The sequence below is a fragment of the Lissotriton vulgaris genome, chromosome 4_1 (genome assembly GCF_964263255.1).
Source record: "Lissotriton vulgaris chromosome 4_1, aLisVul1.2, whole genome shotgun sequence".
In the NCBI taxonomy this organism is placed as follows: Eukaryota; Metazoa; Chordata; class Amphibia; order Caudata; family Salamandridae; genus Lissotriton; species Lissotriton vulgaris.
The window spans coordinates 779,506,211-779,578,299 of NC_141691.1; positions in this window are offsets into that span (position 1 = coordinate 779,506,211).

Sequence of the window (72,089 nt, forward strand, 5' to 3'; positions counted from 1 at the left end):
AGGCCTTCCGACAATTTGCTCTTACTTCTGCTTCTGAAATTGCAAATCTCCATTAGAGGGCACATTTAGAAACTCGGATCGGGAAAATCAATTTGAAATGGAACTGCTGAAGCTGAACATCGTTTAAACAATACACATTTCTCTTCGGCTGTTAGGTTTTGAAGCGGCAACGCCGTCCACATGGCCTGACTTGGGATAAAAGAGCTGCGTAGCTCAGTACATCAATGCCTGGCGTCACGCAGAGAGGCCCGAGCCGAACGTCAACAGGAATGAGGGATGGCGCAGTCTGCGGAGAGCAAGAATGGAACTGGTGCAAATGCTTCACAAAGGAGGGAAACACGAGCCGCTTAATGCAGTTGATGCTCTAATAATTCAAACTGATTATTGCTTAGTCTCATGTTCAGTTGAAAGTAGCATGTACTGCTGGCCTCAATTAATTTCTGTTTGCTCTTTGTTAACCAGGTGGACAAGCTTTTGGGCTGGTCTCCTTGGTACACGCCCTAATGACCAGCAATCATGCAAATAATATGCACTGGAATTCAAGACATGTAACCCATCCTCATATATGTTCATTGTGGCGAGCCCGCAAACCTGACTGGATTTTACTTTTAAGGGATTCTGTGAGCACAGCCCTGGAACAGTCAGACTAGGAATGTACCGGTATTTATCAATAGTGTCTTCTCTCGTGAGATCTGATTCACAATGATTTTTCTAGGAGCAGGTGTGATTTTCTCTTGTAGTACTGCTGCCTTACGCCTGCATTCCAAGAGTAAGCTGAGAGTAGTACTGGTTTATTTCTGGTATACTCCTGGATTACATTGAAGCTAAATCTTTATGAGCTGGGTCCTTAGTGTTTATTTAAAGCAACATAAGCAACATTGTAATTAAAAGGAATCCTATGTTTGATGGTGTTAGTTTTTGTAAACAGCAAAGCAGATGAACACCTTTTCTCCAATATGAATCCGGTAAGGCTAGTCCACGATCCCTCGTGACCACGACACTGCCAATTCTCCTGCTCTCATGGGGCGCGACGTCTAATATCTCTCCACCCACGATTTTCTCTCCACTACTTGGGTTGCAATGATTGGTGGGTTTAAAACATCACCTGCCCCCCCCCCCCTCCTCATTGGCCAGGTGACTAGGCGCCTCTCTGGAGTGAGTTTGCCACGAGGGAAGCATCCCTTCTGCTTCAGGGTGCTTCCAGGCCGCTAAAACTGGATCCTTGCAGGGCTACATCGTCCGTTATGGCACTGGCCCTCGAGGCCCCTTTGGGGGCGGCCCCTGCGAAAGCAGACGAACATCTTTGCTCACAGATGCTGAATAGGCCAAATTTGCATGCCCGCAAAAAATGTGGTGCAATCTGAAAAGGTTGCCTTAGCCAAGGAAACCATTGGCCTATAGGGAAATTGGCATCTCCCTCAGAAGCCTGTACCTTTGACATGCTGTGTAATGGAACAGATAGTTGAGCCAGCGAGTGGGTCACTCCTGTGAGAACTGACTGTCAAAAATGAAACAATGAAGCCACTGCAAATTAGTCTTCCCTAATCCGACCACGAACACAGTGTCAGAACAACACTAGTTCTGACTGAAGCTTGCTCCCTGGAGGCTAAAATGTCCAGAAACACACCTTATGCATCACAGAATAAAGGAGCCGAACACCTACCTGAAATAGCATGCAGTTAAATACAGCTAGTCCAATTGCAGGTTATCATTATGTTTAGATGGTATCAAGACCAGATAATAGTTGATTTCAAGGCAGACAGCACCTCCGAGGTCTGTATGATTCTGGGTATTTGGCACATTACCTGAGTAGCACTTCAGACACTTTTGAGGAATTTTATGCAAGAGTCAATATAAACATATCTGGGTTAGTTCTCATTTTCGATACTGAGATCCAAGTTTTGGCAGTAGGCTGTAGCAGTGAAAGGCAAACTTTAAGAACTTTCTAAATCGAATATTATCTCATTCATGCACAAGTGACCGTGCCCCCAGATATGAATGTGGACATGTGAGCATCAGGAATCCGGTGTTTTACTTTTTGGGTGTACAAGAGTTTAGCAACAACTTTTCTTCTTTGAATAGGGCTTCTTGAATGGACAATTTTCCACAAAAATCTCCATTTGTTGTTTGCACTGTGGGGAGGGGTACGAAAACACCCACTCCAAACACATTGGTGAAGAAGGGACATTTTTTAATGTTTCTCTTTTACTGGTAGGTAATAATAACAATTTCTTACATGATTATCTTATCTAGTCTTTAAAGCTGCTCTATAATTGGGGCATTGATTGTACCCAGTGACCATCTTCTACTACAAAGGAACTAGTTCTGGGTGGATTCAATGTCTCTATACTCTACAGCACACGTCTAAAAACTTTGGAGAACGGCACGGGGGGGGGGGTCTGTGATTGTATCTCAGGGAGGTGCAAATAACTCAGTTAGCACTAGTTTATTTGTCGCATTTACAGGATGTCTTCATTTGCATGCAGTATTTTAAGTGTTTTCAAACTAAGTAAAATGTGATCGTGAGTGCGGCTGTCAAAAAGGCGGATAGAAACAACAACATTTTCTACAGGTATTCTGGTATTTTTTAGGTTTCAGGCAACTGCATACAAAATAATGCATAGCTGTTAAATGAAAAATAAATGCAAAGTAAACTAATAAGTGGGAGAGACCTTCTTACATTATGAATCCTCAATAGGTAATGCGATCACACTAGGGGGCATATTTACGACCTGGTTTGCATCGCTCTAGCATCATGCAACATGGTGCAAGAGAGATGCGAATCTAAAGTCATATTTTTGAAGCCACGCAAAGCCACTTTGCCTGGTCTTGAGTAACTGCAAAAATATGGAGTACCGCAACACAGTAAAAAATCGCTGCATTGAGTAACTCTGGCCTGGGTTGTTGTTTCATAAACATTGTATGGGTGTTCCAATGCAGCTCCCATGGTTTTTGATGCCTTCCCAGATTTTCAAGACCATGTAAACCTGGGAATGTTCCAAAAAGATACGCCTCCCCAGAGGAGGCATAACGAGGAGAAATATGTTTATTTCTCTTCTTTTTTTCCTCTTTCTATTTGTGCTGTATTCTTCAGTACATATAGAAAGAGGAACAAGTTTCTCAGGATTGTTTTTGTGCAGGAAGGTGTCCCTTCTTGCACAAAAACAATCCTGCCTACAACACCGGCACCCTTGCTCCATGGGTCAAGGGTTCCTGTGTAGGGGCTATGCTGCCAATGCAGTACCCGTGCAAAGGGAAAGGACATATATATGTCATATTGGATCAATACAACGCAATCCCGCCCTTCCCCTTTGATGAACGGCAGTGCAGTAAGGTGACTTACTGTGCCGCCTTGTGCCACTAAACATGTAAATATGGCCCTAGTTGTCTCTCTGGGAAACCAGAGAGTCACAGAATTGAAAGATGGTTGATGCAGTTTGGAACAGTGACGTGCATTTACAGTGCTATGAGACCCCCAGTCTGTAGCAGAAATATTTGTCATTACTTTAAAACTGTATCACACTCAGTATAGGCATTTATGTGGCGCGGAAGGATCAAAATATGTAACAGGGTTGACAAAATTATTCAGCAAGGCAAATTATGTGGCATAATGCCGCACATTTTGTGATAGTATTATTATTGTTTCTTCATTTTTACACATAGTTACACTGTTTGGGCAAAGATTTCACCTCATTAATACCAATTTAATACATACATACAGCAATATGCAATTGAAAGATGACCATTCAACCATTGTGAAGGCCTTTCCATTGCATGGGGTCATGTCGCCATGTTTCCGGTAACTTTTGATCCGTTCAAGCTAGAAACAATTTTTAGTGTTAAAATCTGTTGATTTTGCATCAGATGATAGATTATGTGGCAAATGCGGAAAATGCATAATTATCCATAAAATGCTGCTGCTGCTGAATGGTGTAATTGCATTGGCCCCAAATATAACATAGGCTGCCACAAAATTATTAAGGGCCTGACTACGATGTCGGTCAGAGTTGCCTTCGGCCGACATCGCCGCGGATGTGAAACCCGCCGACCTGCAATTACGATGCAACTGCACATGGTACAGTTGAAAGCTCCAATTTCTCTAAGGGAGCCTTTGCTTCGGTCAGAAACTGGCAACAGCAGAAGCTCCCATAGAGAAATCGGAGTTTTTGTTAATCCGTGCACCACGTGGCAAGCACCTCATAGTGCCTGCCACTCGGTGCAGGGATTAACAGTGGGCAACTTTGGTGGGGGTTAAGGAGGTAGAAGAGACGTTTTCTACACAGTGACACAGCTATCATTGGTACAGCAGGTGCAGTTGCTATAGGGTCCTGGAGTGCAAAAAGCTTCGCCACTTCAGTTATCAAGAATAGTGTTTTTGGCCAATTATTGTTTATGTTTTATGTATTAGTTCTTTTTTTAGAAGTATCATATTTAGTGTGGATTATGAGCTAAATAAAATCTCAAAAGCCCCACTCTCTTGGATCAGCCACCCCCTTCCACTCCCTCAAGTCTTGCCATAAAGTTTGGAGTGGAGCCCGACATCAAAACCTTTGCTTAGGGGTACTCAGAGCAAAAATGTTTGAAGACTTCTGTTCTACAGGGTGCTTCTCCATCACCCATACCTTCTTTTAGGAAGGTGATATTTAACTGGGATGTGGCTTTTTGAAGAGAACATGGCATACCTGCACTCTAGGAAAGTATTGCCTAATAGCCACTTTAAATTAGTATGTTACATATTCTTCATGTGTGTTTGTATGTACCCCACAGCTGTTCAGAAAATAGACCTGCTCTACTTCCAATGTGTCCCAGATATGAGGTGACACTTGTTTATTTGATCCACATTTGATGGCATTAGTAGAAATGTAGGTATTTTTTACCGAAGTTGGTAATTCTTCAGTTGAAATCTTTTAAGTTTAATTTAAGTTGTCTTTACATCTGCTTTTCCGTTGTCATAATTATTTCAAGAGAGAAACAAACTTAAGTCCTGAGATCGGTACTGCAGAGATATGTATATGTGTGAAATGGAACGTGGATTGCTTGCAGGACCTAGATATGTGGCCTATGATACATTAGAACATTGGAGATGGGAAGTGGAAACTGTGAAGCGACTGATAGTTGTACAATATAACCTTTATGCAACGTTTGTTTTATGAATTGGAATCATTACATTGTTGCAAACCATACAAAGTGTCAAATGTCTGTTTCCAAATCTTTATGTAATATATTGTTTTTCTTTTTTCTGAGGTTGGTCTTAACACATTGGTGGTGTAATGTTTTTATGCTTAATATGATTTCAGGGTTACGTGGTCAATGTAACAGCTTCATATGATTTCATCTCAGAGGGACATGTGTTGTTGGATGGTCACAGTTTCCTTGTTGGAAAAGTAGTGTGGTGTGTGAACAATTGAACAATATTCAACAACAACAATTGAGCATAAAAGACACCAACACATTCATTTCCCAAACAGAACAAGAACAATAACTGTGGGGAGCCAGCACTCATGCTGCCAATCCAACCATTATTGTATTAGTCCATCAGACCACTACTTGAGACTTTTGATGAGACAGTAAAACATCCAAAAGGTAAAAGGTACATGTGGAACAGCTCTTGATTGATTTATAGCGAGGCAGCAACTACTATATTAACAGTTTAGATAAGTGGTTCTTAAACTGTGGACCGAAGACCCCTGGGGGGGGGGGGGGGGGGGGGTCAACGATGCCTACTCAGGGGATATGAGACTGTTTTGCCAAAATTAAATAATATTAATACATTAATTATTCTTTTTGTTTTAACCAGTTCAACGTACTTTCAAATGGAATGGAAAGGTTGCCTTTTTATTAGAAACAATCATATGAACCTAACAGATTACTTCAATAACATCACATTGCTTTTTGAAGTGTTACTTATCAAGTGCTTTGACCTACAATACTACAAGAAACCATCAATCAAACAATTTGTGCAAAATAATTCTGTCAAAGATAATAAGACATAACCCACAGCACACTAAGGGATTTATGTCTTTTTGCAGCTATCTTTGATGTGACATGGTTCAGATTTTCTTGAAAAGTACAAGAAAGTATGCAAGTCTGTCATACTTCAGAACTGATAGGAAATGTTTCTGTGCACCGACCCACACCACCATATCAGACTTTATCCACATTGCCTGTGTGCAAGCTGTGGATTTTACTGACCATAGGTTTATCAAGCTCTTGCGAATTTAGTACTAAGCAGAGTTGCTCCTTATCCTCTATTTCAGAAGCGAATTTTAGGTGGACACATTTTATAAATAATAAAGGTTTATTTTATTGGCTATACTTTTGTTAATTACAAAGAGGTGCATTATCTGGTCTATTGTGTTGTGAAGCATCTAAGCCCTGGAGATGGTTAGCTGGATGCATCTGATCCAGCATTTCTGGGTTCACGGTATGGAGGGTTTATGCCACCTCCATTATTGGATAGATAAATCACTTACTTACTTACTTCCTATCTTGATCCTTCAATGGATCTTTTATGAGTTGCACTTAGAGGAAAGAGTGTTAGCATTACTTGCCCTATCAATTCTAAATGTGTGCAACTAATTTGGCTATACAATGAGGATCAGGGATTGGTGGCCAAATTCAAAGATGTTTATTCCAAATTAGTTACTCGATTCAAATAGATTAGTCTCAAGACCATACTATGTAAGTATAAGTTTGCAACAGTGAGGCCACGCCTCCTAAAGAGATGAAGGTGAACTAGAATTTAAAAAACGAGGAGCTCAGTTAGTGCAATATAAAACAATAACATGAGAATCTGATGCTCAGCAAATAATATTAATTGATCTTTTCTATACATTAGTAATTTAATTCTCCCAAGCACAGACGAAGGCACAGGAATATTTAGAGTTCAGAAATCAAATAGTTATAAAAAGCGACAAGGATGAGACACAAGAGTATTAGCAACACCTACAGTAGCATTGCAGAAGCTCAGGCAGGTGTCTTCAGAAGGTTGGAAAGAAGTGTTAGTCTAAATTACACTTACTGAAAACAAAAGGACATATGGCATTCAAATGGCAATGGGGATTTAGGAAAATGGTTCAGGTAGAAGTTCAAGGAAGATTCTGCATAGGGTCTACAGAAAAAGGGGGCTCAGCAAGGAAAGACAGAAGAAATATGTAAGATTCAGGGCACAGTCTGAAAAAGCTCTGTTTCCAAATTCAACGAGGTAGTTGGTAGGTTGTAGTCCACAATTTAGTAGGGCAACACCCCTTTGGTTGCATCATCAGTAGAAGTCCATTGTCTATCGTGACTCTACATTGCAGGCTGCAACAGTAGAGAAACATATCACACTGGTCATTGAAACACCATCTTGGTCAAACACTCAGACTAAAGCACAATCGTCTTTTATTCATCCACATGTTTCTTATGTGCTTGAAGTCAAATTCCTTTCTCAGACATGTTTCTATTGCTGTTACAAAATATTGAAATATTCAAAGGTAGTAATGCACAAGAACGCCTGCAAAAAGCAAGTTAGCAGAATATGGGAGCACAGTAAATTATGAAATGAAATTAAGTGAAGTGCAGGCCTTTGATAAAAATGCTAACTTAAGACATTAAATCAATAATGCACATTTAATATGCGTGTACACATTTAAACATATACAAATATAACATGTCTTTATTACTTTTAGTTCATATTGCACAGATCACACATAAAGCAATCAAACAATGAATACATTTTGCTGTTTAACCTATATTAGGATCCTACATGTTTAAGGATCATTGAGAGCTAAGAACGATACGACTAACAGTTTCACAAACAATATAGCACAGATTTGGGAGCCGTGAGCACTGTCTCAACAGGAAAGTGAAGAAGGTAGTCTTTTGAAACAATTGCAAATTACTTCATCTTTGCGTGATAGTATATGTTAACACTTAGAATCCATTTAGTTGCAATGAAGCATGTACGTTTTATTATTGCATCTCACTCACTTTATTTATCACCATCAAATAATTCCTTTTAGATTATTTTATTAAATGCATATTTTATTTAGTTAAGACGGTTTCTTACTTAAACATTCAAAGGTATTTCTTTTGACATTAGTAAATATTCTATTCGGAAACTATACATTCTTTTATTTTTTAATAATTTTTATTGAGGTGATAAATGAGCCACAGTTCTACACAATATAGATCAATCCCATTTAAAGGCAAAGATTATATGGTAACGTGTCACTACAGGGACAGCTGGATGCAGCCAATAGGATAAAGCATAACACAAAGAATAAAAAAAGAATAATTCCAAGACCATGGCGATGAGTAGTCATGACCAGACTGAATTCGGAGAAGCTATCCACTAAATGGCTCCCAGATCTTCCAGAGTCGTGTACGCCACCCATCATTATCTATAATCAGGCACACTAAGAGACCTGTACTGATAACTTCATGCCACCAAATTATAGGATTGGGGGCCAAGGCCAATAACCAATTTTGTGCCAAAATTAGGCAAGCTAAAGTAATAGAAAATAAGTAGATACCACTTAGATTGCCGGGTATAGCAGATGTGAGGCCTAGTAAGATTAGCTTGGAGCCCCACCTAACCGAAAACAGGCTGATAGTAATAAAAAACAGATGTACAGGTGGCAAAAATGTGAACAAAGTCAATCCAGTTGCAAGCATACTGAAAGCACTTAGAATCCGGCCTCCATCTCATGACAAATAAACTATAAGGAGTATAATACAAGTTGTTGATAAAGTTAAACTGGTGAGATTTAAACCAGGAGACATTCAGTACCATTTGTGAAAGGATGTTGCTGCGTCTTATGACATCCGGGTAACTACAACCCTGAGATGTCGGCTCCACTTATCGGCATGGTCTGAAAGATTTCAGGCCATTGTTTAACCTTTGCTCACAGAATAATTTTGCAAACTCAGTATTACCCTTCTTGGGTGAGCCCCAACATAAATATTCCAGAATGTCATGAGCAGAACAGTCTATATCTTCCTCTTCCACAATAACACTGAATGGTGAACTCTGCTCCGCTTGGGGAGTTTGCAGAGTGTTCTGCACTCCACTTATGTGGAGATCGCAGAGTTCCAAACAACTCTGCTTCGTGCAGCGGAGCAGAGTTTTTCCTTGCTCACATTTACCAACGTCAAGTTGGCAAGCGCGAGAAAGGAAAATTCACCTCCCGGCGAGATTTTTCCTCGTTCGCGATCATCAACATAAAGTTAGCGAGCGTGGAAAATAAACCTCCCGGCAAGATTTCTCAACGTGAGGGGGTCAGGGTTCTCATTGCGAGTGATCGCATATGCTTGCGACCGCTCGCATTGAGAAACAGACCGTTCACGTTGAGAAAGCTGCAGCTTGAGTAAAAATCTCCTTGAGCGGCAGAAAAGGAAAGAAGGGACCGCTTGCGCTGTGCAAGGTACTGTTCACAATGATTGCACAGTATGGACAAGCATCTGTTACTGTGCAATCACTGCAAATGGCATTTTTCTATGGAACTCCACCGCTCCACATAGTGCAACAGGTTTTTTTTGCCACTTTGTGGAGTTCTGCGTAGTGCAACTTCGCGAACTCCGCCCAGGGTTATTCCACACCCATAACAAAGTGTCGAATTTGCAAATAGTGAAAAAAGCGTGAGCTGGAGAGAGAATAGCATCTCAAAGAAGAGAAGCCTATTGTCCTCATAGAAAGAGCCCACTGTGAATAAAGGCAATGCCTGTCAACAGTCAATAAAACTTTCATGAAGTTGCAGAGGAAAGTTGGGTCTATACCCCAAATAGGAGTAAAAATGAAATATTGTAACACCGAGTTCCAGGTTTAGAACAAGCACCAGATAGAGTTGAACACCCTTAGTATCTTAAACTGTGTCCTCTAAAAATAGACTGTGCTGATGATGCTAGTATGTGTAGTGAGAACTGCTTCCCAAGGGAGATATTCAGCGAACAGTCAACCAAGACCCCATTGTTCAACACCCAACACCTCCAATAATTGAGTCATAAATACTGCTAAAATATAAGCATATAAATTGTGTAGTGAAAGTCCACCCACCAGCCGTTGACACTGCAGTTTTCGTGTATTGGCCCTAGGCTTCTTATACCCCAAGATTAATTTTTGCCAATCTGCCTCTTTCTGCTTAAAAAAGTATTTGATAGATACAAGGGAATACAGCAAAACAAGTACAATTAATGAGGAAGGGAAAAATGTTTGCCGAAGTAACATCGTCCAATCAAACTGATGAGTAAACTATGCCACTTGCCGGAGAGTGAACCAGAATTGAGCTTGATTACCTCCTCCATTTTCAGGGAGAATCAAAGACAAAAAAAGACATTAAAGGCTAAAGACTGGTTGAACCTGTATGCATCTCACTTATCGATTGTGGAAATCACTCAACTGTTCTGTAATCTCACTGCCCAAGAATCACTCCAAAAACAAATTTCTATACACAGGTAAAACAGGAGTATTTGTTATCTAGACAATATGATTTTATTAATATTTTCCGCAAAATGTGCCATAATAATCACATATATTTCATCTTCAAAACTATGATGAGAAAAAGTATATATTAATCATTACATCGAATTCAACTCAAATAAGTTAAACTAATTCTTAATGATACTCGGCGTCATGTGGTCTTGAGGAAAATTTCCTCATATATTTGTATTTGCTGCGGATAAAAACAATAAGACAAACCAGCAAACGTGTTTCGGTAGCAGCAAGTTTTTGAAGAATTATATGTTCAACCAGGGGAGTATAACCAGAAAAATCTCTCTTTCACACTGATGGTGGTCAGGTACTCTCACATCATATATTATCCAGATCAATCCATATACTTAGCATCCTTTTCATAAATAAATGAATGCTCTCAATCTTCAACAAGAAGAACTGGAGTTTTCATCACCACAATTATTTCTTTGGTAACATTTACCAACGGCAAACCACCGTCGTTAAGTATCAGGACACCTATATTTCACAGAGGGACACCTCTCTTTAACTGAGCATCCATTTACATCGGAATCCCTTTAATTTTTACATTTAAAAATAACGACTATCCCTCTTAGTTGGATATACACTCTCTCACACATAGTCTTTCAATGCAGCACTTCACCATTACAATATGGATGCCACTAGGAAAGACGTGTACACTTCGGTCCTGACCCAAAAACAATGAAGCCTGCTGCGAGTCCGTCCATATATCCATTGAAAGTCTCAAGCACAGTTACATTCAGGCAGACAAGAGGATGGGTAGGTGTGGCCACTTTAAGCTACTGCCTGAACGGTGAGTAACACTACCAAGGTTACGTGCACTACAGCTGTGCCCGCTCTCAGTGGGACGGACATGTTTTTAATCTTTTTATTATTTCCTATCCCAATCAGTGGTGGTATTGCAACCTCTCGCTGTGACCCAGGGGGATCGCCTTATACACTGAAAAGGCAAGAGGATACATCCTCGCTCCATCACACTCCTTAATAGTCGCATTTAAGTACCCTGGTTTGCCATTTACAGGGCATGTGGAGATGGTGATCCCCTTCCTCTCTCTCCTTTGATTGCCTGTCGTTGTGTGTGACAAATGGTTGACTTAAATATAAGTGACATAACTGCTACACAGAAAATTGAATTGTTGTGACATAACCATGCCAACCACAAATATGTCTCGTATTAGTATGATCTAATAATCCTAATCATATAGATACCTCACTATCTTACATGAATTACGTCATTCTGATGTGGTGAGACACTTACCTTTCTAGAATCACAGTGTTGAACCACTACTTGTATTTTAACAGGTTTTTTATTCATAATGGGCGAATGAGATGCATCACTCACCACATTTTACTGTGATGTCTGGCAGCCAGCTCAGTCAGCGGCAGAAGGACACAGTGGTCCACTCGCTGGGACCTTCTGGCTGTTAAGGAATTCCTATACCAGAAATATTATAGCACTCCTGTATATTTTCTTCTTCTCTCCCCCTAACCTTTTTTACTTAATCTTTTAGTTCTTGGTTGGATGCTCAAGATAGGATCCAAAAGACGACATTACCCTACTAGAGGGAGGGCCACTCCACATTTCCATTCACTCATATATCCTTTTTCTCTGGTGCTGAAGATGCTCTAAGGATCTCGGCTTCAAGACCGGTAGGGGCGCGAAACATGTTGACTCAATAAATAGAATACTGTCACCATCCATATCTATTTGACAAGTTTTATATAGCGCTGGCTAGACCCAGAGGTATCAGAGCGCTTTACATGAGGATCTGTGGGTTACAAGGTTACAAATTACATATGTTACAAAAAGCATTAGAAAAAAAGAGGTAGTTATGGGAGTTCATCAGGGGGAGGGGACACAGCTTGGAGACAGGGAGAACATTGCCCAATGTCCGATTGGGCAGGTGACGGGCAAGGGGGTGAAGCAGCTCCACCGGGCATCGGCCATAATTGCTCAGTCTCCAATGTCATGGTATGGAAAGCAGTAAATCGTAAAATGTTGAGATCGAATGGGGAAGTTGGTGAGATGATAAAAAGCAGTCAAATCTAAACCAAGGTGTGGGAGGGAGTCCACGAAGGGGGGTAGCTTCCAGGGGATAGAGGTCTAGAGGGCAATCCCAAGCTAAGGCGCTTTCGGTCATGGTTAATCCTCTGTTGGCCATCTTGATGATGAGCACCGCTGTGAGTGTCCCGTTCCAGGTGCCAAGATCACGGGTGGGGCCATAGGCTCCTGCAGTCCAGCCTAACCAGGGCACCTCACACGGCCCCGCGGGCCCTCCCAGATCAGGGGCCCTCACCGAGGGCCAGCGCCGTCTACCTAGGGCCACTACAACCCTTTAGTAGCCCCAACATTTTTTTTAAACTTTTGACAGAGGAATCTATCAATTAAATTGACACAGCATTGATATCCTCTAGACATTTTTGACACACTTTATAAGGGGCACTTCCTCACATGCAGCATACTGCTGGAGTTCTCCAATAGATTTCCTCAAAAGTTACCCTTTGGGGGCCCGTAGGGCATTGCAGCTTCGGCTGGACAAGGATCAACCACCCTATGATGAAGTATTACATCCCTTGGGATGTGTGAGGGCAACAAGTAAGAGTTTCGAACACTCGCTTATCTACACCCTAGACCGTTTCTCACCTCTCTCTTTTAGGAACAGTGGCCCCTCCTTTTGGAGTATACTTTCCATTGGATCAGGGCACTGGACCTTTTATTCACTTCCAGTCTCCCCTCCTCTTTTTTTGAGTTATTCCTAGGAGTTCAACACTCCAATCACTAATGTTGGATTTTCTGCTCTCATGTCAAACTGCTGATGAAACCTGTAAGTGTAAGTCACTAAAGTTAGTACATGGTCATAGTAAATAGAGGCCTGTTAGAGTACTAATGGTAACTGCCTCCTCTTGTTAATTTCAATGTACTGCGTCATTGCAAAACTCTCTGCTGATCTTTTCATTGTGGGAATGCTAAGATAAAAAGGTTGGCAGAAAGGCTGTTTTTTGGGGGGGTGACAACATGTCTCCAGGATAAGTGTGCACTGGAGACATGTTCATTTTAACACCTATGTGTGCCCAATGTCATCTACATTGTTGCGTGCACTCTTGCTCCTACAAACCATGCTTCAGGGAAACAGTGTGCCTCACTGCCCAGATGCATATCAGCATGGCCGGCATTGGCTGCAGCTCTTAACTAGAGCTGCAGCATTCCGCCATGTTGGTTGCTGCTCGCCAATGTGCATGACTATGTTCAGTCCTGCCCAATATGTTCTCAAAACAAGACATCCCATTCTGATCCATCAGGTATATACAAATCATGCCAGTGTCCCCACACATCAGGCATACCATATGCATGGACTTTATTGCTGAACTCCCCAACTTCAATGGCTATGCTACCATTTGTATTGTAGATGATCTTTTTTCCAAGATGGTGCATTTTATAGCTCTAAAAAAGATACCCGCTGCCAAGACTCGCTCAATGCTGCGTATTCAACAAAACGTGCAGTTTCTCAGCCCCTCCCCTACCCCGGTCATCATTTCTGATGGGGGCCCGCAGTCCATTTCGCAATTTCAGTGCAGTCTTTGCACATCATTGAACATTGATGCCGGACCCTCAGCTGCCTATCATGCACAAACTGATGGGCTGACAGAGTGGGCACACCAGGTTTTGGAACAGACACTGCAATGTCTACTGAACTCTACTCCTAAGGGTTGGGAATACTTGTTACTCTTCGCTGAATTTGTTTCCAGTAAATCATAGCATTCAGCCAACAGAGTTTCCGCTTTTTATTTTTTACTGGGTATGCATTCCTCTTATGTTACCTTAAAACATTGTAATGAACTTTGAAAATGTACCTGCCACACCAGACTTTGTAAATACCTGCCTGATTCACAACAGCAGGTGTTATCACATTTGTGTCAGGCTATGTTGTGTATGGAACTATATGCTAGCAGATATTGACAACAACAGTCAGACTACAATGTTTGACATCAAGTTTGGCTGTCCTCTAAACACCTGGGATTACAGGGGCAGCTTAAGCTACTATCCAAATATGTGGGTCACTTTTCTATTGAACAAGTAACTAGCCTAATAGCTCTGTAATTACAGTAACCAGAAGACGTATCTGTTCATTCAGTGTTTCTAGTGTACCTAATAAAGCCCTATTGTGACCAGACCAGTCCTGTTTCCATTCTCCCACCTATAACTCTGAATAGTCATTTGGAATTCTTTGTACAGAGAATCCTCGATTCTAAGTGTGAAAAATAGTGCTTGTTTTACTTGATTACTTGGAAAAGGGATGGTCCTTGGGAATCAGCCAGAAATGTTCATGACCTTCACCTTGTTCATTTATTCCATGGCAGTATCCAGACAAACCACACCCTGTAGGTCATTCTGTTATGTGGTCACATTTTTGGCCCGGGTAGAGACACCGTCATTTTACATGCTCACATTGTTAAGTTGCCTTTTTCTAAAGCACAATGACATTTGACACACGTTCATTTGCCTGCCTGCACAGGGTAACATTCTCTGAAACCAGCTCTGCATACATTTCCACTATGTGGGCACATTATCGAATATCTTGAACATTCTCTGTAAGGGCTAAGCTCACTAAGCAAAATGTTGTCATTTGTTTTGACCATTCAGAGCCAGAGCTATTACAATAAAATAAACACAAAGTGGCCTGACTAAGGCTCGCATAACAACATGAATGCTTTTTATTATATATACCACAACACTCCTTTGTTTATAGCCAGATGACACCTACACACAGGTAACAGGGAGTTAGATCACCCTAAAGGGATGTAGCAGATTCACCTTCCCTAGACACACAAGGTTAGGAAGCCCTAGGTAGGAGTGCAATGTATTACAGTATTTATATGCAAGCATATCTTCTTTGTAATAAAAAGAATGGTTGAACTGTTTATCTTCTTCACCATTCTTATTATGCTAACAACATTATTCTGTTTTCTTCTATGGATTATTGCAGTACATGTATTTTACTCAAGGATCACAACACTTCAATAAATATTGAATCTGCATGTTATGCATTTCTTTTGCATCTCTTTGGGTATGTATGAGTAACCAAATGAAAAGTTTCTCGGTCTGATACTACAATTTCCTTGGGAAATCAGGGTTGTCATGTTCTGAGTATTTACAAATCCAATTGTTACCTTGTCAGGTTAGGGGTATAGATGGTACACAGTGAGCTAGCAGGACTAGGGCCAACATATCCTGGTGGTGTGGAGTCAGTCTTGCACAGCTCTGGTGGCGCACAGTGAGCTAGCAGGACTAAGGCCAGCATATCTGGAAGGCTTGGAGTCAATCTTGCACAGTTCTGATATTTATGTTATCCAACAAATTCACATTTTTTACAGAAAAAGTAGAAACCGTATGACATGGCACCACCAATGTTCTAACTTGGTTTCTTAATTAATCGCTTGCCAGAGCAGTTTTCTTTTGTATACCCAAAGACCCCCACACACCTCTTAACTGGAGATGTCTGTGATGTTAGGGAAAAATTCTCCTCAGATGAGTGCGTTATTTAAGCTTGAACCTTTCAAATCATTACCCCATAGAGGGACCCTCTTCATATGGCTGACGAAGACACAGCAACTAACATACCATTAACCTTCAGACATGTGGTTACACAAATGCTGTTACAATGTGGACTAACCCTTATGGGTGGGGATGTTACCTTCGTGGTTGAGCCCCATGACACATTCAGGACAGAGGAATTCTATTCATGGGTTAAATTCCCAGCAGCAGAACCACAAAAAAAGACAGCTTTAAACATACACTAAGGCGGCAGTTCCTAACAACTACATACCTTTGGAAGCACTAGAAATACTGCTAACATACCAAGTTCATCAAAATTGGTTTGAAAGTGCCACTACCACACACATACAACAGAGTTAGACCAGGTCCCCTTAGCAATCAGTGAGAAACATGGCCTGTCTTATCCAGTTATAGACAGCCGCGGTTGGTAGTGGGAGTACCTGCTGGGTGGTGATGTTGGGAGGGGAAGGGGCAGATTGGGGGCTAGTAAACTATGGATTACAGAGATTTACAGGTAAGTAAACATTTATATAAATAAAACAAATTTCGTTGCATGCACTTCATCACCAAATGCGATGCAGGAAACGCAACTAAATTTGTTTTATTTATTTATATGTTTACTTACCTGTAAACCTCCGTAATCTATACTTTACTACCCCCCACCCTGCCCCTCCCCCTCCCCACATCACCACCCGGCAGGTACTCCCACTACCGACCGCGGCTGGTTACAGACCATTTCCAGATATAGAAAATCTGACAGTTCCAGACACACACATGCTATATACACATCTGATCAAACATTATAGCACAGTTTGTCTTGAGAACAATGACAATAAATCCTGCAATGGCTGCTCAAGCTGCACATCCACAATTCGGTATGCCTGGAAACATTCCAGTGACTATCAATGCAGTCATGGGTAAAATTCCCAACAGGCGGGTGTAAATTTTGTTCTGGATTGAACAAAAAACAAATCCGCTTGAAGCGCTATTTCCTCATACGGGCCCTCAGTAAAAACATTCTCACAATATGCATGCCAATGGGGGTGGCTCCCCTGGTGGAAGACGGTGCCCCTTGGGGTACAGTCTTTGCTGTAGTACCTAACAGAACACACAATACACCCTGTTCATCTGTTTTTCCAGTAGTGCTTAAAAAGATCCAAAAAGAGTATGAGTCAGCCCCTGCCCTGGATTTGAGAATTAAATTAATGGGTAACAGTGCTGCAGTATCCGCCATCATGTTGCGTAACATTAAAGGGGCAACAGCATTGGCTATATGCCAGCAACTCACAAATATGGCTCTGGGAGAGCAGGAGCCCAAATTTTAAAAAAATATTGAGGAAACCAATGCAACAATAAGTAAAGATAATTTGGGAGCCAGACCTAGTAAACCACAAAGTAAGAGTAATTCTGAGAAGGATAACTCGGAGCAGACATCAGATTCTTCTACAAAGAAGAAGTGGGATAATAAGAAAAATAAAGAAATGACTACAGCATGCAGTGCTTCTCCTCAACAGGAGTCCACTGAAAAGTGATATAATCTGTGTAACCTTAAAAATATTAAAACGTCAGGTAGGTATCAGGATACTGATACACGTTCCTCTGGCTCCTTTCAGTATTCATCCAAAAAACGCTGACAGAGGGGCGATCAGAGCGAAGATCAGAGGAGTACATGAAACCAAAGAAGGTCTCACAATGCTCATCTGACTTTATAAAAAAGATAGACAAACCTAAACAGTCCAAGCCTCAATTTGAAAAGATGAAGGTGGCAGGCCTTAAAGTCAAGCATACCTTGACTTCTGATGGTAGAGTGGGCTCTGACCATACTGGACAGTGTGGCAGAAGTCACTATAGTTCGAAGGAACCTTATGGAGTGTATGGCAGTAGTAGCTACGAGTGACTATATCCAGGTTGAAACACCAGATAGGAGAGTGAGTGTCCCGCAACAACTATATTAGATGCAACCCGAGATGAAGGGTGAAATACAATGTTCTATTAATGTTTATTTCTGGGAGAACCTGTCATTCAGCCATGAAATTATCTTGATTGAAAAGGATTGGGCACCAGTTTGTTATAGACTGCCGAAGGAAGAAACAGTCATTTTTGCAGCTTTTTCCAACCCCATCCCAGATGCAGTAAAACATTCATACTCCAATGAGTTGGTTTTGGTGCAAGCTTTTGCGTTATATCATGGTGGGTTGATGGTTCATGTTATGACATCATTTCTGTGAAATCAACCCCACAACTAAAAAGACAATACCCCATTAAAAATTAGGCTAAATAACAAGTTAGAGAGATCCTCCCACAACTTGAATACTAAGGTGTAATAGAAAGTTGAGTCTCCCCAATGAATAATCCTTTGTTTCCAGTAAGGAAACCAGACCATTCATATCCTCTGGTATTAGATTATAGGCACTTAAACACAGCTACATGCAAATGCCCTGTACAAAATGAGGACAGTGCGGCACTAATGAATATCATAAACGACACAACACCACAAAAGAGATTTCCAATTGATTTTACTGCCACAATATAGTGCCTAAAACGAGGTACTTGACCGTATTCAGTGCACTAGGTTCTCAAAAGCAGTTTGGTTGATTGCCCTAAAGGTATAAGAACAGCCAGGGCTGTTTTCAGCCCAGGTTACAGAACGTTTGCAAGACTTTTATGACCAGACATTGTCCTATGTTGATGACATATACTTGATATATGATGACCTTCCATCTCACTTGGCTAGAGTGGATCGCATAGTTTTGGCATTTGCTCACATAGACTATGAATTTAATTTAAATAAATCAAAAATAGGCCACCTCACTATCCTGTTTTTAAGGTACAAGTTGTCAAGTTAAGGCTGGAGACTAGTTACACATTTCCTCGAGAACTGTGTGTTTCTACAACCAATATTTGTTTTTCTAAACATTGGCAGAACTTGCAGTCCAGACTATGTAGAGTGGGTAAAACTGTTCTACCTCTTGATTCATACTGACATTTCAAGTAAACATTGGATAACTGAAGACACAGACATTTTATGTTCAGTACAAGCTGAAATGTTAGTTTCAAAACATTTACAAACATGTGTGAACCCCACAAACCTGGTGATCTCTATAATTACGGTTGCATCAGGATACACCTGTGAACATTCAATATGGGAGACACTGTACCAATTGCATTTATACAGCAATGCAGAGATATGCTTTGCATCAACAAAAAAGATTTTGATGGGGGTACAGACTGCTGTAGTGAGAAAAAGATCTTTGACTCAGGGTATAAGCATTATTGTCGTGATTCCAGTCTCAGCTTTAGGCGCTGTCACAAAGGCCAGCGTTCCAAGCGTGAAAGCTTTACATTGACGATAGATGCTGTGAGCCAACTCTCTTACAGCAAAAGATGTAGATTACAAATTTGACTTTACACACCAAACAAGCACATCTGGAATATGAAAATGAATAAATGAATATCCTTGGCCTAATGAAGTCATGCCTCTAGATCAGTATGATTACATCTTCTATATTGATGGTTCTGTCCAGTCTTCCGTAGGGACAAAGCACCAGCACACAGCATTTGCCACTGTGAAGGGTAGAAAGGAGGATGGAGAATTCCACTCCCACAAAACCCACACGCAGTCACTAGGTGACTGCACAGCACAGCTGGCTGAACTAATACCTAATTTTGGCACCTGAGAATATGGATCCCAAATTCACCACACTTATAGTGTGTGATTCATATTATTATGTCTAGTCTTATCACAAGTAGTTACACTACTAGAGCCAGAATGGATTCAGATTCCAAAAGGTACAGTATAAAGCACACCCTGCTTTGGGGACAAGGGGCTATACTCAAAATATGTTTGCCACAGGCTCATGCAATACATACAATGAGACATTAGCGGGTAGAAATATACATTGCAGGGAAGTCCATGTTTGATGAAATTGCAAAAACATCAGTGCAAACTGATGCAGTCACTGCAATGACTCTTTCAAGTATGAGGATAGATGAAGACATCATGACAGCTGTCAATGCTACACAAGATGGCACCCATCTGCTGAGAGGCTATCCAACTAAATGCTCCTATCAGCTGCACATAACATTCCATATGCCCAGATTCCCAGAGTGGGTAATCAAGTGATGCAAAACTCAGATTGTAGGTTAGAGTTAATCCTAGCAGCACTTCAGGGCCTAGCATCTGCAGGGGTGGCAGAAACTATTTCATTATTGCAGTGATGCTATTGGTGGACAGATCTATACAAACAGACTAAGGACTTAGACCTTAAATACAACATCTGGCAGTAAATGAAGGTATCCACCATAGCAGATCCACCTTCATCACATCTACGGACCTCAAACAAATCTCTGGCTTGTGTTTATTTGGACCACTGCAGCCATTAACAATCAGATGGGGCTTACAAATACATCCTGGTAACAGTGGATTCCTTCTCTCGATTCCTTAGGGTCTGGCTACAGCAATCAGCTGATGCCCAAACTGTTATAAAAGATCTGCAAATCTTTATCGGGACATAGACAGTAGCCACATTCCATTCAAATCGGGGTCCGGTGTGTGCCTCCAGGGCTTACAGAGGCACCATGGGAAAATTGGTAGTGACTGTGTGGTACTCTATCCCTGCCATCCCGAGGGAAACCCAGTGGTAGAATGGAAGAAATGGGACTTAAAGCAGTCTTTAACAGCTAGGGTATTAGGTTCAGGTCGCAGTTGGGTCCACCACCTGTAAGGAGTTCAGAGGGCCATAAATAATGTGCCTAGAAAATCCCTGGGTAGTTGAACTCCCTATGAAATCCTGTTAAGTTAATATGTGAGCTCAACAGTTCCAGTGCAGTGGTGGCAGAAACATCAATTGACATCAGTGAATGTTTGGGGGGTTTTACAGGATCTGAACATCTTTCCAGAAGCTCAGAGCAATGGCCAGCAGAAACAATTTGACACTGGTGAAGTGAAGGATGCACCAGCAACTCCTGTTTGGCTTCCAAATATCAGGAATCTTGTCTGGAAGAAAATTGTGGACAAAAAAGAATTTGGACCATCCTACAGAACACCTCTCCTGACAGTTGAAGGTACCAAAACTGTACTTCTACCATCCCTTGCTGGCCCCAAAAACAAGACATTTGTGCCAATAGATCTCATCAACCCAAATCATGTAGTCAGTTCTACACAGTAGGCCAAGAGGGCTCCTGGGTAGAAACCAGTCTCCTCTTACTACCCCCTACAGGAAGTCCAGATGGAAGCTTTGATCAGTGAGGAGGCTTTCCCGGCTAGGGACAACTAACACTGAAGTACCCCTTCTTCCTGTTACATCAACAACTCCCTTACAAACAACATGCACTGAAACTAAGATTTCATGTTACTGAGTTGGACTGTAGAGACACTTCGTGGTGTTCACATTCTATGGAAACACATTGATGCCTCTTGTTTGTTTTCAGCATGCAATCTTACTAAACAACAATCCATCATGGCAAAAAAGGACCCAACATACTATATATAGAGAAGTTAGAGAAACTACCATTCACTGTTGGAGAAATACCTTGTATGGCTTGGATATTCCACGGGTCTATTTCTCTGCCAATGTTGTCTTTTTATTTCCACTACTGATTACAACACAATGAATGTAGGAGTGGTGAAACTGAGGGTTTTCTTGGGGGAACTGGCTGGAAGAGTATTATGGGACATCTCTTAGTTTTCAGGAAAGTTTTGCTTCCTGTCGCATGTAATGTGTCTAAGGCAAACTTGTCATGTTATCTGAAAGGTTCTCCAGTTGTTGTAATCCATCCAGCTTTGAGATTACTCTCTAATGGGAGTTATTTGATGCTGAATGACCATGGCTGCAGTGGGATGAAACCAAGAATTACCTATTTGGTAACCGTTTCTGCAGTCATGACCTAAAGTACACAAGGACTGTTTCGACCTGCCACAACAGTTAGAAATGTGAAACATTTTGGCCTTTGATTAAGCTTTTGAACGTGCATTTTGATGCAAGGAAGACATTTTATCTTCAAGTTGCAAGGTCTTCTTCTGAGATACAATTGTTACTCTGCACTAATTTCCCACACTATTTCATGGACCTTGTGCACCTCATTTCTAACATGTCTAGTAAGGCCTGATGGTCTTCAGAGTTATTTCATCATTCATGCACTCCGTGCTTGGAAACAGTTTTGGAGGCTTACTGCTTGTCCTGGACTGTGCTTTTATTTGTTCTGCTCCACAAAGGATCTCCCATTAGGAAGCCAAATAAGGATGGTACCACCGCACATGCTCCTGTGTCATGAAAGAATGATACAGTCCTTTGGTGCACCCTTACTTCAGGAACTAAATAACCACTGGTTCTTATCCTTCCAGCCTGCCTGGCTACACTGTTTTTTACTGTCTGCTATGCATTTTTGAGTGTGCTCTAGACATATGCCTAAGAATGCAACTGGTTCAATCTCTGGACATTGACCTGCTGGTTGGTCCTCTAAAGGCCCACTTGTACTGTTGTCTCTCCCTCTTGCTGTTGCTTCTAGACACATACTATGAGCCTTCCTGGGATGCCTTGGCTCCTGGTGATCTGGATCTTGACTTGTCTTCTGCGGACTCAGCACTGACTGATCCCCCCTGGGCTGCTGCTGAGGGGGGCAGACTGGAACACTCTACCAGCTGCGGCCCTTTCAGGTAAAAGCTGTGGGGTGGTGGGTCCGGGTGGAGTGTGAAATTAAAAAAATGACACATTTTCCCTCGTCGCTGTCCATCGCAATCCCCCCACCCAACCCCACTGCTTTTTACCTGCACAGGCCACTGCTGCACTCTATGGGCCTGATGCATTGGGTACCTCTGTGAAAAAAAATTCCGTTGCTGGGAACAGAAATGTTTTGTCAGCTGCTCAGAACACAAACAATCTGGCAGTTTCAAGTAGTCAGAACTTTAAATGTGGCTACATGTATTAACCTCCTAAATTGTTTATGAATTGCACTGCATTTAACTTGCTTTTAAATGGCCATTTTACATTTTAATTATGGCTTTCTGATTGCACTTAGAATTTATGATTTTATGCCTTGATGATATTACTAGCATTTTCTTAGGAAGCTTTTTTGGTTGTCTCACATCCAAGGAATAGGTGTTATGTGGTCACATTATAAGCCCGGGTAGAGACACCACCATTTTACATGTTCATGTTGATAAATTGCCTTCTTTCTTAAACACAATGACATTTGGCACACATTTGTTTGCGTGCCTGTGTTGGAGTATATTCTCTGAATCCAGGTTTGCTTACACTGCCACTTCATATACACATTATCAAATACCTTGGACGTTCTGTACAAGGGCTAAGCTCACTATGCAAAATGTTATTTATTTGACCATTCCACAAAAATCTATCACAATGGAATAAAAAATAGCAGCCTGACTGAGGCATCTGCATAACAACATATGCATATATACAACATCACTCCTTTGTTTATACAGAGGAGCATTTCACTGGCACTGGGATGTTGGCCCAGCTGATTCCATTTTTTTTGTGTCCTCATTTTGCGATGTATATGTATAAGGTTTTACTCGGGAGCCCATTAAATCCAAACTTTTATGCCTTCACAACCCCTTGTTGGTTTATCTGAGGAGGGGAGTTTCTCGTTACCGGTGTTTTTTGGGGTTTGGGAACTCCTGTGACCTTTATCATAATTAATAATTCTGTTTTTGTGGGATGAGCTAGCCTTCCTGGCTACTCGACGGGAATTATTCCTGTCTGAATTATTGTCTCCACTTTAATCATTGGACTTTGTATCTCGAGACCACATTCTCTCATTTAAGTTTTCTATTCCTAACAAGATAATTTCATAAATAATTTTACTTATTTTCCCTTATTTATCATTTCTGTTGAATTATATTTCTAAAATTTAGTTGGTTTTTTCCATTTTATAAAAGTTTTCCCAGATTTCTCAAAATGTAAACCTTTTACTTGGTTTCCCTTGTCTATCATTTCTATTAGTTTTTATGACTGAATTTAGCCAATCCCCATGCTGTGGCGGTGTTGGTTTAATCCAATTTATGCATATTTGACGTCTAGCTAGACGTATCAGTACAAACAGTAAGTTTTCCTGTTTTTTTGTTAACTTACCCCGATCGCTATCAATGTCGATCTCAAAGATAATAAGAATTATACTTACATCTACTTGTTTTCCCAGAACCAGTGTTATCATCTTACCAACTTCTTTCCAGAAGGTGTCGATAATGGAGCAGTCTATGAACATATGTAGGTCATTTGCCCTTTCCAGTCTGCATTTTGGGCAAGTGTTTACGCTGGCTCCTTTGAATTTAGATAATTTTTTCGGGGTCCAATATGCCCTATGTATTGTGAAAAGATGGTTTCTCTTCATCGGGGCTGGTTTTATGTGAGACCAACACTTTTCCAATGATTTTGTCCAAATGTTATGTAGATCTAAGTCTGGTATGTCTTTCCTCCATACTGCTTCTGGAATCTGTACATCTTCTTCTCCTGCTGTGATTAAAGCCCAATACCACCTAGATATTTCCTTTTTTATTGGGGAGGTTTTCAGCATTTCTTTCTCTAAGTTTTCATTTCCCTCTTTCTTATCTGTAAGCGATTTTGCCCAGCTTGTCATTTGATAGTCTTTAAATTTGGACACTGATGCGTTAGTATTTGCAGCTAGTTGGTTCCAGGGGATTATGATGTTTCCTATTTTCAGTTGTCCCCATTTTACAATACCATTTTCCTTTAAAAGTAGGGCCAAAGAGTCTTTTAAACATTCTGGAGTGCCTGGCGAATCCCATATGGGAGCCTGTGAACTATAATATGGTATGTTTATAGTGTTTCTAACTTGGTACCATACCTTTACTGCATTGATTAATATCTTTAGTTTTATCTTTTTGAAAAATTTTGGGTTTCCAAATTTGTATAGGAAATGGTCAAGTATGCATATCATATTTTGCAGATAGTCTGGGTAAAACTGGAAACTCTTTAGAAGTGATCTCATATTTTTAAATTGGAAAGCCTTACAATATTCAATAAGATAAGGACTTGCTATTCCCCCTTCATGTTTTCCTCTCTTAATTTTTTCCCTGCTATTCTTGTTCCTTTCGATGACCATCTGAAACTTGTGATTTCTCCATTGATCTTCTTCAAGGCGTCTCTCTTGAATTCTAATGGAATAGTATTGAAGAGATAGGTGAATTTGGGCTCAATGGACATTTTTATTATATTTGATCTTCCCAGGAAACTAAGAGGAAGCCCATCCCATACTTTGAGTAGTTTCCTGGTTTCAATGGCGATTCTATTCAGGTTTATCTGGGGTAGTCAGTCAAAATATTTTATTCGATAATTCAATATCATAAAAAGGCAGCATTGATCAATCTATAAATTACAGTTACATACTAAAAAAAATCACAAGGTTCACAAAGTTTCATAAATATAAAATAGTTAGGAAAATATTAAAAATATTAAAAAAGGTCGATACATATACAAGGTAAGTACTATACAGAGCAGCATGAACACAGATTATAAAAAATACAATCAAGTGTGGAGATTCATTATCTTTTTTCTCTCCCTGACAGCCCCCACCAAGAAGCTTGCAACATGAGAAATGACCCTGGGGCTATTTAATAGTTGCAAATATAGGAGAGCAGGCCTCACCTGAATAAACCCTGCTTCCTTAAGAATAGGAACAAGAAACTTCCTACTTACCGCCATGTAATGGCTACAAAACATTAAAGAATGCATCGTGTCCTGCTTAGAGAAATTATCACAGGAACACGGAGGCGCTTGATCGGAGGTACACCATGCCATTAGTTGACCTAAATTAAAATGAATCAGATTTAAACGAAAACGTGTTAAAAGAAATCTATGATAGGGTTTGTCAACTAAGACCAGGTAGGGCTCAGGACCTGGAGATTTAGAAGTCATAAAATTAGATCTAACAGTAGTTTTTCTAAGTTCCTTCTCTTCTCTACATACTGACAGCCTCTGTAGCGTTGCCACCTTTGTTAATGCTACATCCTTAGAGGTTATATTTTCTGGCTCAAGAAAGAGCTCTGGTCTTCCGATGTCCTGAAAACCTTGTTTAACGTAAGATAACCACTTTATTTTATTTGCGTTGTCTAAGTGGAGACAATCCCTGAGTATGGAGTGATTCAAGGAGAGTTCTTCATTTAGCCAGGTCTTTAGCCAGGTTATTAACGGCGCTACCTTTAGTAAATCAGTAATAAAGCCAGCGCCCAGCTCTGAGTGCACAGAGAAAGAAGGGGTTGACTGCGGTACTGATAGAATTGATCTCAGAAATTTATTTTCAGTGATTTGCAGGGAGTCTGTCGCACCGTATCCCCATAGTGAACAACCATATGTCGCTACCGCCAAACATTTTGCTTTATAAATATTTAGCAATGCTTCTATGGGCCTTCCCCCGAGCCTTTTACTAAATGCCATGATGGCCATAGAGGATCTTGCGAGAGCAGTGTTTCTTGCTTTAATCTGTGTGCCCCAACGCCAACTCTCCTCAAAAATAATGCCTAGGTAAGGGAATGTTGGAACTCTACTTAGTTCCTCACTGCCACAGAAGAAGGTTTTCACGTTCTTCTTTCAAGAGCCTTTCCCAATTATCCTAATTTGGGATTTTTTTACATTAATTTTAAGGTCTAATGAGTTCATAAAAACTCCAAACGCATCCAGCAGGCGTTGGAGCCCCACCCCAGTTCGCGAGAGAAGGACGGCGTCATCCGTATACAGGAGAACCGGTATGCCCAGATCTCCTGCATGTGGTATGTCTGCCTTCACCTCCTTAAGCACCGATTCAAGGGCATTTATATAAATCGTGAATAAGAGAGGGGCCATAATACACCCCTGCCTGACCCCCCTTTCTGAATTGAAGTAGCTAGAACAGCGCCCCTCTGTGTTTACCCTAACGGTGGCCCGCAGACCAGAGTGTAAGTCAGCCAGGAAGTTTACCAAGGTTGGATCAAGACCTAAGTCAGTTAGGATCTGCCACAGTTTCGAGCAATTCACAAGATCAAAGGCAGAGGAAAGGTCCATAAAACCTAAATATAAGGACCCTTCCCTAGCAACAGTGTATTTGTCCACTAACAGTTGTAAATTGAGACACTGATCCAAAGTACTTCTTTTAGATCAGAATCCATATTGGACATTTGATAAGATCCCTTTGTCATCGAGCCAGTTCTGTTATTTACGCAAGATGACCCGCCCCAGGATTTTAACAGAAGAATCGATTAAAGAGATTGGGCGGTCACACCCTGGGTCTGAGCGATCCCCCTTCTTAAATACTGGGACGATAATAGACTCTTTCCAGGATGATGGAATGTTCCTGTGGTTTAATGCATTAAAGACCTTGCTCAGGATTTTTGACCATAGTTTTGAATCGCACTTAAGGATATCTGCAGGTACCCCATCGGGACCAGGTGCCTTGTTTTTCTGCGTTTCGTCTATAGCCCTTTCTACTTCTGAGACTTCAAAAGCAACATAATAACCCTCAACTCTCTCTTTAGTCATATTTGATGACTCTTGAGGAGTGGTACTAGAGTATATGTTACTAAAGTGCGTAGTCCAAGCCTCGTCAGCAACATTGGATTCAAGGGCGCTATTCTCTACCGGAGCGAGTAGGGGTTGATTTACTACTTTCCACAATTGAGAACTATTTTTTAAGACCTATGGATCCAATAACTGTGACCAAGCATTATCGTTTAGCACATTTCTTCTGCATTGTATAGCCTTTTTATAAATTCCGTTTAGCCTGGCTACTAGTGCCAGTCTTTTGGGTCAGACTTTAAAGCCTTTAACAGGTCAGCGTGAGCCTTAGAGCAAGAGCGATCAAACCATCTCTTTGCCCGATTTTGTGGGCGACCCTCAACCACCGTTAGGCTATGCTTGATCTGTTTACAGATACTGTCAAATGAACTAATCACTTGCTCAGTATCAGCCTGAGAGTCTAAGCACTTCACTACATCGTCGTCCACCTTGTTCAATACATCCTGTATGACGACCTCTGGGTTTATATTTGCCCATTTTAGTCTACGACCCTGATCTGTCAAGATGACTTCCTGTCCACCTTTGTGTGACGCTGTTTTAAATGATAAAAAACCCTTAGACATAACCTCCAGTAAAACTGGATTATGGTCACTAAAAACTGAGATTTCTGTTCTGTACTTAAATACCTTTCCTAAAATGTAACAAGGCATAAAAATAAAGTCAATAACTGTGCCATCGCCTATACCTTTAAAAGTAGGGACAATCAAATCACCTTCCCTGCAGCTTGATTCAAACAGGTTCCATGCCGCCAAAAATTCTTCAAGAGCCTCCCCCCTTTTTGTGTGTTCAAAGTGCGTTACTGCAGAACATGGGGGACCCTCTTCTACTGAATTGGCACATGGATAATTACACGGGTGAATATTGAGGTCGCCTAGGAGAATTATCTTGAAACAAATTACCCTAGTTGTGTAGACTGACAAAAATGTATCTAATTGGTCCAGATTAAGTCTGGTGCTATCATTTACAGTAGCATTATAAAAATGTATTGAAACCCTGCAAAGTTCCCTCAGAATCCAGTGAGCCAATGGCAGTTCCTGCTCCTGCTGTTCCAGGGATCTTGGTGTTGTTTTCCACTATGCACTTTCAAGTGAAAACAATACTTAAATTTTTTGTTATTTGGTTCAGATCAAGAAGTTGCACCTGATCATTATGTACAGTGAAAGAGAGTATACTAACACTTGTTTTCTCCAAGATTCAAGAACCTTCCTGATGACAATGTGCCCCACATGCCACCCATGCCACCCATGATCTAATGATTGTCATTAGGAAGGTTCTTGAATCTTGGAGAAAACAAGACATTATTGTTGTGCTACCGTCCTTCCTGAGGAGTACAATGAATATCTTCCTGTGCTCAACAAACAACAGGCTACCAACCTGCCTCCACATCGGGTATATGACGGCCGTATTGAACTGGTGCCCGGAGCAGACATCCCGTGCAGTCGGGTTTATGCCTTGACCGAGAAAGAAACACAGTACCTGAAAACCTACATTGGGGAGAATATTACATCTGGCTTCATTAGACGCTCAACATCACCAGCCTCATCCCCTATATTCTTCATTCCCAAGAAGGATTGTGCCGAATTGAGACCCTGTATCGATTATAGGACGATAAATCGCGTGACTATCAAGAATCGATATCCTCTCCCCTTGATACCAGTGCTCATGGACCAGCTGAAGGGAACCCGTTTTTTCACCAAATTAGACCTTCGTGGAGCATATCATTTGGTCCAGGTTCAAAAAGGGGATGAGTGGAAAACGGCCTTTCGAACAAAATGTGGGCTGTTCGAATATAGGGTGATGCCATTTGGGCTATGTAACGCCCCTGCTGCGTTTCAGTTTTTGATGGATGAAGTGCTGCGAGTATGTTTGGAAACCTTCTGCGTCGTGTACATAGACGACATTCTGGTCTATTCTTCGACCTTTTCAGAGCACGTAACCCATGTGAGAACCGTGCTAGGCAGATTACAGCAAAACTCGCTTTATGCAAAGCTTGAGAAATGCCTGTTCCATGCACAGGAAGTGTCTTTCCTCGGTTATGTAATTAATGCAAAAGGCTTTCAAATGGACATGAGCAAAGTTGAAGCAATTACAAAGTGGAACACCCCTCAGAATGTCAAATCGGTACGGAGCTTCCTTGGCTTCGTGAATTACTATAGACGATTTATCAAGGATTTCTTTAGAATCATTCATCCGATTTCCCGTCTTTTGAGGAAGAATAGCCCCTTTGTTTGGAGTGAAGAGGCGGCTACATCGTTTCAGTTCCTCAAAAGGCAGTTCACCGATCCTTCGTCATCCTGATCCGCAAATGCCCTTTATACTTGAAACGGATGCATCTCAATATGCTGTGGGTGGGGTGCTATCCCAACGACATCCTGTGACAGGCCAGATCGATCCTGTTGCATTCTTCTCGAAAAAATTGTCACCATGCGAGGTTAATTATACTATCACGGAAAAAGAGCTCCTTGCAATCAAAAGAGCATGTGAGGAATGGCGCCATTATCTCCTGGGTGCAGTGCATACCGTAGAAATATATACTGATCACAGGAATTTATTATTTTTGAAGACCGCTAAGGCACTCACCCCGCGGCAATTATGATGGACATTGTTCTTTTCTGATTTCGATTTCGTCATTAAGTATAAACCTGGACCACAAAACGGGAAAGCGCATGCCCTTTCTCGTATCGGTGAAACAGTAGTACAACTAGAATCAGCTGATGTTGAACCCCCTTACATATTGACGGAGGTGGGTGATCCGACCCCATCGGTAGCCCTGTTATCTTTGCAGGATTTTTTGGAGGACGTGAAGATCACTTTGGCAGACCATAACTTGCAGAAATGGGTCCAGGAAGATCCAGGGCATCGTGCAGAAAAAGACGTTCTTGCCTATCATGGCACTGCATTGTTTATTCCAACTGAAGCATTGCGGCAGCAAGTGTTAGCCTGGACCCATGATTCCACGTTGGGGGGGCATATGGGAATGTATAAAACCATTGCCAGTGTGGAACGTTCCTTCTGGTGGCCCGAGTCTGAGATGATGTTCGACACTACATTAGGAATTGTGCAATCTCTGCACAAGGAAAGGCCATTCATGTTAAACCAGTAGGTCTCCTTAGACCTTTGCCGATTCCACCAACGCTCCATACGCTATCAATGTACCTCATAGTCGAAATGCCACCCTGTGATGAAAAGACTGTGTTTTTGGTTGTGGTAGATCATCTGACGAAGATGGGACATTTCGTACCGTTGGCAGGGCTGCCTACATCTGCAGAATTGGCAGGGGTGTTTCTCCAGCATATCGTGCGGGATCATGGTATCCCGTGTGTGCTGATAACCGACAGAGGGTCTCAGTTTACGTCTCGGTTCTGGAGAGCTCTCTGTAAGACACTGAACATTGATGCACGACTCTCTTCCGGCTACCACCCCCAAACAGATGGTAAAACGGAACGTCTGAACCAGACTTTGGAACAATGTCTCAGATGTTTCACTCTGCAGAACAATATGGACTGGACCACGTTGTTGTGGATGGCTGAATTCGCCTATAACAACGCTGTGCATGCTACTCTGTGTTGTTCTCCTTTTTTTTGTCTCCATGGCTATCATCCTAACAGTCTCCCATTTGATTGGCCTGTTCGCTCTCCTGTACCCAGTATACATGTACATCATGCACATCTTAGGGCAGTGCTTCTTGCTGCAAAGCATAGTCTCGTCGATGCTCAGTCCACACAGAAACGTTTTGCAGATAGGTAGAGAACTCAGGAGCCTAGCTATGTGGTGGGGGATAAGGTATGGCTCTCCACAAAAAATCTCCATTTCAAGGGGGTGACCAAACTGAAACCTAGATTTGTGGGTCCTTACAGTATAGTTGAGGTTATTATTCCTGTTGCGATGAAACTGTCCCTTCCTAGTTCATGGTTGGTCCATCCTGTCTTTCATGTTTCCTTGCTTCAACCTTGTCCTCCCGGTATGAGACTGCCTGAGAAGCCTCTTTCTGTTGAGGTGGATGGACAGGAAGAATATGAGGTTCAGACTATTCTAGACTCTCGTATGGTTAGAGGGAGGGTTCAATATCTGGTGGAGTGGAAGGGCTATGGGCCTGAGGAGAGGACTTGGGAACCTGTGAGCAACCTGAATTGTCCAGAGTTGGTGGAGCAGTTCTATTCTCTGCATCCGGGTAGGCCTGGACGACTGCCGGGTCGGCAGTCCTTGAGAGGGGGTTCTGTAGTGATCTCGTAGTCCCGAAAGCAGAAATTGTCCTATCCCTATAAACTTCGCTGTTTGCCGTCCCATCATGGTACGATAGAGAACAATAGAACGACTACAGCTACCAGCATGCCAAGGGGCAGGAAGTGTGGAGATCTGGGGCGGATCTTATTAAAGCACCTCCTTTCCACTGGACAGGTGCTTGTCAATCAACCTGTTGTTCTAGGAATGGCGGATGGTGTTCCCCGCCAGATTTCAGCTTGAAGAATAGGAGCAGCTGCCTGTTTATATTTTTGACACTGTAGAGCCTTTGGGAATTCGTTTTGGAGTAAACTCACAGGTACTTTTGGCAGAGAGAGCGCGGGCTCGCCTCCTCCGCTTATCACGAAAACAACTTGAGTAAAGAAAAGCTGCGGTGCTTTAAACGCGCTGAAGTGCGTTTAAGTTGCATTGTGAGCGAGTAAAGGAAATAATAGAAAACGCGACTGAAAGAATAGACGCGTTTCTTGCAATTCCTTTCAGGGATTTTTTGTGACCGATTGTTTGGAGATTATCGTATCTACCCCTGTTGCTACGTTTTGACTTACAAAGTATCACTGCTCGTGAAGTACTGGTTGGGCTATTATCGAACCTGTGTTGTGAACCTTAACAACACTTGCATTTCTATGGAAGGAAGCCCTACCGGTTGTTGTGGTTTTTGTGACGGTGACGAGACACGTGTTCTTGCTGCCCATTAACACTACGTACTTTGCAGTGTGCTGATATCAAAAGGAATTTGGGAGTGGTGCTGCACAGTATTTATTATTTTTGTTCCTGTTTTGCCTTGAAACTACCTGTGCACAATTACTGAGGGAATTCTGGTGAGTAGGGAGAAAGTACCTTGATACATTGTGTGGGAATTAACAGGATAGATCTTATATCTTCTGCTTTGTCATTCCTTACTGCAGTGTTGACAACTATCCTGGTATTGAGCAGTTCCTTTGACCAGACCTTGAGGGAAGCACAGACCCTACAGAGAGTTTATTATTGTGTCCACTTCCCTTTTCCCCTGGGTACAAATCCACACAGGAGAATAGCCTTCTTCTGTTAGGGGTTGTGTTAGGAGGAATTGGGAGGCTTTTCTTCCGTCATCGTCTCTGCTAATCACAAGGATCAGGTTAGTGGCGTTTTTCTCTATTCTTGCGCTACTGGCAATCTCGGCATTACATCATACCACAAAACAACCACAATAAAGGATGTATTGTGAGGGAAGTTCCATCTTATGACAAGCTAGATGTTATTCCTTTCAACTGGTATTTTCTGTGCCAGAGCACAAAAATACTCATGGTACTTAAAATGTGAAAAACATGGGTTTTAGATCACATAAAATCAGTGGAGGCCAGTAATTTTACAAGGGACGGGGGACCAAATATGCACACGTACAAACTCACTCTCACAGATCCATTCACACATTCACACAGATACACCGATAAACAACACTCACTCACAAATACACAAACATTCATACATATATACATGTACCAAACATAAAAAATCACATAAAACATAACTTCACTGCAGTTGTCTGAGAGGGAAGCGTTGGAGGCTCCGGGAGGGCTGGAAATGCTGCCTTTCCTCCTTGGTATGACTTTAGTTTGGCCAATGAGGAAAGACAGTAGACCTTCACTCATCACAGAGTGGGATAGGGTCAGTGAGACTTCTGACCCCACCCCATTCTTTGACTAGGTTTCACTGATTCACACTCAGCCTTGGCACTTCGGGGCTTAAAACTGAAGCATCCTGGTCTAAGGCAATCATTGATGCTCGCACTCATCACAAGGGGGAGTGCCTAGTGACATTTTTGCCAGTCTGAGGAGGTCACGCCCACAGGGCTGAAAAATCCTCCGCCTGGCTAAGTTCAGCTCAAGTAGCCAGAAGCATGCACATTTAGTGAATTTCTAGCTCCTGTCTGTGTGACCTGAACAATCCCACTTTCTTGAGGCTAATGATATTCTTCACACATCTCAGTCAGGTTTTCGCTCTAACCTGAGCACTGAAACCACTCTTCTCGAGGTCACCGAAGTGATTAAGTCCACCTTGGACAAGGGAGGAAAAGGCCTGGTGATGCTCGATCTCTCTGCGGCCTTTGACACCGTCCCCCACAACCTCCTCCTTGCAAGACTCTGGGAGGTGGGCTTGAGGGGGACGGTGTTCAACTGATTTCGTTCCTTCCTCTCTAACCGTCAACAAACTATCTGGGCCCCACCTTTTTCCGCCGCGATGCCACCTCTGGAGGTCGGAGTTCCGCAGGGCTCAATCTTAAGCCCCTCGCTCTTTAACATTTACATTACCCCTTTGGCGGCACTCGCGGAGGGTTTTGGGGCCCAGATCGTATCATACGCTGACGATACGCAGCTCCTGTTCACCTGTGATAAGGACCACGACTTTGACGGAACTTCCATACGGGATTGCCTTGGGGCGGTGTTTGACTGGTTCAACCGACACTGCCTCAAGTGCAATTCCGAAAAGTCGGAGGTCCTCTTCTTTGGCTGCCCGGCCGATCCCAGGTGAAACGAGTGGTGGCCGGCCGCCATGTTCCCACCCGACAGTGACTCAGGGTCGGCGAAGAATCTAGGAATACAGGTCGACAACTGCCTCTCTCTTAGGGGACAAGTGTCGGGCCTGGCCGGTAGATGCTTCACGATCTTAAAGATGCTGAGAAAGTTCCTGCCCCTCCTATACATCGGACCACAGTGCAGGCCCTGATTGGCTCTCGCCTGGACTACGCCAACAATCTGTACCTTGGCCTCCCGGACTATCTTATATCGCGCCTGCAGATAGTACAGAACTCGGCAGCCCGAGCCATTTTTGGCCTTAACAGAAGGGCCAGGGTGACGGAGCTCCTCGGAACCCTCCACTGGCTGCCTATTAAGAAGCGGATCGCTTTCAAGGCCCTGACCATCGCCTTTAAAGCCCTGCATGGTCTTGGCGCCCGCTACCTTCGAAAGTGGATCACGTTTTACCTTCCATTGAGATCCCTTCGCTCGTCGTCACAAGCTAGGGTAGTCACCCCTAGGATTCATCGAGCTCGCATCGGCGGCCGCCCCTTTAAACATCTGGCGCCCCAACTGTGGAACGATCTTCCTCTCGCACTCAGGTCCTGTTCCAATCTCCTGACATTCAGGAAGGACTTGAAAACCTGGTTGTTTCAGCAATAGGTCTCTTCCATCCCTGTTCTGTTTCTCAGGACCGATACTGCCTGATTTTTCCTCTGCCCTTCTCCTCAACTTGTGAGGCTCCAACAGGGCCGGGACACTCCTCGGAGTAGCCGTGTGCTATAGAGGCACCCTTTTAACATAACATAACAAGAGTGTCTGTCAGGCTGACCTTTCTTCAGCTTGACAAATTCTTCTTGATTGGAAAAAGGTGCAGGGATGACCCTTAGCCCTAACGAACAAACTATGACTGCATGTACTACTTTTGTTGCCTCAGCAGTTTTGCAGGAAATTTCAGTCATGAACCGGAGCTGTAGAGTGAAGTGCCTGACAAAAATTATATATTTTTGCCGAAAGCACCCAACTGTCTAACCAAATATAAAATCTATTTTTAATGCAATTTTCAAGGACAATTGGTAAGCACTAATTGGGGACTTGGACAAATGAGAGAGTAGAGTATACCGAAGGTAGGAATATCGACTTGCCTTAATAATATCGAGGTAAGAATATCATTGGTGTTAAATATCGAGGTAAGTAATATTGATGTTATAAACATCGAAAACCTTTTTTTGTATTTACATTGGTTTTAAAAATATCGATGTATAAAAAACTTGATGTAAAAAATATCAAAGTTAGTAATATTGATGTTACTTTATTTAATGTTATTTGTTTACTGTGTCATTTTTTAATGTTATTTTTTGTACATTGTTCATGATTTACTGATAATATTTTGTTTAAAATAACTTATTTGGATTGATTTTTATATGTTTTTTTAGTAGCAGAATGTGGGGTTTATAGGGGATGATGGTGGGTAGTAATTTAAAAATGTTGATAAAAAAAGTACTATATTTTAATAATTTGTATATATTTTAGGAACGGAATGTTGGGTTGATAGGGGATATGGGTGGGTAGTAATTTAAAAATGTTGTTTGAATTTTAAAATATTGTAATATTTTGTATATATTTTAGGAGTGGGATGTTGAGTTTATAGGGGATAAGAGTGGGTAGTAATTTAAAAGTTTTGTGGGTATGATTTATCTTTAGCAATTAAAAATATATTTTTGATGTGGTAAATAGTGATTTTATGGTATTTAGTAATTTTTTAATTGAAGAATGTTCGTTTCAAATAAAAATTTGACATTTATTTTTATATATTTGATTATTTAAGAAAATAAAAAAAATTCAACATTTGAAATTATAATATGTGCGAAAGAAGAACTGTAAAATTTGCAAATTCTAAATTATTAATAATATGTTTTAATTTCTCTAAACATTTAAAAAAATGTATATTTGTAAAATGTCACAACAAAATTGATTAAAATATTAATTTGTCTAATAATTTAAAAATATTTTGGGAAAATAGTATGAATGATTATTAATTATTATGTAATAGTATTTGTGAAAAAATTATAACATTTTATAGAAATTTGGGAATAAATATTACATTTAATAATGTATATGTTATTAATTAATTTAATTAAATAATTTTGAAGGACAAATGGGTGGTATTATTCATTATTTATTTAGAGGTATTTTATTATGGAGCTGGAATACTAAATATTTATGGTTTACTATCCAGCACTTTCCCTGAGTTTAGTTGGATTTGGAATTAGAAAAGTAAATTATTATGGTTTAGTATTCAGAGCTTTCCCTGAGTTTAGTTTGATTTGGAGTTAAAATAGTAAATTATTATGGTTTACTATCCAGTACTTTCCACGAGTTTAGTTGTTTTGGAGTTAGAATAGTAAATTAGTGTGGTTTACTATCCTGCGCTTTCACTGATTTTACATGGAATTGGGTCTGTAGTGGTAAATTATTGTTGTTTAGTATTTAGTATTTTGTACGTTTATTTGTAAATTGTAATAAGTTTCAAGATGCATATTACTTTTATTTTTATGTAAGTATAATTGTATTTCCATTCACATTTATTTTTTTTATATTTTTTGGGTCAGACAATTTATTTTACATTTAAAAACATAAAGCAGATGCGTTCATGTTATTCACATTTTATTAATTTTACAAAAATATGAAACAAATCATTCATTACTACATATATATTTTTTGGGGTACAGTGTTCAACAACTTTTCTTGGGTGTTAATGTAACCCATGTAGCAAAGGATTAGTTTCCCCTTTTGAGATGTGATACACTTCGCCCCTTCTGCCATTTTTGGAGTATATCTGTGAACATGTATAAATATGTATTTAACATGCTATTGTGAATAATACTAGTGCTAGTATTATTAAAAATATAGAAAAAATACTTACATTTGTGTTATTTGACTTCTTTTGATGGAATAATTTGCTGCTTGTTGTTTTTCCACTGTTTTATTTTTTGTTGATGTTAAAAGACAAATGTTTATGTTAATTACATGTGAGATACGTTTTTAGTGGATTTGTATTGGTTTTTTATTTAGTACTGAAACAAATATTACTTCTTGTAGTTGATGATTTGGATTTCTTTGTAGGTGCAGTTTGTAAAAGCTGTGAAGAAAAACATGTTTATTAGTTATGTTTGCACTTTTGATATGTGTAAACATTTAATTATTTTAGTTATTTAAGGTAAGGATTTCGAGGCATTACTATTTAGTAAAAAAGTGTTGTTCTTACCTGTGTTGTAGTATAATTTGATATAGTAGTTTGTGTAGATTTTCTTTCTTTTCTGGTCCCTCTTTCACAAAGTAACACTCTCCCTCCGTGTTTGGCCTATAAACAGTAAAAATGTGGTAACTAATTAATTGTTTTCATAGTGTTTAGTTAACTAGTTGAGATACGTTATTTGAAAATATTTAGCATTTTTTTTTAATTGGGTAAATGTTTGTAATGTATATTCAATGTTTATAATTATGTTTGTTGTTGTTATTTAAATATATTTGTTAGTAAATGTAATTTAAAACATGTTGTTATATATTTTATAATTGTAATTTTAGTATTATTTGAAAGTAATTTAATGTTATATTTTTAATGTATTCGTTAATTTGGGTTAGTGTCATTATATTATAATTTTAAAAATCATTTCATATTTTTTATATGCTCTTAGCCATGTTATCCACCTACCATTGCATAACATGGCTAAGAACGGCTCAGGAGCAGGTGTTAGCTTTTGGAGATAATCGCGCTTAGCGCGAATATCTCCAATAGTTGGTAATAGGCGATAGCGATGTTAGCGACTGTTTTCAATCGCTAACATCTTGGCCACCCACTTTGCATGTCATTAGTGATAAATATCACTGACATGCAAAGCGGGGCCCAAGATGGTCGCTATCTCCTACTAGCTGTCGCTAACTGGTGTTAGCGACAGCTAGCTAATAGGGAGATAATTTTATCTCCGCTTTCTTGGCTTTTAAAGCCAAAAAAGCGGAGATAAACCCCCTTGATAATATGCCCCAAAGTCCTGAAGCATCGTATATCTAGTTCTCTTCAGCATTTTAGCTACTTTTAGGAATGTTGGTATCTGCAAGCCTGATTCCTGTACCATTTTGGCAAAAAAAAATTGTCTGTTAATCCCCTTGGTTCCAGCAAGCGGGCTGTAAATTCTAAAATCACTGCTTCGTAGTAAGTTTGAATTTTAGGCAGTGCTAACCCACCCTGATTAGTTTCTAATTGGAGCATTGCCTGCTTAACCCTTGAGGCCTTTTTACTCCAGAAAAATTCTCTAAACATTGACTCAAGCTCTTTAAAAAATGTAGTATTATATTTCAACGGTACATTAATGAAAAGAAATACTAATTAAGGAAGTATGGACTTTTTTATAAGGACTATACAGCCTATTAATGTTAACGGTAAGAATGACCACTTGTCAAGCAAAATTTTAATTTTATTCCACATTGCTAGATAATTTAAACTAAATAGCAGCTCATATTGATTAGAGGCGAATATTCCCAGATAACGTATTGGTTCCGTTCTTAACGCCTGTGATTTAAGGTTGGGGGGAGAAACTCACAGTCCATAATTAAAGTTAAAATGTCGGTTTTATTTTGATTTATTTTATAGCCCCCAATCAATTCAAATTGACTGAATTGTGTTAACACCTGGTCCAGATTCGGTCTCTCAGGAACAGTTTTCATTTTGCCATTCCGGGTATTGGGGCTCTAATTTCCACATTGTCACGAATGTTTACAGCCCAGGGCTCAATAAAGAAAGTAAGCAATAAGGGGGAAATCGGGCACCCTGTTCTGGTCCCACGATTAATGATTACTGTCCCTATTTGATTTGCATTAATCACCACCTGGGCCTGGGCACCCTGATAGATGTATTTAAACATATCTATAACCTGGGCGGGTACCCCAAATTTGCCCTGACCAAAACAAAGAGCATCCCAATTTACCAGGTCAAACGCCTTTTCAGCATCCACCATCATGATAAGTGTTGGGGTTTTATTATTCTTAAAAAAGAGCTTGAATTAAAAATCCGGTATTCAAAGACATTGACCTTCCGGCAACAAATCCTGACTGATCTTTATGAATCAGTTCCTGGCTAGTGGAATGAAACGTTGGGCCCAAACCTTCATTAGAACTTTATAATCGGGTTTAAGAGACTAATCAGCCCATATGAATTAACCTCTTTATGATTTTTGCCATTTTTCACAAAGCTTATAATCACAGATTCTTTGAAACTTCAGGGGACACAGCCCCCCTTCTTAATGTTGTTAAACAGCTTTGTCAAGAAAAGGATCAGTGTCTTAGAAAAAGTCTTGTAAAATTCTATAGGGAGCCCATAGTTTCCTCACGCTTTTGCGCCAGCAATCGATTTCAGAACGATTAAAATGTAGTCTTCTGTTATGTCAAGTGGAGTTTGTTGCCTACGGACCTCAGACAAGCTGGGGAGATTTATCCACTCAAAATATTACTGAATTGAATCCAGTCTAACCCCATAGTGAGTGGTATAGAGCTGTTGATAAGGCTCAATGAAAATTTGAGCTACGCAATCCTTATCCGTTATCACATCACTTGTCTTGGGATCTATGATTTCGGGAAATAAGGCTGCTTCCTGTTTGTTCTTAGTGGCCCCAGCTAGCAGTTTTACAACCATTTGACTGTCCTTATATACCCAATGTTGATGGGTCCTAGAGCTATTATCTCTTCTAATAAAAATAATTCCCTAAGTGCCTGTTATGCCTTTTCAAGCTGAACCCCATCTTCCCCCTCCCCTGTACCAGGGTATTTCGCAGCCTCAAGGCCCTATCCACTGCCTGCTGAAGTTTAGCGATTTTAGCCTGTCGTTTTTTTGACTGGGCAGCAGAAAAAGCAATAATCTGCCCCCGCAATGCTGCTTAAAAACCCCACACAGAAAATAATTCTGCTGTTCCTTCATTAATCCCAAAATATCCATCTGCCACCTAGATCTTGTCCTCCTTCCCTCCTCTAGTATTGCCAGCTCTAGTTCTACAAAAGAGTGCTCTGAGAATGCATTAGCCCCTATTTCAATAACTGTATAATTCAGTAATCAAGAAATAAAAAAAAATCAATACAAGAGGCTGATTGATATTGTCGAGAATAACATGCATATTTACTCATAACTGGTTACCTTGAAACCAGGGGTCTAGCAAATGGAACTCCCGTTTTGTAGCTTCGAGGACTTTTTTTGTTTTTGACTTTAATTGCTTCTTATTTTTATTAGAAGTGTCTTTCATCAAATCTTGAATAAAATAAAATTAAAATCCCCTCCCAAATTAATCAGCCCCGTTATTCCCCTGAGTAATTCACTGACTTTCACTAATGGTAAGGTATCATCTACTACTTATAATTTACAAAGTTTAGTAAGGTCCCATTTAATTTTACCTCAACCAAAATCCATCTACCCAATGGGTCTCTCCGGTTTTGCCAACTTCCCAAGGCACGCCTCTACCAAAGTAGATCGCTACGCCTCTTTTGGCCAGCCTGCAGAGGTATAGAAAGCATGGGAAAAATCTCTTGGAAGAAAAATCTTTAGGGAATTAGGTTGTAAATGGGTTTCCAACAGAAATAACACTTGTGGCGCAAAAGAAGCCTGCCACCTTATAAGCCCTCCATTCTTTTGTTTGTTTAGGATTCCATTTACATTAACCGAAATGATACAACACGTACTGATCATTTCTAAAATGTTTCATATCACCAAAACAAAATCTCAAAATCCTGCTTACTTTATTCCATTTGTTATTCCTCTTTTTACTGCTATACCCTTCCCAACACCTCCCCCACCCAAGAACCCCCCCCTCGAGATATGTGGGTAACCACACTAGCCACATCTCACCCTCCCCCCCGATTCTCTGTTGGGTGTCATGGAATTACACCCTCAGTGACCTCCTCCAGCAATAGAGCATTAACAATATACTTGTAAGTCCCTTCAATTTGGGGGGGAGATCTCCTTCAAAAGACCCTGCGCATCTTCAAGATTTGTAAACATATGGAATTTACCCCTTACCAAGACACAAAGCTTTGATGGTCGGGCTATTGACGCCTGTGTGCCCTGAGCTTTAAAGAGGTACAGACGTACTGCTAACATGTCCGAAAATATACGACAATTCAAGGTTTCATTTATGGGAAATTGTCTCTGTTATATTGCCTTTGACAGTATTATTTCCTTAATACTGTAGTTGGCGTAATTGACTAGGATGGTCTGTGGAATTTTTGAGTTAGGTAGGGGATGAGAGGGACATCTATGTGCCCTTGTTATTGTCAGATCTTCAGCAAGTTCGGGCTAAACCTTCTGCTTGATAAAGGATTCAACTCAATGCAGTGTTTGAGATCCCTCACTTCCCTTGGGAACAACTACTAATAGTAGATTCGAACATCACAAGTGGTTTTCGAGTTCCTTTAGCTTGTTCTCTCAAAGCCTCTTATCCTTTGTAACTTTGTTGACTTTCAAAAGCATGGAATTCATTTGGTCCTCCAACTGAGATATCCTTGACTCTGCTTCTTGCATTCTTACAGGGAAGCAGGCCGCTGCTTCTTCAATCTTCCCAAGGCGCTGATTAAGAGAGGCTATCTCATTTTCTTGGGATCTCTTCATCTCTCTTCTAAGATCAGGTTTAACATACATTTAGGGCCCGATGTAGGTAGGGCGTTACCGATCGGTAACGGCCGAAAATACCGATTTTTTGCCCTTACCGATCCGTAAACAGCCATCGAGATGTAGGGAACGAAAAACATAAAGAATCGGAGTGAAAACCGAATCGGAATGAGTACCGAATGGGAAAGAATCCGATACATACATACCGAAAATCGGATATGTAACGAATCGGAAAAACACCGATTCGGATGCAAAGACCGATTCGGTCCATGTACCGATTCGTTAGTGACACCGAATCGGAACACCGAATCGGAAAATCACCGATTCGGTCCATTGACCGAATCGTTAGTGACACCGAATCGGAAAATCACCGATTCGGTCCATGTACCGAATCGTTAGTGACACCGAATCGGAAAATCACCGATTCGGTCCATGTACCGATTCGTTAGTGACACCGAATCGGAAAATCACCGATTCGGTCCATGTACCGAATCGGTAGAAAGACCGATTCGGACATGAGCCGAATCGGAAAACATGCCGATTCGTATGAATCGCCGATCGGGAAATTCCCCAATTCCGACAGTTGGGGAGATGTAGGGAGGCACAGAAACACCGAAATCGGCTCAAAATCGGTAGAATTCACTCGGTATTTACCATGGATTGCAATCAGGTGGTAACCAACTCCAACCCATATAAACAGTCCCAAAATGCATTGCAACTTGCAGGATGGCAGCTTTCTATGTCATTGCGAGGCGGCTACGGCTACAGCAGAAAGGACAGAGGGAATGGCTAAGAAATGAACAGGTCTACAGACAGAGGATAACCCTGTTCATGCTCACAGAGGCAGAGATACTACAGAGATACAGGCTGGACTCTGACACCATACTTGAGCTCATCAGGGATCTCAAGCCATTCTTGGACCACCACACCCCAAGGGCACACGCCATCCCTGCGCACATCCAGGTGCTATGCAGACTACACCTGCTAGCGTCTGGCAGCTATCAAAGTGGTGTAGCAGCAGCAGGAGGGGTGAGCCAGAGCAGCCTGTCAAGGTTCTTCCACACATTCCTTGACGCCATGATACACAGGATGGACCAATACATCTCTTTCCCTGCAACCCACGCAGAACTGCTACAAACCAAAGCTGACTTCTACCAGATGGCACAATTTCCCCAAATCATCGGTTGCATAGATGGCACGCACATTCCGATTTGCCCACCAGCGGACACCGAATACATATACCGCAATCGCAAGTCTACACACACCATCAACGTGCAGGTGATCTGCAATGCAAAGTGCACCATCACAGACCTGGTAGCAAAATTTCCAGGGAGTACCCATGAATCCTATATTTTCCAACAGAGCGGCATATATGCACGGCTGATGGCTGGCGAATTTGGAGAAGGATACCTCCTAGGTGAGACACATCATCAGACCCCCATAACACATAGTAGGTAGGTGGAATACATGTATGCATGTGTCTAATGTGACCCCTTTCTCTTCCAGGCGACAGTGCATATGCCCTCCGCTCATTCATACTCACCCCCTACCTCAACCCCTCCACACCCAGCCAAAGGAGGTATAACCGGGCCCACATACGCACAAGTAATGTTGTCGAACGGACCTTTGGCATCTGGAAAAGTAGATTCAGATGCCTGCACAAGAGTGGAGGTGCAAGGCAGTATACCCCCATCACCTGCTGCAAGATCATAGCTGTATGTGCAATGTTACACAACCTTGCGGTGAAGAAGGGCACTGAGGTGGAGTTGTCTGACTACGAGGACCATGACGACGACGAAGCTGTGCCACTGACACAGCCAGCTGGGGTGTGTACGCCAAGTGATGGCAGATACAGGCGTGAGGAGATCACTGAGAACTATTTCTGACTGAGTACAGATGCAAAGACAGCTAAATGTTGATTGGAAAAAACAAATTTTAATAGTGTTGCAACACAGTTACAGCACTGATGTGCAACAAAAAATGGTGTATGGTAAATAAAATAAAGTCCAAGGTTCTGGTTGCCTCACCCGCCCTTGCAAGGCTATTTTTTTGCCCGCTTGCCAGACCCACTGGGGTGTCCCTCAGCCCCCTCTGAATGCCCAGCAGCATCAGCGGAGCGCCTGGTGCTCCTCCGTGGCTCAGACGCAGCGCTGGCCGGGCTGCTGCGGCTGCTGCTGTCCCCAGCATCACCCAGGTCCAGGGCAGGATTGGAGGCGGTGTTTGAAATAATCATAGCCTCCATAGCAGTGGTGATCCGGGCCATCCCCCTAGTAAGCTCAGCCGTATGCTGACTAAGGACAGATTCCTGGTTGGCGCTGCGATGGCACAGTTGTGCCGTCGCCGCTGCAAGGCGGCCCATGGCGCGGTTCAGCACCCGGGCATCCCGCCTGCGCACCAGCTCATGCTCCTCCTGTCTGCTAGATGAGTGGGTGATGGCAGTGGTTAGCCTGCCTAACCCTGCTGCCACCTCCTTGTTCAATTCCACGACGGCCTGGAATCCCTTGACCAACTCTCCCATCTGCATGTTGTGCTGCAGGAGCTGGCGTTGGCAGGCCATAGTGGATCTTGCCTGTTGCCTCTGAATTTTCACCATCTGTCCCTCCAGGCCCAGGAATACACTGCCCTCCCGTGCTGGTGCAGCAGTGGTGGTGATGGTACGGCGCCGGGCACTGCTGCTTCCGGCCTGCTGAGTGGGCTGGGGTGCCACTGGTGGGGGTGTGAAGCTGGCCGGTCCCTGAGCCCCTGCTCCCAGGACAGGTTGAACAGGTGGCAAGGCCACGGTTGTGGCAGGAGCTGGTGTAGGCGGAATGGTGTCCCTTGTAGGGGAGTTCTCTGGGGAGAACTGCAAGGGGGTGTGCTGGCCATTACTGGGGAGTGCAGTGCATCGAAGTCAATGACCAGGACTCCCTCCATACCTAGCCCTGGGGTGTCTCCTTCCTCCTCCTCCTCCTGGCCAGCCTGGCTGGTGCTCGGCCCTGCGACTGCAGTGTCGGACGGTGCTGCTCCCTCTGATGTCACTGTTGTTCCGCCTGATGGGGCCCCTAGGTACAAAGAAGCATTTGTAAACTGAGTGCCGATGTATTACAGTCAGTACAATTATAGCATTCCACATGTCCTTGCATCTCCTTACACTGTGTCACACTGTTTCCTGTCTTGTGATTCTGCACTGCCATATTTAGCTAACTTCTGCTGACTACATGTACCATGATGCTTGTCTCTTGTATGTTGGTGACAGTACTGTGCTGGGGTTTGCCTATGCATTGTGTCTAATGGGGAGGTGTCTGGTAGGGTGTGTCATGATGCGCATGCTTCTTACCTGTAGCTGTAGCTCTCGCAGAGCTGTCCAGGGTCCCGATTCCACTGACACTCTCCCTCTCAATGGTGCTGGAGACCAGGTCCTCCAGCTCGGTGAGGGGTGGCGCCGGGTTCGTGCCTCCTCCAGTGAGTCCAGCCTGCCTCTGTCTCTCAGCCATCTTCCTTTTAGTGAGGCTGCGGATGTCATAGAATCTCTTTTTCAGTTCTTCTACAGACCTGGGGGTGACACCCGCAGCATTCACCTTCTGGGCGATGTCGGCCCAGATTCTCCTCTTGGTGCTGTCTGGCACGTTGAGGGACAGCTTGCCAAACAGCTGGCGGTGCACCCTCACCACCTCCTCGACCAGCACCTGAAGTTCGGTGGTGGTGAACTTCGGCTTCCTCTTCTGGGAGGGCTTCTGGCTTTCTGACTGCTCTGCCATGTTCTCCAGTTCAGTTGGCAACCTCCTACTCCCACTGCTGCTAACTGTGAGTGTTGAGCTCAGGCTGGCTCTCCAGAAACTTCTTAATTAGCTGCACCTGCCAGGGTTGCCACTCCCTGTTTGGGTGGGGGAGGGGGAGCCACCTCATTGGCTGAATCGGCTTTTGCCGAATCGGCTTTTACCGATTCGGTAATATCCGATTCGGTAAAATCCGAATCGGTAATATCCGATTCGGTAAAATCCGATTCGGTATTATCCGATTCGGTAAAAGCCGAATCGGTTCCTTCAATGCATTCCTATGGGCTTTTTCGCCATGGGTGTGTTTTCATGGCTACGAATCTATGATTGCCGAATCGGATTTTACCGAATCGGCTTTTACCGAATCGGTATTCGCCGATTCGGGACTATCCGATTCGGTGGTAGCCGAATCGGTAATTTCCGATTCGTTGTTAGCCGATTCGGTACTTTCCAATTCGGACCGAGCCGATTCGGAACGTACCGATTCTCATTACCGATGCCGACCGATTCGGTATTCATTGTTTTTTTTTCCCCTACATCTCGTTTTCCGATTTCAGAATACCGATTCGGCCCGCCTCGGTATTTTGAATTCGGAAAATCGCGTTTACCTACATCGGGCCCTTAATGTCCATCTGTTTAATTAGGACACCTTCTGCAGGATCTGATATTCCCTGTTGTGGCTTCTCTTCCCCCCTTTCCCCTTCTGATCCCCCATGAGCTGGCCCGGAGTCCCAGTCTCGTCTCCTTCGGACCACGAAAGCTGGATCCGTGGCTGTTCCTGGATCCCTAGTTGCCTTTCCGATTGTTCTGCTGCCGGGTCTCGGGCTGAGCCGAGGTGCATACTAGGGTAAAGGGTGTAGCCTTATCCACCAGTTTTGACAAGATTCTTGTAATGCTGTCTCAACTGCTGAGGGAGCCTGTCCAATGCTCTTAAGCTGTGATAGAGACGAAACAGAGGGAGTCTGTGGTGGGCTATTCTGGATGTCTTCCGCCCTTAGCTCCACTGGCCGTTGGATTTTAGCTGTATCTTTGAGAGATATCGCCTGTGATACTTTTTTTGTAAATAGAGGAAAGTCCTTGGCTCCTTTCACCTCATCTTTGTTGGATCATGGTATGAAATCCGCAGCCTGTTTTTTCTCTGCACTTGCCGGGCCTTCTATTTGCTTCTGCATCTCCAAAGCCTCATTTACCAGAAGAAGCTCTGGAGGCTCCTCTTCAGAACTTTCAAAGTTTGAGTTGAGGCCTGGACGATTGACTGACTGCTCTGCTCTAGCCACAGAAGGTAGTGCTTTAGCATGTGCTCGGCGTATTTTTGCTGTCAGCCCTGTCGCTGAATCAACTTTAGCCACCAGGTTCAACCGTTTAAGATGTTTCCCCATTTTTTTCCACCTCTTTTATTCTTTACATTTAGATGAGAAGTAAAATTTGTGCGTCCGATATTTAGCACCCCATAATTTAACAGGAACTAATAGAATCGAGAAATAAATCTTCTTTCTTGGCAAAGAAAACAGGAACACCTTCCTACTAGCAGAGGGAGAGATTTTCTTAATTCTCTAGCACAACAGTGTTTTTTAAAGCATTTTTGATCTTAAACTGCTGTAGACTGTGATTTCCTTATTGATTGTTAACCGCAGGGGATTTTCTTAATTTTCTTGTAGCGAGCTGGGTTCACTTGGCATGCCCCTTCTCCCCAGTTACATGATTTTTTTTTTAGAAACGGCTTCTGGTCCGACCCTAGCTCAGATGCTCTGGTTCTCCCCTCGGCAAGCTTACCTGTTTCAGAGCACACCGCCCTTCTTCCTCCACTCACCTCTAGCTTTCAACGCCATGTTTTCCACCAGCCACGGCTGCACACAGACACGTCCTGAAAACTCCTTCCTCTTCACTGTGTCGAACTAAGCTGTCTCTGATACTCGGTGAAAGCACGGCCGTAGCCCCAAACACTTCTTCTTCAGCAGCGTCCCAGGCACGTCAAACAGGAGCTGACCAGGATAACAAGCATTTACAATGCAATGGTCTCGGCAGCATTAAAGGTAGAGCTATTGGCATTGCTCATGATGTTTTTTTTAAAATCATAAATAAATGGCATTGTCATTTACCTTGCCAATAGCTTCATCGCTTGCATATGCGAGACCTATTGCATTAGCACCCACACACAGAGCAAGTAGTAGAGTGAGAAGTTGATAGTGAGTAGGAGAGAGTTATTAGTGAAGAGTATTAGAGCGCGCATCAGAGCTTTGTGAATAATAACAGCTGTGAGCCCGTGCCTGAGGTGCATCATCTGAGCTGTGTGAATAATAACAGCTGTGAGCCGGTGCCTGAGGTGCATCCACAGAGCTGTGTGAATAATAACTGTGTCAGCCCCATGCCTGAGGTGCATCATCAGAGCTGTGTGAATAATAACTGTGTCAGCCCCGTGCCTGAGGTGCATCATCAGAGCTGTGTGAATAATAACTGCGTCAGCCCCCTGCCTGAAGTGCATCATCAGAGCTGTGTGAATAATAACTGCTACGCAGATCAAAGAGAGAGAGAGGACTAGATAAGCTAGCCCGGATCCCCTGGGTTATATGTATAAATCAATAAGGACTAGCTAGTTTAGGGAGAGAGGGGGAAACTCAGGTACGTCAGTCAATAGTGATAAGGAAAAACACTCTTTTCCTTATAATGCCCTCACCCACCGACCTAGTCGGTGGCATGCTTCATCATCGGGCCCACCACAGTGGCACTGAATGTGCCCCGGGTGTGCTGCAACGCCAGGTGACTGCGGAGCTGGTATATTGCTGAGTGTGCAGTGAAGAGGTGAGATAGGTGAAGTTTAAAATGCTATACAAGAGGTCCCAGCACCCGAGGGTTAACAAATTTTTTATAAACTTGGCCTCTGTTAGCAGGTTAAAAAGGCAAAGGGACGTGAATAGGAGTGTTATGATGACCTCCAACGTCCAGTCTGGTCTACATGTTTCAGCCAGTGCCTTTTGTATTCTAAGTGGGTGAGGGCTTTATAAGGAAAACAGTGTTATTCCTTATCACTATTGACTGACGTACCTGAATAATAACTGCGTCAGACCATGCCTTTAGCTTTATAGTAAGAGTCAACAAGTAAGCATGGGAGGCACTTACTAACAACAAACAGACTGCCTGCAGGTTTAAAACTGAACTCACTCTAACATAGTAAGTACGTAGTGTGCGTGGACACGGAGAAAGTCAAAATGTAAATGGAGGAGAGCGAGGATTTCCTTTTGACATTCGCAGGAAGATCCGTTTTAAATCAAAATAATACATTGACTACCAGAGCACCGTCAAAGAATTCCTACAAATTACATTAACAGAATCCCCTTAAAAGTCGTAGGTGTTGCAACACTTCATACACACGCTGGCACGCAAAGGCTGGGTACGTATTTAACAGCATGCGCTCCCCCCTCCAGGGCATGGACGCGGCCGCTCGGGGGACAATAGAAAGCTCGATAGCAGCTGAATCTATTTTAGCGGGCGCGGATTAAATACTTCAACAAAAAAACACCACAGGGCTTGTTTTACAGCACGCGCTCCCCCCTCCGGGGCATGGACTTAGCCGTTCGGGGGACAATAGAAAGCGCGAAAGCAGCTGAATCTGTTTTAGCGGGTGCGGATGAAATACTTCAACAAAAAAACACCGCGGGCCTTCTAACTGCTGAGTCAGACATTCCTGCACCACAGTTGCAACACATGGGTAGTGTGTATATTTTCAGCACAAACTTCCTTTATTTTCTCCACAAAGCTGCGCAGCATTTAGAAGCATGGCGTCGGAAGATTCTGATGCTCGCCATGGGATTGGGTCGCGCGCGTGAGCTGTCTACGGAGAAACACCAATGACATCGATGGAGATACATCGCGGTGCAACACTTACATCGCATTGTCGTTGGACTCGCAGCATTTTACTGCGCATGCTACAATGGACCGATGGCATTACCATTGCATTGAATTGCAACGCATGCGATGTTAAAATACCATTACTACGCATAAAAAAGAATCGGTAATTCTTAATGGGGAATGAACTTTATTGTTATGGAAAATAAAACGATAAATATTACAATTCCGCCGAATATGGAAATTCAAACGGAAACAGTACTGGGAAATGAACTTTATTATTATGGAAATAAAACGGAAAATTTTGCAATTCTGCAGGATATGGAAATTAAAACTTAAAACGGAAACGGTACTTCTAAATGGGAAATGAACTTCAATGAACTCCGCCGCATTTAAATTATTTTAATTAATAATTAAAAAGGAATATGCATAAAAAAAGGAACAGTACTTCAAAATGGAAAATGAACTTTATTATTATGAAAAGATAGCTTACAGAGGATGTGGAGTAGCGGGTAGGTGTGCCGCCTTAGGTGTGGTCACCAAGGGTTCGACCCTCCTATCAACTCGCCGAAATTGTATGGGCAGCGCTAAATTACATTTTTATTAGTGTATTACGGATGGATGCAGGAATTCACAGTACAGCGCAACATTTCCTATTTATTACTGTATTACTGGGTGGATGAATGGATGGATGGATGGATGGCTGGGTGTATGGATGGATGCATGGATGGATGGATGGATGGGTGTATGGGTGGATGGGTGGATGGATGGATGGATGGGTGTATGGGTGGATGCATGGATGGATGGATGGATGGATGGATGGGTGTATGGGTGGATGCATGGATGGATGGGTGTATGGATGGATGTAAAAGGGACACTGTGAGGGTCAATTAACACTGAGCTGAGTCACACAGGCCTAACCTGGGCGTGGAGCACCAACTGTGCTGTGGTCAGATAGATTCTGCTCACCTCTTACACGTCCTCTAGTAGGGACAGGTTTGTAGCTGGATTGCCTCGGTCCACGCAACGCAAGCGGCCCAGAGGGCTACAACTTGCCTAACTCACAAGGGTGGTGGGCGTCTAGTGCGAGCGTGAGCTCGCCAGCACACACGAAGCAGATGCTGCAATTGGGAGGGAATGGCGGGGAGGTGGCCAGGTACCAGAGAGAACAGAGTAAAGCAACCCATCGCGAGAAGGGCCTCAGGCTCTGGCAACAACATCGCATGAGTGAGTATGGCCTGGGTCAGGAAGCGAGGACAATAGAGTGCTCATGCCAGCAGTGAGTGTGCACATCTAATCGTGCAAAGACAGGAGTGTGCATTGGTAGGATTGTGGCTGCTGGGGGCGTGGGGTACTTTTTAGAGCATTGCATTATTTTAAAGGGCTCAATTCAGGTGGAGGAAGGGACTTTTTACAGGTAGTTTAAGGATGTGGGGAAGAAGGACACGAAAAACGAGGGGGGAACGATTCAAACTGAGGGCAGAAGGGCACAAAACACGAGGCAGACAGAGGGCAGAAGGACACAAAAAAGAAGGGGGAAACGATTGGAACTAAGGGGCAGAACACCAAAAAAACGAGGGAAACAGAGGGCAGAAGGACATGAAAAACGAGGGTAACAGAGGGCAAAAGGGCACGAAAAACGAGGGGGACAGAGGGCAGATGCTCTAGTGCTCTGAAGAATATGAGGCAATACTTAAAAGGAAGCCAGTACCACGGACGTGCTATAGGCGCACCAAAGGCCCCCCAAAGGCAAGGCCATCTGCGTCCGCCCATGCCTGACCGTCGCCAGACTCAAGAATACCTGCCTAAATCCCCTCAGGAACTTAAATATGAGGATTGATATATTCAAGTGAGGCACTACATCCTTTAAAAGAGGACGGGAGTACCATAGGGGGATGAGATGGGCAGCGTTTTAAATATTCAATCGACACACATAGAGGGTCTATTATACTGCTATGGGTGCTGATGAGAATGCATGTGTGAGCCAACTAAGTCCCAGTCACATATCTACTGTTGCTTAAGTCCAGAATTGGGAGGCCCGATAAAGTCTATAATAGCTGGTCTCTACCTAAACATGCATCTTACATCTGGGATATCATGACATCTTGCAACAGGGATGTATGTTTTTTTTTTTAGACTTGGGTACATCCTGGTGCCTTCCCGGACATTTCCGTTCTATTCGGAAACACTACAAACGGGCCAAACCAGACAGAGTAGACAAATCGGTAGGCGGTATAGCAATTGCATTTTCTAACAAGCTCATGATTCAAAAGTCTGTCCACGGGGTCACAACACAGGCAGAAATGGCTGCAGACGCGGTGGGAAATACAATATATACCCCCACCCCGCCACAAACCCATAGGGTGAACTTGTTTTTACTGCGTGGCCTCAAATGTCGCGTTGTCATGTCGTGCGATGTTAAATCGGCGAGGTGACACACGATCCAATTAAATTGCCGCATTTGTGGGGCAACTGCTTGCGATGCCATAATGGCCGGTGAGACGGCTGATGCGAGGTAATGCCCGCGATTTGAAGTGCTGCGATGAAATTGACATTGACGGATCGTCATAGAACCCTGTCTACGTTACAAGGTCAAGAGCGCGACCCAATCCCAATGAATGAATGAATGAATAAAAACGACATTCAATAATGTCCTGATGCGTAATGAATATCGTAGACAATCTTCAGCTTGCCTCGGATGCATGCTGTTACGTGGACTTTTTCGAATACTTCTTTTTCCAAGACTTTTGGCTACTACCGGCAACCAAGTTAAACTTGAAGTTATCTTGTGACACCTTTTTGCAAAGGGAATCCTTAGGACCTTGGCCATTCCCATCTAAATCTTTTGAAGCCGTCCAGACTTCAGTTTTTCAGAATTAAATTAAAACTGAAGATTGTCTACGATATTCATTACGCAACAGGACATTATTGAACGTCGTTTATATTCATTCCTTTAGCACCTTGAAGGCAACAAAACTCCGGATCATCAGGGTTTCAAGATAAGATTCACATGTCCTGAAGATGGTCTCATCACCTCAAGACTAGAGACCGAAACGTCAAAACATATGCTTTGTCTGCTTAACTACCAAATTAACTGTGAATAGGCAGATAAGCGTAAGCAATGATTATAGAGAGATTCTTTTGATTGTTATCTTTTAAACATCTTCCTATAACATTGTTATTGTTTTTCTTTACCCTTGATCAAATTTATTTGAAATATTAAATACGACTTTTTTCATACACACTTTTCCCTCTGTTCTATTTTGGATCACCTAAAGTGACCTTTGTTGATTAAATATCTGTGGTTGTTCCTTTGCACCATTGGCCCTATGTATACAAGGCCGCTAAATACTGTTTAAAATCTAGTCTTAACTATATATCAGCTAATCCAATTTACCCAGTGCAACAGATTTACTTCTGCAGGAAAGTTAACCCATTGTTCACACAGCAGATGAGCTTTTCTGTACTATATATATACTTCATGCTCAATTCAACTCCTGGGCTCCTATTTTTCAATTGTGTAAAGATCTTATAGTGACCATTATCCTGCAATCCTAACACTCTTATACCAGCCCCTGTTGAACAACTTTCATTAATATAGATCATTGACAGCTTGACACAACCCAAGAGTATTACTTATAATTCTCCCACTCTAGTAAAATAGCCATGACAGCTGGAGACTATGCACTCTGCTGCAAACTGTGATAGGGCCTAATATTTTGTTAACATGCCAAAAAGTGGTCAAACCCCTTCAAGATAACTAGCACTAAAATTTCAGGCATTAAAACCAATGTATAGCATTAGAAGAGTAGAGGGTACATAGCAGATTTGAGACATTTAAGGTTGGAGCTTAGGAAACTGATACTTATTAATCGCAAAAAGGTCAACAGTCCCTTTACTACTGTACATCTAGATACATATGTAATGCCTTGAGAATAGAATACAGATAGAAAATGTGGGAAGAATAATGGATGCACTCAAAAATCAATGGGAAATCATTTTTCCAGATATCGAAATTAAACATCAAAAGTTTTTTAACTTAATACACAACCTGAACAATAGTCACAACTCTTGGATGAAAATGCATTGAGTTCTGCTGACTGGGAACACTATGGGGCATATTATCAAGCAGGGTGTTAAGAATTATCGCCATTTTAGCGGCAGAAAACTGCAGCTAAAGCAGCGATAATGGGCTTGATAATATGGCCTTGTCAATTCCACTTGAAACACATTTTCTGATGTGAACATGGGCTTCTATTGGAATTCTCCAGGGCATATTATCAAGCCCATTATCACCGCTTTAGCTACAGTTTTCTGCCGCTAAAACAGCGTTAATTTTAACGCCCTGCTTGATAATATGCCCCCATGTTTCTAAATTGTACAGAGAAAATAGCATCAAATCTGAATATACCTTGGGATCAACTTTGGTCAGCAAGCAAGAAACTGGACTGAGTCACAGCAGAGAGAAGGCAGACTGAAGTCAGTTTATTAATACACAAAGAACAACATTTGCCTAGAAACAAACTCGTTCAGGAGGAGCTCCAAGGCCCAAAGGAGTACCTTGCTCACTATTACAAGTGGATCCAAACTATTAGGGATACTGGCTCTCTCCGCTTTGTATAGAATCCAATTTTCTATCCTCAGCAATTAACTACTGGCATGGCTCAATACTTTGCCACATCTTCAAGAAAGGAAACTTTCTAGCAAAAATAAGACATTGAGGTGCGTGCATCACTTTTAGCTTATGTAGGCTTCAGGCCAACTTATACTTTCTGTCAAGCAGCCCCAATTTAAAGGTAACAAGAGCTAAACTCCTACCTGCTCAGATAATGGTCTTTGTGAACTTACTGGGGGAATCCCTTCCACCCTTTATCAGATTAAATCTAACGACCATAGAAAGTTGTTTTTCCTACCAAAGAGCTCTGCACTTCGGCCTTTTCCAACAAGACCTTGCCTGTAAAGCTGGTTTTTAAAGTACTGCCACTTAATTAGCAATTAAAAGGCGGGCAGTTTGAAACAAGCTATCAAGACAAAACAATGCGAATTCATGATCTCATTACCTGGAGGAGGCAATACTAGCCCTGGAGACGGGCAGCATTTGGGAAAATAAGCCAACAAGACTGTCTCTAAAAACTGCAACTTAATCTCAAATAATTTTGTTCAGTCGTGTTAAAGACACCGTAAAGCTATGCAAAATCAAATTTTCTTCTCTTTTAAAGGACTCCTACAACGTGTTGGAAGCTCAATGGCCACATGTACTTGGAAATCGCTATGCAAATGCAGAAATGGCTCTACGCAATGTAGAACAAGCATTCGCAAGGAAAACAATAGTGATGCGACGGTTTGCGAATCAGTAACATTTGTGACCGAAATTTGTGACTCGCAATTAGGGCGTCCCTAATTACGAGTCGCAAACATCATGTACAAGTGAATCACAAATTGCAAATAGTGGCAAAATGACCTGGTTACATATGCAATTACCACCAATTCGAAACAGGTAATAATAGGGCCCAAAGTATAAAAACAGCCCCAGAATGCATCATGGACATCCACAATGGCTGCCCTTTACTTGATAATGAGGAGGATGTGCAAACTGGCTACTCAGCAGAGGCGGCAGAGACAGGAGAGGATATTCCATATCAGGTTGACCATGTTTGAGAAGACAGAAGAAGAGATATATGAACAATACTGGCTGAGTCGCAATGTGGTCTTGAAGCTAATAGCCCCTTAAAGCCACACCATGAAATCAGTACACAAGCCTGCAATGCAATCCCCACCCATGTACATGTGTTGTGCTCCCTCCACGTATTAGTCAGTGACAGTTACCAAAATGTGATAACAGTGGCCGGAGGGGTGTTGCAGAGCGCACGTTTGCATTTTTTTCACAATTTCCTAGACGCCATGCTCCTTGACATACACCAACACATTCCCCTGTCCAGGGATGAATTGGAAATGCAAACTGGTAACCTGCAATTCTACAAGATTGCCAGATTTCCACAGGTCATCCACGTGCATAAACGAGACCCAAGTGCCCATATGCCATCTATACCATCTGGAATACCTATCCAGGAACCAGAAAAAAAACATTCCCTGAAAGTGCAAGTTGTCTACAATACACACAATATCATCACAGATATTGTGGCAAAATTTCCACGGAGCACCCATGACCCCTACATTTTCAAGCATAGTGGCATATGCCAGCGGCTAGAAAGAGGGGATTTTGATGAAGGTTAATTTCTAGGTGCTGAAAAGTAATTTCAACACTCAAATGCATTATATCACTCCCTGCATGTTGTTTTACCAGGTGACAGTGCGTATGCCCTGAGGCCATGGATCCTCACACCCTGCCTGTCTCCCAACAACTCACACGAAAGGTGGTACAACACAGCACATAGAAGCACCAGGTTGGGATCAAGTGAACATTTGGCCTCCTTAAATCTTGGTTCAGGTGCCTAAATAGGATTGCGGGAGTATTGCAGTATGCACCGGAGATGCTTGCAAGATTGTGCCAACCTCTGCCATACTCTACAGCACTGCCCACAGGAGAGGTTTGCCCATTGAGGTCGTTATTACATACGGGGTAACCCAAAACAAGTCCTAGGACCTGGGTATTCAATGTTACAAATATGGTGGTCCTAGACACAAATTTCACACACAATGTTTGATATTGTTCCAAATGAATTTTCTCAATTCTTATTCCATGTGCGAAATCAATCCTGTATTGAAAAATTTTTGGAAACAAAAAGGAAGAAACATACAATAGCCCTAAAACAGGTGTTCAGTAAGCACACAAAAGAGATATTCAATTGTTTTAAAAGTAGAGGAGAGAAGACTCTACTGTTTATTTTCAATAAGTACGTGGATATATTCATAATACCCATTGCTGAGACAACCACGGCTTATTTAAGAGATACCATGCAGGTGATACAACTGGTGGATGAGTACCCTTTTCACCGCTCTAACAACTTGCTGGTCACTATGGATGTAACATCACTCTACACCAATATCCCACAAGAGGCAGCACTTGAAGTCATCAAAGGGGTTCTGGATGAGAGGCCGAGACCTTGCCAGGTCCCGACGACTTTCATTCTTGATCTCCTTGAAATTGCCATGAAGAAGAATTTCTTCTACTTTGATGGTGACTACTATGTTCAAACAAAGGGCGTAGCCATGGGGGCCAGTTTCGCCCCGGACCTGGCCATAATCTTCATGAACTCCTATGAGCATACCTTTGTACTGAATGAGACCAACCCTTTCCATGCCAACATCGTACTATGGCGTCGTTACATAGACGATGTGTTGATGATATGGCAGGGCAGTGAGGAACACTTGAGACATTTTCACACGTGGCTCAACAGCCAATCCAATGATATCCAGTTCTCCCTCGACTTTAGTGACAATAAGATCAATTTTCTGGACATCAGTATAGTCGAAGATGAGGGACACCTACGTACCACACTTTATAGAAAACCTAGCGAAAGGAACACTTTGCTTCGCTACTCAAGTCATCATCCACGCAACCTTAGGGATAACCTACCCTATGGGCAATTTCTGAGGTTGCGTAGGAATTGTAGCCGGAAGGTGGATTTCTTCAATGAATCATCGTTATTGATTGAGTGCCTGGCAGATAGGGGCTATCCACGCAGGCTGCTAAAAAAGGCCCGCAAAAAAGCATGGTTTTGCCATAGGGAAGTCCTTCTGGAACCCAGATCAAGAGAGAAAGATACCAACAACAGAATGACCTGTGTAACTACCTTTAACACCAGGAGTAGTGACATTAAGAGAATCATAAACGGTCACTGGCACTTAGTTGCAGACGAGATAGGGATCCCGGAACCCCCTATGCATGCGTTTAGGAAAGGGAAAAGCGTGAGGGACCATGTAGTCCGATCCCTGCTTCTCGGCAAACCTAGCAACACGCAAACAACACTTTGGAATACTCCGCCTGTGATCGGCCACTATAAATGTGGCTCGTGCAAAGCCTGCCCCATGACCCTGGAAATAAAACAATGTACGCACAACAACTACACCCACACTATGCGCCAACAAACCAACTGTAATACAGCCGGTGTTATTTATGCGATCAAATGCCCGTGTGGTTTCCTATATGTTGGCCAGACCATACAGAAGGTTAAAGCTCGCATTCTGCAACATGTAAGCAGAATACGCTGCAAAGTGCAGGGCGCACCCCTGGTGGAACACTTTCTGACCTTCGGTCACCCACCAGAAAGCATCCGTTGGTGGGTTCTGGAGAAAGTCCAGGTGAATGTAAGGGGTGGGAATTTTGCAAATACCCTTAGCCTCCGAGAATGTAAATGGATGCATATATTTGACACAGTCAACCGGGGTCTTAATGAATATGAGGAAACAACAAGGCAAATGGCTATCCTGTATAATGGTTGATGTAATCGTGCTGGTTTAATTTCTGTTCGCAGGCAGCCATTGGAGACTATATGTAAACATGTGACCGGCGTGTATATAATTATCTCTGTATCTTGTAATTATGTACTGTATGACACATATCATGTAAATTTCTTCTACATATATCTGTCTTCCATTGTTTACTATGTTTTCCGCAACTTCTAAGACGCCTTGAGTCTGTCTTCTCTCCAACCCACGCATGTTGCTAGGCAACAGCCCTGACTATAACGTGACTTTGAGTGGCGTGCACGTTGACGTCACGTCTACTACTTAATTTGGTGCCGACTGAGCATCTCCCAGCAGTCGCCAACAGACAGAGCCCCACTGATAGGCCACGCAGTTCTACTGAGGAGGTATGTTATAGCAATGGGCATCCTTGAGCTCATCTTCCCCTCTTCGGACTGTTGATCCATTTAGCTAACTATACATTCTTGCCCACAGACAAAGCGTGTATACCCTTTGACCGACTAATCAATCACCATCCGTCGCCCAACACAGCGAGGGTGAGTGTAACTAGCGTTTTCAAACGCTTTTCTATGTCATTGTGTGTAGTATTGTCTCAGTCTAGTCCTTGTATTTCATGTCCAATTGTACTTGAGGAAAGCACAACATTGATGGCAATGTGTTTTCATTTTCTCTCCAGTACTCGAGAGCACGTCTGGACGGCTTTCATAAATCGAATTGATCCTTTCACATAATGGCACACCATTAAAGGGTGAGTGCCTTTGGAGTACTGTTTCTCAGTCGAAAACCTTCATGTTGTAGGTTTGCAATACTTAGCCCTTCAAATTTTTTGTTACAGGTGTCAGCCCACACTACTGGGGTTACATGATTATAATGTAACTTAGCCCTTCCCTTCACCTCCCGTCCTGATGAAGACCCGTCCATGAGGATATAAACTGCCCTTCGTATCCTTGGGTCGAAACGTTGACAATCTCCCCTGCATTGAGCCTGCATCTCCTATGCCCCTGCCCACTCACCCCCTCTGAAGATACGAAGCTCCTAGCGTTTTGACCGTCGCAAAGACAAAAAGATTGACTTTTCTTTGCATATAACCATTGAGGGCAGGCTCCTGTTGAACAAAACCAAGGACTATCTCAGCCTTGGACTCAAAGACAATTGTGGAACTTGATATCCCCTTGACCTCTTGGTCTTTTCTTTCTTTCACACGAGCACAAAACCTCTCACACTATGCACTTTACTTTTTCCTGGTAACCGCTTCTTTGAATTTAAATATCGGCATATTTTTATTTTTTGTATGGTAATGTTGAGGAGTAATTTTATTGAAAATAAACAGTAGAGTCTTCTCTCCTCTACTTTTAAAACAATTGAATATCTCTTTTGTGTGCTTACTGAACACCTGTTTTTGGGCTATTGTATGTTTCTTCCTCATTGAGGTGACCAGATCAGACTCGGAGGATGATGACCAAGGCCCACCTGCCCAGCAGCCAACCGAGGCAAGTAGAGCTGCAGAGGGGGAAAGTTGCAAGGATCACATAGCCAGGCATTACTTTATATGGTAGAACATCTCCATTAAAACAATACTCACAAAAAATGCTGTTGCAGGGATTCTGTGTAAACTGAATCATGCTTGGGATCCCAGAACATGTGTATGTAGGGACTGAATCACCAAACCATATGAGTACCTATGAACCCCCCTTCTAACTAGCTCATAGTGCCTTACCTGCCTTCCTTACCTTCCCAGAGTGACAGGTAACTTAGCACTCTAGAACACAATACTCTAGCCCTCTCAGGGAACCATTGAAACATATTGCCAAGAACAGTTTACATTGTTTCAGAAACTATAGGGCTCTGTTATAAAACAACTGCACTGAAACTAGAAAACATATGCATGCAAGCAAAGTGAGTAGCATCCCAAACAAACTATATACAATGAGAATCTCTGCCATGTTTAAAGATATATCTACTTCAGCATATATCTGCTTCAGCCTATCGTCACTATGGGGGCCTGGTGATATATCTTAGATCTCTGCGATTGGAATCAAGTACCATACCTGTATTATTATTAGGTAATCTGCATCTTGCAGAGGAGATTCTTGCAGATATCTCCTCTGCAAGAATTCCCCTCTTTGCTTTCAAATGGCACATCTTGGTGTATATGATGCAAGGTGTGTTTTTGAAAACAGCGGTTGTTAATGCATGTTGCGTCTAATTGCCAAGCTATGTTGCTAACCTAGCACAGAACACTGGGCACAGTGTTGTTTGACCTTGTATGAGATGTTCAGACAGAGTTCTAGAGAGAAGAACCAAGAACAAAAACATGTGCACTGTTTTTTAAAAACAATATTGTGGCAAAAAATAAATGTGCTGAGTGCAACATGTGCAAAGCAAAGCAACCTACAAATTGCAGTTCGGCTAAAATAAGGGAGAACTAAGTGGGCCCTAAAGGGAACTCACAACACCCCCCATACCCCTCTTTGATTGTAGTGACTAGATAAACTCTACATAGAACACGCTAAGTGAATTCAATAATTTGCCAATAGGCAGGTCATACCAAAAAAATGACAACGATAATAATGAAAAGCATAACATGTCAATTTGGAAACGTGGAAAAATTAAGATGTGTTGGAGATACCTATAATGTCTCCCATGAGTTCAAGAGATTGTGAATCCAGGATGGACTCCATCTTCATGGAAAATGCATCTGCCATAGCCCAGTTAAAATCATCCAGAGAACAGACAAGATCCTTGGTGTCAGCCAATGCTGAGGAAGTATCAGGGCAACCTGCATCCGTGTAATTAGAGTTAAAGTTAAATGATTCATGTGCCGAAGCACTCATCTCCTCTGAAGGGAGGGTCATACCTGGGATTGTGCAGCAGTCACAAGCCAAGGGGACAACTCAGAAAATCAGTAATTAGCAAACACATCAACAGGTTCATGTCCACAGGAACTGGCGTTTACAGAGCCAGGCTAATATCCAGTGCCCATTTGAAGGGGCAACATAAACAATGAAACAAAAGTTGGACACAGACACACCAGAAAGGTTGGGATGTCACTGACTAGTCTAGATCAAGTTCTTGGCGCAGTAAGATTACGCCAAACCTTACCATGCCTTCACTACATAACTGGACCAATATGGACTGGACTGCATTTCACTGGATGTCCTTGCCACTTTTAATTCTAAGGTTTCTCGAGCACATGTTAGAGCTAATTCCTTTTGAAAGAATAGTACTTTGAGGCTGCTTAGGTTGTTTAAACCTGCTTTCAAAGTTGGAATGGAAGGGCCCAATGAACTATTGTATCCTCCTTGCGGAGGTGGGAAGAGCATAATATTGCAGCAGGTAAAAATGTGGGAAACCAAGAAAATATATGTGATCCCAGCAACATTTGTAATCATTTAACATTAAAGAGCTTCTGTTTGAATTATGGAAGGGACGGATTCCTTTTTGAAAACAGTCCTAATTCACTACCGAAGCATTGCATGCGCCATGAATGGTAATGTGTTGACAAATTAATAAATATCCGACAGAAGAGTTGCATTCCTTTCCAGTAAGGAAGAACTCCTTATTCGCACGTTCACAGCAATAAGAACAATTGAGGGACCATATTTGATGAATGAAGCTACGTCCAAGGACTCATATCTACTGACAGGGAATTGTTTCATCCAAGCTGTAAATTAAGATATTATGCCATGTATTAACCATACAGTGGAAGGTGGTTCTGCTATAGTGAAATGGAGCTGTTATAACTTGTGTAGGTTGCATCTTTTCTTGCAATGAGTCGTGGCGTATGTGTCAGATTGAAAGGCTGGCTGAAATTAAGGTAATGCCACAGAATGCAGCTATTTTTATGGGTTGGTAGGGTCCACCTATACTGAATGATGGCTCTAAGTTGACTTTGGCCAAAGTACGACGAAGACAATTCACTTTGCATGATATCAATAACAGATGACACAATGTTATTCAAATTGTAAATTTGGAAGACAACATATTAATACTATTATTGACAACAGAAAGCACTTTATCCAAATAATTCTGATCAATTTGTCTTAAATGTGCAGCATCTTCCAGTTCTGACAATTTCGACATTGTATTATATGTAGCATAAATAAATATTTTACTAGGCAAGGACTTAGAACCCAACAGAATATCAAATAGGTCCATATCCTCTGATAGGAGAGAAAGATGTTGTTTCACTGCAGACAGTGTAGAGTGTCCTAACCATTGTTGATGCAATTTCTCCACTGAATAAGTAGTAACAACTCTAGAGTTTTGCAATTGGGAGTAACGAGGATCAGGTCGGTTAGCTTTAACCCCGGTGTGGAATTCAAAAAATGGGCATGACATTCATTTGTGTCCACTGGCCACAATACCCACCCAGGAGGGCCTGAAAGTGTGGTATTAAATGTACCATTCTGTAATATATTATCGAGTTGGTCAGCAGTGAAATATGTTAAATGTTGCCAATTTGCAAATTGTGCAAAAGATGGATAGGTTGTTGCATTAATCTTTTGAATTTCAACCAGTCCGAGACATGTTGTCTGCTGAACAGTGCCATTCAGGAAAATCTTTTGAGTTTGAATTACGCAGTCTCAAAATAAAGTATTGTGCACAGGCCCTGCCAGGATTATGTACCCCGAATGGATTTCAAATCAATAGAGTCCTTTCAATAATCATAGTGTTTCACAGCTAATTTTGTAACAAATGAATCCCATATAGATTCATTTGGTTTGCATAAGCATGTCATTTTGTGGGTGGTCTAGAGACAAGTTTAAAATAAAGCAACAATGGATCTGACTTGTCATATCCAGAAAAATCTGTAAATTTATCTTTGTTTGTTTTGGAACTCCCTTATGGGGGGCGGGTTGGACAATGGTCCCATTGTGTGTAATTAAAAAGTGTGCTTCCAACCTTAGCTCAATGTAAAAGATGATATCCATAATGATGGTAACAGAACATCTCACCATAGTTAGCAGAATGAATGTACAAATCCTCTGACTCGAAAACAATATAATATTCCAGCTCTGAGAGAATGGATTTTACAGTTTCAACACCCCAATCATCAGAATATAACCCAGGTACTATCAGATCCCCCATAGAAACATATGGTATATTCAGGATATCCGTAGGGCTGAATATGTCATAAGAAACTTTATCCAGAACAATTCCATCAGTCACGGGTCCAGAAGAAATGATGATGCAGGACATGTCTCTTTTTAGCTTTTGTGAGGAAGAGTGTGGCCAGCACCCCGTTGACCAGTTCTGTTGCAGAGCATTCTGGAATAGTGGTTATTAATCAACAAGAAAATCCAATGCACAGGCATAGAAAAACCACAGAAAGTGATGTCCAAACACATATCCGAGGTGGAACCTAATTGGTGTGTTTCAACCATGTAAAGAAAACACGGATCCATGCAGGAGGAGTGTCTAAAATGGAAGAATCATCAAAAGAATCCAAAGAAAAGTCATCTTCAGCCACATAATACCCAGAAGCAGTTTATAAAAAAATGGTGCTGCCATTACATTTAATGAATCTGTAAAATCCAAGAGTGGTGGATCTGTATAAATGACATAAGCTACAGAAGGTACAGTAGTAAGTTTCATTTCAGTCGAGTTGCTGGCAGTTGTAGCAGATACAGGTATGGATTAAAGTGCATTCTCTGCCCACCACAGCCTGTGAGAACAGCTTCAGTGGCTCACTAGCTGTAGAGGAGATTCATGTATGGTAGCAAGAGGAGTTATGGAACTACCAAGGACAATTTGTGTAATACTGTTGAGAATCGGCCACATGATATAACTTGATACTATCAATTGAGACAAAATGATTGTCTTTGGAACCAGGAAGAGATGGCAAGATAACAGGTCTTGTACCTTGAATGCAAAGAACTGGCATTGGTACTCAGTATGATTGGCGAAACTCCAATCAATCAATCAACCAAAGGTTTGTAAAGCACAACTACTCACCCGTGAGGGTATCATGGTGCTGAGAGTAGGGGGGCTGCTGGGCAGACTGGTTGAAGGATCATTTAAAAAACCAAGGTCTTGAGGTCCTTCCTGAATTGGGTCAGTGACGCTGATTGCCTGAGGTGCAGGGGCAGGGAGTTCAATGTCTTGGCAGCGAGGTAGGAGAATGATCTTCCTCCGTTTCTGGTCTTTTGGATCTTGAGAATGGGGCGAGGGCGAGTTGGGAGGATCGGTGTTGTCTGGTGGGTAGGTGGAAAGTGAGGTGGTGCTTCAGGTACGCAGGTCCTTAGTTGTGTAGGGATTTGCAGACATCAGTGAGGAGCTTGAAGTGACTCTCTTCTTGACTGGAATCCAGTGGAGTTGTTGGAGGTGTTGGTGAAGTGGCTGTGGTGGGGGATGTCGTGGACCAGTCTGGCGGCAGCGTTTTGGATGTAGTGAAGTTCATTGAGCTGTTTCTGAGTGACGCCGGCACAGAGTGCAATGCTGTACTCAAGTCTGCTGGTGATGAGTGCATGGGTGAACATCCTTCTGGATTCTGTGTGGATCCATCTGAAAGTATGTCAGAGTAAGCAGAGCATGAAGAAACTAGCTGAGAAAACTGCATTGATTTGGTGACCCATTGTGAGCGAAGAGTCCAGTATGTTGTCAAGGTTGCATGTGTGGTCCGTCGGGGTGGTGGGAGCACCAAGAGCTGCTGGCCACCAGGAGTCATCCCAGGATGATGCAGTGGGTCCCAGGATGAGAACTTTGGTCTTTCCTTAGTTGAGCTTGAGGCAGCTGTCTTTCATCTATTTTGTGATGCCTACATTCCACTGTGGAAGCTGGTTCTGGAGGTTGAGGATTCATTGGTGAGGGAGAGGATCAGCTGGGTGTTTTCGGCATAGGAGACGGTGTTGAGTTCATGGCTTCTGACGATGGCTGCAAGGGGGCAATGTAGATGTTAATAAGAGTTGGACTCAGGGAGGAGCCCTAGGGTACTCCACAGCTGATTTCCATTGGTTCTGAGAGGAACAGTGGTAGTCTGAGTCACTGGGTCTGGCCGGTGAGGAAGGAGTGGATTCAGTCCAGAGCCCTGTCTTGGATGCTGGTGTTGTGGAGTCCAGTGATAAGTGATTGCTCCCGTGAGGTTCCGTCCTTCCTCACACACATTTTTTTACTACACTCTGAGAAGTGTTTGGGAGGTAGCAACAAATGTAGACACAGACACGCAGGATTTTTAATAGAAATAATTGAGGCACACCCTGTCTAGGAAAGCAAATGTGACGCAGATTAAATATATCTGCACACAATAGTAGGCAGGTGATGTTACAATGAGCGCTCTTGATCACCGGGACCAGGTTCCTTGTTGAGTATACTTTGAGTGGAGGGTAACCCGAGTCCCCTGTTTTCCCTCTAGGCTCCTATTTGTGATGATTGGCAAGTGCAGATGTGCCTGCTTCATGAACCAAAGAATTTCCTACAGTGTGTTCTCTCACATTCTGATGACTCCATATATGTATAACCTGTACCTGTGGCAACTGATCCCTGAGGTCTGCCACTTTAACCCAAAGCATTTTATGCTTGGTTATGTTGCCTTTAGAATGTTTGTATTCATTCTGACACAAATAATGTAAATTATCACAAAAGAACTGTACACAGTAATATGAATCACTCAGAATAAGTGTTGGGAATTCAGGTTTTGAATATACAAGTGCAAAAAGCAAAGCTCTTAGTTCAGCCAACTGTGCAGTGCAGTCCCCTAAGGACTGAGTGTGATTTTTTGTGTTTTTAATTTTATGACCAAAATCACACCAACAACGGTGGCACACGCCTCTGAATACTGCTGTTTAGAGCCTAAAGTAGCCTGGGCTGAACCATCAGTACACACAATCAGTTTATACTGTTCAAGAGGTAAGACCAAATTTAGTATTGATAAACATGTTAATACTACAAGAATTCCTGTGTCTGTAAAGACGGGTCATACAACAGTCCACATCAACAGCTGTTAAGAATGTTGCCCATTGGATCCATCTAGGATGGAGGACTTTAAAATTCAGAACACTAGCCTTTGTGACAGCCTCTAACACTGTCATGGGGGTAGCAACAATAATGTATTTCCCTTGTGCAATTGGCTGCTCCTTAAGAATAGCCATCAGCACTTCAGTCAGCATTTATTACAGTGCAGGCAAACCACATTTCTGCATTTGAATATAAATGTGATTTATATGCCACTAGCACGGTCTCACCTTCTTTAAAAGTGATATAGGTGAATCCAATTGCACCCTGTAATACACGGATGACAAGGTTTGTTGTATTTATACATGTATGTAAGTGATGTAAGGCAAGCAGGTCAGATTGCAAAGATCTGAGTGTATCTGTGTCTTCTGATATCCAAAGGGTTTTGGTAAAATCATGACAAATTAATCCATATAGTAATTTCATGCATTGGACATAATCAGGACTGTATGTTCTGCCAAAATTAATCAACCCTAATGAAGATCTTAGTTTCTTTCATGTATTTGGAGGTTGCAATTGTACACCATTCTCCAAAAAGTAAGGGGCAAGACTCGTACAGTCATGTGAAAGTTCATATCCTAAGAAAAGGGCACTTTGAAATGCGATATGCAATTTCTGCAAGTTCAACATATAGCCATATGTAGTGAATCCTAAAACTATGCGATCCATTATGGCCAAAGGTGGGTGTAACTTATCATCTGACAGATAGATGTCATCTACATAAGACAATGCGTCCAAGTCCATATAATGTAGAATTGACACAATGAGGGCAGCAAATCAACCCAGGCTATTCTTATAGCCCATAGGTATCCTTGCATATGTTTGTTGAAAGCCAAGTGCCAAGAAGGCTGTCCAATCTGTACTTTCAGGCACCAGATTGTGACTGCAAAAACGTTGGAAATATCCAAGGTCATTTTGTATTTTTATGTCTATGTGGTTAATTATTGCCGTACTGTGTGTTTTTGTGTTGCAAATGTGTCTGTATGTCTATTTCAATGTCTGCAGTCTAACACTATTCAAAGCAAATGATTTGGTTTCAAAACAGGAAAAGGCTATTATTCATCTGAGAGTTACAGGGTTCAATTTCTCTCTGATACTCCAAATGCAAGAGTGTTTCTTTAACAGGTCCTTCAGCATCTTGTTTAATGGGATATTGTGGTTGCACCTGTGGGCTGGAACTTATGGGTATTATATGCTAATGAGAGTCCTTACCCCCACCAACATGATTGTGGTATAAAGCCAGGGATTGTGCAAGAGCCTATTCTGATGCATGCACTTGTTTGACCTAATCATGGACAATAGCAGAAAATAAGGGAAGTATTACATCCTCAGCCGTTGGGGATCTTTGTACAAAGAGTTTGGGCCATTTATCCTCTGCTAAAAGGATGTCATAAGACAAGGTTAAATTCTCCTGTAAAGTTACTTGAGTGTTGTGTTGTATGTCACCCTTAGTCTGTATATCTAAGTCATATAATCTATCTGGAGGAACTACACGCATATATGAGGCTTCAACTGTAATAAAGTTATCAGTTGCTCTCACTGCCAGAAACTTCTGGAGTTTCAGGCACACTATTGTGACTTTTACCCCGCTGTAGAGGAGAGTCACCGCCCAACTTCTTTTCTGGAGGAGCGTTCTCAGTGTCTAGGGGATACTTTGTGGTGATAGCTGCAACTTTCTTTTTCTGAAATTAGTGTTTACATGGAGGAGATTTCTCCTCCTTCATTATCTTTACACAGAAAACAGGTTGTGAGTCTCTTTTTGGTGTTACATACTTTTCTTGTCTATGCTAAGACAGCCTTCCTCTCTCGTACTGCTTTTCAGATGAGTAATGCAAGGAATGAGAAGAACATGTATCAGAACTCTGATACCTTTCTGGAGCCTTGTTTTTAGTGCAACCACAAAAATGATAGAGTCTTTCAGACAGTTCCTAGGGTTGAGAACCTCTGTAAGGTTTAACTTTCTGTGCTTGTATAGATCTAGTCCATGTTTTTTTTAGCAAATTCATGGTTTTGCTTGACTTCCTGTTCTGTACTGGGTTTGCCAAGAGGTGGTTTTGTAGGTCTGATTCCCAAATTATTGCATCCTGAGGATGTGTACACATCAGCAATAATTATATGCAAGCTCAGGTTCACGATTGGTTAAGTTATTTTTTTTTAGAACCAAGACAAGTCTGGTGCAGGTAAGTCAAATGATACTTTATAAAATCTTATGCAATATTTTACAGCTGAATGCAGGTTCAAATGCAGGTGGTTGAATTACAGCTAAGTCAATATTTCAAAAATTACTTTTCAGTTACTTTACAGATTACTTTGTACGCTGTACGTTACTTTTTAAGTTACTTTTTCTAGTCAGTGTGGTATGCCTAGATATCACACTGGGACATTTCCTAGAGGAAAAGGTAAGTAAATAAGTTTTTGTACATTTGCAGTTTTTCAGTCTTTCATAAAAAACAACTCCACACTTTTCAAGGAACAGTCAATGCAATCCTATGGGAGGCAATGAAGTTATCGCTTTGCCGGTAAGAACACGTTTGTGGGAGTTGGCATTCTGGGCTTAGGACCAGGGTTCCCCCGGGGTCAAGAATGCACTCGTGAAACACCCTCAGAGACACTAGGGCGGCCGTTGCAGAGTGCTGAGGTCCAACATTATAAAATGGTGGATAGAGGGCCTCTGGTTGGTGGCTGCTCATAGGCAGGCCAAAAGGTTGTGGTAGCAAAGCTCCAGGTGTTAGGTTCATGGCCAAGCAGAATCCAAGTTAGTACCCAAAGTACACCTGCAGTGGCGCAGGGGCAGCTGGGCGCAGGGTGCTGTTTTGGTGTCGGGTGCCCTGTTGGTTCCAATCGGGATTCTCTGGTTGCAACAAAGACTGCAGGATCGGAGACAAATATCTTTTGGAGGTGACCACCAGTTGGAGAGGTATGTTAAGATGCTTGGGGATGCTGGGACACAATCGGTTGGGCCACCCAAGGACATGGGATGTCAGGTGCAGGGGTGTTTTTAGGCAGTGGGGTTTCTTACCAACTCCGGACGCAGTCGTGGGGGTCCTTCGAAAAGAGACTGCAGGTGCAGTTTGGAGATTGGAGGCATGCCAGACATCACCCTCTTAGGTCAGGAATGCTGGGAGACCTCCTCGTGGTGTTGAGCCACTCACACTCAGGCTGTGGGCATCAGGTGCAGAGTGGTGCAGACTTGCAGTTTTTGCTGGGGCCAGAGTCTGTTGGTGAGCAAATCCAGTGCTCACAGGAGACGAAGTCTTGGGTTTGGAAAGCAGGGCAGTTTTTTCAGTTTCTTGAGGTTGGTGGCTTCAGGACACACCTGGATTTCGTTGGAGCAGGTTTGAGGTGCAGACACGCTTATAGGGCTTGGGCCAAGTTAGTGGGTGTTCTCCTCACTTAGTTTCAGCACAGCTTCTTTGGCCCTTCTTCTTCTCCTCTTCTGGCCGGTTCCTTTCTGAGTTGCCAAGGTTGAGGTTTGCCCCTAATTACTAGATTTTGGGGTATTACAGGGAATTAAAGATTGGGACCAATGAGTTCCTACCTAGGGGTGAGTAAACCCCCTATTATGCCGCCCTCCAGTGGGAGGGGAGCATATGCATCTCTCTGGTTGGCTGGGTCCCTCATCTGCAAGAGTTGTGCTTCACCTCGCCTCCCCCACCTGAGGGCAAACATCCATTACACGCAGTCATTAAAATGACCCACCTTTACAACGCAAATGTTACAAAGCAACTGCCTTTACATCCCATGCCATTTTAAAGCATGCCATTACAATGCAGGTCACTAGAACACATGGCATTACAACGCATACCATTACAACCCATGCCATTACCATACATTATAAGGTAAGTAATGGAGATTTTTGTAGTATTAGTGAGGAAATATAAATTTTATGGTCAAGAAATGTTCCCTAACGTGTACCCCACCGTCTCCATGTACGAGCTTAAAGTGCGTGTAACTTCCCTCCTGTGCCAGCTATGAAGACGCAAATACATTTGCGTCCAACGTTAACATGTCCTCTTTCAGATCCACCCTGAACGGGTTGAATATTCCGTTCCTAAGTATGCCATGCCAACGTCTTTTTGTGGTGTACTTTACACGTTTTTCAGCTCTGGCGAAGTAGGCCCTGAATTCTGCCATCGAGCCTTTTTCCTGCCTTCTGACTCTGAATGCCTCAGCCTGGGCTGCCTCTGTACCCGTGACCTCTGCCTTACTCCCTGCGCGGCTAACGGCGCTTAGCTCAGCCTGCTGCCTGCCAAGACTGTATTCAACCTTCGAATTATCTGCTCCGCTCCTCAAACATACATTCCTGCTTACTAGTTCAAGTAAACATCCTTCCAGCTGCAGAGCAAAGGGCCCGGCCTCACTGTCTCCGTGCAAGTAATTCATAGCTTCTGTTACCATGGTAGGCCCATGCCCCCTCGCATCTCATGCAGACACGTAGACGCTTATACACGCACTCACAGTCAGTATAGAATAGCCTCTGCCCAAGAGACCTTTCCCTCTAGATAATATGGTTCCCAAACATCAGATATCAGATATGATATAGGTACGAGTTGATCTGACATGCCAGACTTCTGTCTCTTTCCGCTAGTGTAAATGTCAAGTCCCCTGCACCCTCCAGCTCCACGTCAATCACACGTCATGCAGCTGCGCGCGCATCCAGACCTCAGATTTCTGCTGACATTGCAAGATTCTGCTATGTACCCACCTACTTGTGACGCTTACATGTGACGTTTCTTGCACACACCTCTATGTTCACGCCTAGTTCTCGCCTTTTTGATTACGTATTGCTAACATGTGTGTGTTGTTATCTTGTTTCTCTCAGCTGTTACGCCTACTGTATTGGTATTCATTATATGGTTTAAGTATAAAAGTTATGTCTTGTCAATAAAGTATGCTCTATCCCTTCCTGCACCCCAGTGATGTCAGGAACCCGATATCCGGTACCAGAACCATTCCTTTTTAAGGAATAAAACCCCTTAGAACTCTAACACCACGGACTCTGCGTCTTTCTTTCCGATTGAGTTATTTTTGTTTAAGTACTTACCTGCATAGAAATTAGGACGGTAAATCCAATATTTACCACATTAGGCTGGGTATGGGTTTTAGGGTACATGGTAATAGTAGTTTGTATCCCTACACTATCCAACACATAGTAATTTTACCCTTACATTATCCAACATTTACCCTACTGTTGCACTCACTGGAGTGGGAATAGTAATTTTTACCCATACACTATCCAAAACTTAACCTACTGTTGCCCTAAACGTATTATGCGTTGTAATGTTATGCATTGTAATGCATGCATTGTAATGGAATGCAATGTAATAGTAGTTTTTAAAGATGCATTGTAATGGCATGCGTTGTCAAATCATGCAATGTAAGGGTAGTTGTGATGTAAAGACTGCGTTGTAAAAGCATGTGTTGTAATTGCATGCGTTGGAACATCATAAATTCCCACCTGAGGGGTGAGGTTTGCAAAGGTGGGCACACCTCCCTTCCTCACTTGGTTTTCCCGCTGATTCACCCACTCAACGTTGGGTCAAAACCAGTGGGAGCCAGTTTCTGGAAGCAGCAAAGGGCTGGGTTAGCTCACAAAGGCAGTAAACCTTTGAAGCTTCCCCTTCAAGGACCCTGCTCATCCGGGGGAGGAGGCTTAGCACCTCGTCCCAGAATGTGCATTGTTTCAGATCCCCGAGAGCAGCAGGCTCTCGACCCAGGGGTCCGGAAACATGTCTGGTGGTGGTAGCTGGCAAGCAGCCACTCAGCAGGACACTAGAGTTGGGTTATTTTTCTGGGGGCATCTCTAAGATGCCCTCTGAGTGCATTTTTCATTAAATTCCACACTGGCATCAGTGTGGGTTTAATGTGCTGAGAAGTTTGATACCAAACTTCCCAGTTTTCAGTAAAGCCATTATGGTGCTGGGGAGTTCGTAATGACAAACTCCCAGCACCATATATTCTTAATGGTGTTACTGCAGTTACAATGTCTAAGAATTGGCTTAGACACTGAAAGGGTACCGGGATCATGCACCTGTACCCTCATGACTGGTATAGTGTAACCAGTTAGAGGGGTGGCTGACCTATGCCAGGGCAGTGGGTTGTAGGCATGGCACACAGGGATGTGTGCCATGTAGACTCTTCACTTTGTACTGCACCACAACTCGGAGCGTGCAAATGGCAGTGTGTGTTGTGTAAAGGTACAGGGCCTCTAAGGG